This window comes from Coenobita brevimanus, chromosome 27 (genome assembly GCF_032717465.1).
Source record: "Coenobita brevimanus isolate Jiangsu-jjx chromosome 27, ASM3271746v2, whole genome shotgun sequence".
Classification (NCBI taxonomy): Eukaryota; Metazoa; Arthropoda; class Malacostraca; order Decapoda; family Coenobitidae; genus Coenobita; species Coenobita brevimanus.
The window spans coordinates 13,132,289-13,204,377 of NC_136980.1; the positions used below are offsets into that span (position 1 = coordinate 13,132,289).

The 72,089-nt window shown below is 41.8% G+C and overlaps 1 protein-coding gene and 1 non-coding gene across 2 annotated transcripts; one reads left to right on the top strand and one right to left on the bottom strand.

The window, feature by feature from the left end:
- Positions 1-21,477: 21,477 nt before the first annotated feature.
- LOC145394449 ((3R)-3-hydroxyacyl-CoA dehydrogenase-like) lies at positions 21,478-46,587 on the bottom strand. The gene is made up of 6 exons (XM_080268310.1): positions 46,515-46,587; positions 38,253-38,369; positions 31,661-31,854; positions 31,338-31,522; positions 31,049-31,164; positions 21,478-21,569 (listed from the first exon to the last, which is right to left on the bottom strand). The coding sequence occupies exons 1-6, from the start codon at positions 46,585-46,587 to the stop codon at positions 21,478-21,480; spliced, it is 777 nt and encodes a 258-aa protein (XP_080124436.1).
- Positions 33,514-33,632, top strand: LOC145394609 (5S ribosomal RNA). Its single transcript, XR_013896466.1, has one exon. It is a non-coding gene; the product is annotated as a 5S ribosomal RNA (ribosomal RNA).
- Positions 46,588-72,089: the final 25,502 nt, after the last annotated feature.

A 72,089-nucleotide genomic window follows, 5' to 3' on the forward strand; every position in this document is an offset into this window, starting at 1 on the left:
ACTCGTGGCAGGGAAAACGAAGAATGAATGGTAAATTAGAAGTAAGATGGGGAGATATAGGCTAAGGACCGGGATAATGAAGAGAGTAATGCAGGTGTGATTACGGACTGAGTAAGTGTAGAAGATAATGATGGAAAATGTGGAAGTCAAGGTAACAGATCGGAAGGAGGCAGTTTTGGAGAAGGAGAAATTGTTATATACTGTATTACAAGGTCTGGACAATCCTATGACCTCGGCACAGGTTGTGCTAAAAGACTTACAGAAAACTTTTGATAACACATCACACAGGTGCCATCCACGAACTCTTGTTTTTAGGCTAAGGTCTCTTATTGCTTCCATTTGTTAGAGATTTACTGCCTAGTCACCAGCATACTCATTTATCATGATTCTATCTCAGAATGCGACATCATAACTTGTGGGGTTCCACAGGGTACTCGATCTGTGAAATTATAATTCTTACTGTAATTCATAATACTAATAATTAATAATAAATAATATCTGTCACAGTCAAGAGAGAGTGAGAGCAGTGGAAATGAGTTATTTGAGAGGAGCATGTGGAGTCACATGGAGAGACAGACTGACAAATGAGGAAGTGAAGCAGCGTTGTGGTGTTGATGCGAATGTGATATGAAGCATTAAGAAAAGCACATTGGGGTGGTTTGGCCATGTGGTGAGGATGGATAGCGAGAGACTGACGAGGAGAGTGTATATGAGTGAGAGGGAGGGGGAGAGAGGGAGGGGGAGGCCAAGAATGAGATGGAGGGATGGAGTGGAGAGGTATATGAGAGACGGGGTGTCAGCTGGGAGCAGGGCAGTGAAATTAAAGAGGGGGCAACATGGAGGCGATTTGTTTGTGGCCACCCCTTACGGGATTAAGGCGTCTGGCAATAAAAAAAATTGTCATAGAGGAAATATTCAAGTAAAGTACGTGGATGACATAATATTTGGTGCAAATGTAAATGTATCTAGCAAGTTAGAATCCACAAGGCAAGATATACTGAATGACCTTACAAGAGGTTGTTGGTCAAGTAAAATGGATCCTAATCCTCTCAGTACTAAAGTAAAATATGTATGTCCATCCTAAATGCCTACTGTGCCCCCTATGGCGTTTCATGATCATAGGGTGAATTTTTCAAACTGGACTTGGATGAACGCACACACATTTCTCTGTGTTTAAAAAGAAAGACGAAGCCTCTTTTCATTAGAATGACAATAAGCCACCCCACAGACGGTGACTTGTTTTTACACTAATGGCTCATAAAGGCAGCAACGAATGCAACCCACGAAAATGAAAACATTTTCTGACAAAACGACGGCAGCCCGATTCAAGGACAGTATCCCCCGGAGGACAATATTCCCCCATGCAGAATATCCCCTGAGAACAAAATCCCTGTGGACAATATCTTTATTCACAATGTCGCTCCACGTTAGAAGAGGTAACAGACCACCCGACCTGCGGGCCAGTTTATATAGCAACAGAATATATAACCTCCCATCTACACAACATTATTGGATATTACCCTCTTACTACACTGCAAAATAATATGGTTGGAAGTGCCTTTAAAATATTTTCCAGAGTTGCCTTACTTCTCACAAATGTCAACCGAGCCGAGTTTCCGCGTTAGAAGGGGGGTGACATCCCATCTGTGTGTGTGTGTGTGTGTGTGTGTGTGTGTGTGTGTGTGTGTGTGTGTGTGTGTGTGTGTGTGGCCAATCATGATGCACGCACACACACCACACCACCGCGCTCAGTTAATCAACGCTCAGCCAGCCAGTCACGTGCTGCCAGCTCCCACCTTGTCTCAGCCAAATTGCCTCCTTCTCTTGCCATTCCCTCCTTCTCTTGTGATATCCTACTCCTCTTTATCTTGTGATAATAATCTTATCTTTTTTGTTATAGTAATCTCAATAAGTATTATACAGTAATCTAATTATGCAGACAACTGTGTATGTAAAAAACAAAAATACTATCTGTCTACCCATATACCTAGGCTACTTCTCCTAAAGAGAGGGTGGTAGCTGAGACAGGACGACACACTCCCAATTTACTCATTCACACACACACACACACACACACACACACACACACACACACACACACACACACACACACACACACACACATTCATTCGCATCTTAGCCCCAAAGGGAGAAGAGACAGATCCTTACTGCACCACACCGCATGAGGGTCAACTGCGCAGTGCAATCAGTGACATCTGCAGCAAGGCCCGACAGCAGAGCTGGTTTACCTCTGCCACATCATAATGGACCCATCCCCTTACCCACACCTGACCTGATCAACTGATCAGACTAAATGCGGGAAAATATCCCTTCAGGGCTGCATCACCATTTAGTCATTCACAATTTCTCTCCAGTCATTCTATCACACGCAGCCACTCTCCCTTGCTCTACAGACATCCCTCTCACATCCAACGCTCTCTTCACACTGTCCATCCATCCTATTCGTGGTCTTCCTCTCAGCCTTACACCTCTCACATCCGATCCAGTTATCTTTTTCACCAATCGCTCATCATCCATTCTCTCCATATGTCCAAACTATCGCAACACCCTGTGCTCAAGTCGATAAGCCAGCTCCCGCACAACTCCAGTTCTCCTTAGCACTTCATCATTTCGCACTCGATCCATACTCCTCAAACCACACATATTCCTCAGATACCTCATCTCCATTACATTTTCCACGTTTCAGCCCCATAAAACGCAGTTGGTACAATAACTTCCTCATACAGCCTTCTCTATACATCCACTCTAAGTGAACGACATCTAAACACTTTTTTCATTCCTGCCAGCACCCTTCCTACTTCATTCATTCTGAACTTCATTTTTGCATCTATTCTTCCATCCACAGCAACATGTGACCCTAAATACTTAAAACACTCTACATCCTCAAGCAACTCACTGTTCAAAACTATATTCATCCTTCTACCATCTACCAACCTCGTAAACTTCATCATACACACACACACACACACACACACACACACACACACACACACACACACACACACACACACACAAAACTTTGGTGTACGTAAGAAAAATCGCGGGTGACTATTGCATATAGTACTGTGACGAGTACGGCAGTACAGTCCAAAATAACTTAAACACTTACCAGTAATAATAGAATGTATGCGGTACTTTACATTATGTCTATGGTGTCGGGACATAGAGGATGTGGGCCAGTGGTGACTGTATGGTTGGGGAATATTATTACGTTCGTTATTCTGTGGGGAAAAATGCACATTACATCTAATTCTGTTGAACAAAATGCCCTCAAAGTGTGATCAAAGACAAAACAACCATAACTGCTTTTTAGTAATGCGATATATATATATATATATATATATATATATATATATATATATATATATATATATATATATATATATATATATATATATATATATATATATATGGAGCCTCAGTGGTAGAGTGTGCGTTTCGCACGCTGGTGGAGTTGTAAAAACTTTGGGAATCGTTCACCGAGCCACTTGCTACTTTGGCGGACACAAGGGGTCCTGTGGTTGAACCACTGTCGCATACTAGTATGTTTGCACTCAATCGGCTTAAGACAGGCCGATTACACTTGGTTCACAGACTACACACAGATCCAAAGCCACTACAACACTACAATTACAATCACTTCTCACCGTACATACAGTCTGTATCGTCCCTGCTTCGGTGGGGATAAGCCGGTCCTGCAGTGGACCACAACGGCTGATGATAAATAAATATATATATATATATATATATATATATATATATATATATATATATATATATATATATATATATATATATATATATATATATATATATATATATGCAGATATCACTAAAATCTCTTCAGGATTTTCTAGTAGACATTGTGAACTTTAATTTGAAAAAAAAAGGGAAAGCTATCTGTCTATCTATCTATTGCCAGACGCCTTAATCTCTTATCCGGGGTGGCCACAAAAAAAAAAAAAAAAAAAAAAAACGCCACAACGTCACTCTGTCCCCCACCATTTCGCTGCCCTGCTCCCAATTCACACCCCTCCCTCTCATATACCTCTCCACTCCATCCCTCCATCTCCTCCTTAGCCTTCCCCTCCTTCTCTCCCCCTCCACCTCACTCACATACACTCTCTTCGTCAGTCTCTCACTCTCCATCCCCTCCACATGGTCAAACCACCTCAGTGTGTTTCTCCTAATGCTTCCTATCATATCCACATCCACACCACAACGCTCCTTCACATCCGCATTTGTCAGTCTGTCTCTCCATGTGATTTCACAGGCTCCTCCCTTATAACTCATTTCCACTGCTCTCACTCTTGACTTGTGTCCCTCCAACAACGTCCAAGCTTCACTTCCATATGTTAGAGTTGGTATCGCAATACTGTCATGTAGTAAATTTTTCACTTCCATGCTCACTTCACTGTTTCTTCATGGAACCAGCAACCTTTCTTCCTTATTGTACCCTTTCAAGCACTTCACCGTCCAAACTTCCGTCCTTACTCAGCACACTAACGAAGTACTTAAACATACTCAAATTTTCCATTTCCTCATCATCCAACCTCACTGTACATTCACTGACTTCACCTCTCTCGAAGACCATAACTTTACTCTTCCCTACATTCACCTTTAAATTCCGTTTCTTACACACTTTCCCAAACCCATCCACCAAGTCTTGCAGCTCCTCTTCGTCTTCACTTAACAACACAGTATCATTTGCAAACAACAGTACAGGAAGTTTCCAAACACTGCCCTCTCTCATTAGGGCCACTCCAACATCCACTGCCCTACCTTGTATCTCTTTTCTTACTCCATCCATATGCTGATTGAAAAACCATGGAGACATGACACATCCCTGTTTCAACCCAACCTTCAGATAGAAAAACTCAGTTCACTATCCACACACACTGCAGCCTTAGCACCATCATACATACTCTTCACAGCATTCAACAACTTCCCATCTACTCCATATATTCTTAATCTTTCCACAATCCTTGTCTATCCACCCTGTCATATGGTATCTCCAAATCCATGAAGCCCGCATACAACTTCTTTCCCTTCTCTAGACACTTTTTCACTAAAGACCTAAGAATGAATATGTGATCTACACAACCTCTTCCATTCCTAAAGCCTCCCTGTTCTTCTCCAACTAATTCCTCTGTTATTTTCCTAACTCTGTCAATATTATACTACCGTATACTTGTCCTATTACACAACGAAGACAAATGCTCCTATGATTACCATACAGTTCTTTTTCCCCTTTCCCTTTGTACAAGGGAATAATTATACCTGACTTCCAATCATTCGGAACTTTACCTTCCTCCCAGGCCAGTCTGCACATCTTCCACATCCATTCTACTACCATCTCTCTCCCATGCTTCAGCATTTCACCACACACTTCATCAATTCCTGAGGCTTTCCCGATTTTGAATTTAGTGCTTCCAGAACTTCCATCCTACTGATTCCTTCCTGTCTTCTCACCTCCCTCATTCTCCCAGCCATTCCCCAGCCACTTATCCTCGCATTACTTTCATTCTTTATGTTCAACAATTCATTGACGTGTTCTCTCCATCTGCTCACTTTTTCTCCCTTCTCAACTAGTCATCTATCATTTTTATCTTTCACTCCCCTACCATCTTCATTGTCACCTTGTCTGACTCTCTTTACCTCTTTCAAGAATATTTTCTTACATTCCCCCCATTTTACACTCAGATTCCTTCCAAATTCCTCATCCATTCTCTTCTTACTCTCTCCTACTAATATTTTCACCTCTCTCTTCCGTCTCTCAACTTCTTCCACGCCCCTATATCTCATCCATTCATTATATGCTTTCTTCTTTTGTGCCACAGCCTGTATCACCTCTTCATTCCACTATGCCATTCCTTGCACCCCCTTTCGTTTTCTCTTCATCCCACACACCACCTCACATGCTGCACAAATTTCTTCTGTGAACATCTTGCACACACCTTCCACGTCCTCAATCTGCTCCAATCCATAATTACCCAATCGTTCCTCCACTTCCCTCGTATATTCTGCCTTTTCTCATCCTATTGTAACCTTTCCACTCTCCTTACATTTACTCCTTTCTCCCTTCCTTCCCTTCTTCTATTTCTCCGTTTTACTTGGACCTTGATTCTGACCACCACCAAGTGGTGGTAAGAAAGTCCACTCCCCCAACCTCTGCATGCTCTTGCATCCATTACACATTTTCGCATCCTTTCATCCACAGACACATAATCAATCATTGCCTTCCTTTCATTCAGTTCACCATGCTCTCCATGTATACCTGGGGATCATTTTGTGCCTGAAGAGGGTATTAGCTATCACCAACCCCCTCCCGGCACAAATGTCCACTAAAGCACTGCCATTCCCATCTATCTCAGCAGGCACACCCCACTCACCAACTACTCCATCCACCTTCACATTCCCTACTTTACCATTCATATCACCAATCAAAAACGCTCTCTCATTCCTTTCAAACTTTTCCATGCACACTTCCACATTTGTCCAGAACTCTTCTCTCACTCAGCTTGCACGATCTTGCGTTGGCGCATATATACACTCAATTGCCGACATTTGTAGTCCAACTTTCAGTCTTACCCACACAATCCTTGACTCAACTGATCCATACTCTCTTTTATTTTCCTTCCATTTGTTACTCACAATAATACACACTCCTTCTTTTGCCCTCTCATTCTCACTTACTCCTGCCCATATCCCCCATCCATACTCCCATTCTCTCACACTCTCGCCTCTCCATTTAGTTTCATTTCATCCACATACATCCACTTTCGCACCCTCAAGCACCTGGACAATCTCTCTGTCTTTCACCTCATCATTTGCACCCCTTAGATTCCACGTCGCCATCCATATCATGTTCTTTGAACGGTCGTTAGTCGTCATCTTTTGGTCAGTCCTGGTCCGAGGCTTCTTGTTCGTATTTTTAGTTAGTTGTTTTCTGGAGAGGGGCACTAACCCTTCGGCATCCCACTTGCTGTCACGTAGGGAACACGTGTTGGTTGGTTATAAGGTTACCACACAGCGCTGTAAATGATTTCCTGGTTTACAGGAAATCATTTGGCTTGTCACTCAGTGTAGAGCTACCCCCAAAACAGGGTACCACTACACTAAGTGGGTTGATGATGGGCGCCCCCACCTATGATTGAGAGCTCTAGCTCAAAAAAAATGAGTTATGGATGTATAAAGTTTGACAAACTTTGAGATCGTTTTGTGGGACTTTTAGAATTAGCCTGTTATCCCCTTCTACAGTAGGACACTTTTAATGTGAATATATGTGAATATATATATATATATATATATATATATATATATATATATATATATATATATATACATAGGTAGATAGTGGTTGATATATACATACATAGGTAGACAGTGGTTGTTGTCCTGCCAGGTTCCTGAATTGTTGTTAAGGTATGAATTAGGAATTTGCAGGATCTTGAAGAAGCTCTTCATTCTGCAAGAGATGAATCCCTCGAGGGTCTTGCCGTGGATCTCTGACGGGAGCATAGAGATTCTTTTCAGCACCTCCTCCTCTTCTTTCTCACGTTCCACTGCTTGGAGCATGGCTTTTTCTCCGCTACTTCCACACTTGGGTCGAAGAATGCGAGAGCTACTATTTGCACATGCAAATACCATAAGTGTCCGAGCAGTGTTTTTCAATGCTTCTTTTGCTGGGGGGTTGGAAGACTTGTGGAGAATCTGTAGCAGGTTGAAGTCCATCAAAGGAGGCTTAGTAGCGAGATGAGATTCGAACCAAGGCTTCACACAGGAAAGGATTCCAAATATGCAAAATTGTTTCAGGCCTCGAAGCTGGCTTGCAGAAAACTTGACTCCTACTTCTCGAAACATGAAGATCTTTAACCCGCTGCATTCCCTCGACATATGGGTACGTTGCAACGTTTTGTCACAGCTAGACCCATCGACGTACTGGTACATTGCGCAATTGCAAGGTTCATAATTTGCACAATTTTCAATTTTCACATGTGATTTTTGGTACGTATACACAGATCACCTTCCTCTACAAGATGCCAGGCAGGGACAATGCCTTACCCCGCATGACTTCCCCCCCCCCGCACGCCATTGTCTCAGCAATTCACCTGTTACCAGTGACCTGGCCAATAAAGACATTCAGGGCCAGAATGATTCCCCAATTGATGACAATGTGGAGGACAAAGTTTACGTAGCATTAGAGGAAGAAACAGTCAGAAATGATGATCAGGTATGTTGCCAAAAAAGGTCAGGTATGTTGATGTGTTTCATGAGTGAAACAATGCTTATATTGCCTATATTACTGTGTGAAAACCAATATACTCTCGTACTACATATAAATTCGTACCAAATAATTAAATAAATACCGTTTATGAGTGGTGTGGAATAGTTACCCTCCCATAGAGCTCGTTTTCTTTGGAGCCAGCCTGATAGAAAACCCAGTAAGGTAAGGGGTACTCCTACCTGTACAGAGTATTTTAAACCTCAGGTGAGCGATTTCGCTATGAATTTTCGATGTTTCTCACCAAAAGCGGAGGTTTGAGCCAAAATTTTTTTTTTCCAAAATTGGTCAGGACTGGGGGGAGTCAATGGTGTAAAATCGGTCGTGACGTGACGGGTTAAGCTGTAGAGAAGACCGAGCCATGTACTGTGCATGGTGCAAGCCTCCAGGTTTCCAGAAGTGCAGTCCAAAGTGAAATTTCACCTAGAGAAACTGAAGAGAGTTCCAATAATTCTTGAGATTATCGTGAAGTTGCGGAATGTCCAGCTGTTGTGAAAGGAATGTGATGAGTTCATCCTTTTGCTCCTGGATGGCTGCAAAAACATCTTCGTCCTTCACATCAGCCTTGAAGTCTGTGAAGATGATATAGGGCCAATATTCCAAGAACCTTTTGATGATCTGAATGTCAGGACCATTTGACAGACCCATTATGGTACTGAAGGCATCTTGCATCATGATCTCGAAGATGTGGTGCTGGGAAGCGAAGAAAAGGTCCCTGCCCAAGGCTCTTGAGAACAGGCAGCGGTCTCCACTACCAAAGCCGGTGTTGCTGGCTGATGTGACGAAGCTGAGTGCCTCTATGCAGTCCTCGATATTCCAGTTGTTCACTGTTTCCAGCATCTTGTCAGCAGTGGTCTTTCCTTAACTATTAGGAAGTTGTAGTCCAACTTTCAGTTGGACTCAACTCCTGATCCAGACACTATGAGTGGAAGTCAGTTTACTTGCTCAATCCCCATGAGGTCCTCCATCAGCTTTGTGTCAATAGGCAGTGTTAGGGGCTTCTCCGAATGGAACTGTTCTTTCAGATCTCGAGTGCATTTTTCCTGAAATATCTTTTTATGTCTTTGAATGGAGGAGCGGCTCACATTGTACTCAATGACGTCGTGCCCAGTTGCGTGGAGAATGCCTGAGATTGTATGAACTCTTTTTCGGTCACTCATTTTCGTTCTATTTATTGCCGCCAAAACATGAGGAGTGAGGACATTCTTCTTCCTTTCCGATCGAGGACATGTCCCTCCAACAGCACCGGGTGGCTGGACGTCATTGTCCGTATCTTCAGTACTTGAAGATGTGGACGTCTTGAGAACGACATCCTGGTGGTACCTGGACTTCTCCTGCTCACTTTTTGTGCTCCTGTTTGTAGTTGCTGCCTCTCTCTCCGCCTTTTCCTTGTCCTTCTGCATCATCACGTGGTCCAACCCAGACATAAAGCCAGGACGACCAGGTTCCCTCTGAAGTTGAAGGAAATTATAATTGGGGACATTGTCTAGCCATCCCTCAGTGTCCTAACGAGCAATATCGTAAAAGCCTTCCAGTTCTGCCACAAACTTTTGCTTATTCTTCAGCTGAATCTCACTTCGAAGATGCCTGTTCACCTTCAGGCCCTCCCACACTTTTATATCTCTCTCAAGCCGGATAACTGCATGCTGAAGTGGACGAATTGGTATCCTGGCATTGTCTCACGTAACTTTCAGTGCAGAGATGGCGTCCTGGGCTGCTTCATGCTTGGTCATCTTGAGGTCCTTCAAGGCGAACAAGTGGATGGGAGTTTCGGCCCTCCAACATATGGGGCAATGCTTTCTAGCAGATATAATTCACTCATTGCCTGCATAGTACTCATGCTTCACCTGCTGCAGAGAAAAGCTTTATTTTATCAAGTTACAGAAAAGGAGGTCTTTGAGCAAACCCTAAATTGAGAGATATCACACTAAAACTTTCAATATTTTAAAAAATCCAATTTTGGTTCTAGTTAGAGGATATATTTATATACATATATATATATATATATATATATATATATATATATATATATATATATATATATATATATATATATATATACATATATATATATATATATATATATATATATATATATATATATATATATATATATATACATATATATTGTTACGGAACAGAGAGAGATAATGGACACTTCAAGTGAGAATACTAAAATCACTACTGTCCCGTAAAGTTCCAGATTCAAAACAAAAGAGTTAGGTAAAATTACAAGTTAAAGTTTAATGCTCAAACTAACAACTAAACATTCAGGACTCATAAGGATAATGTAATGGCAAAAAACAGGTTAAATATATGGTTAACTGCAATAGCCTCTATTAACACGAAATTAGCAAGAGTAAATTTATCTAAGTCAGCCCTGATAAAATGAGAAAACCGGATAATGCTCAGTTAATGCAAGATATATTATTACAGATACAAAATATTATTAATAATGGCTGACATCAAAAATTCCACATGAATCACAAAAACCTCACCAGGCCCACGAATTAACACCTTATGCTATACAGTACAAGAAAAAAATGTAATAACACTTATACTCAAATTACACAGCAGCTAGATGGTTGGAGACTTCCAGAGTACTCACAAAAATAATAACAACTGTACAGGGGAGGACAGAGATGTGAACAAAATGAGGAGTAGATCTAAGTGGCAATTAATGCAGACTGAGCTCATTATATAGGGGACGGCAGAGCTTGATACAACTTGTAAGAAGGACGCGCAAATGAAGCCATAGGGGACAAAGAGTTGACAATCCTGCTCTGAACAACAGAAAGAACGACTTACCCTACTATAAGGGAGAAGAAGGGGGGAGTGAGGTAGAACACGGATGCTTGGTCACTATGGAAGCCACAAGGCGAATCGTGATCAAACATGCAGCATACTGTACGTTAGAATTATACAAAGGATGATGAAATCATAGGCTATGTAACACCTCCCCACAAAAAAAAAAAGAAATTTACAAAGGAAATTTCTTATTACTCTAAAACAATCTGTCTAAAGTCTAGATAAGCAATCTGCAATAACATTTTCTTTCCCCTTGACATGTTGTATGTCTAATGAATACTCCTGAAGAAGTAGACTCCATCTTGTCAATCTCTGATTTTTATCTCTAAACATACTAAGGAATTTCAGTGGGTTATGATCGGTATAAATGACTGCGGGGTCAAAACCAGAACACAAATAAAATGAAACATGCTGTAAACCCAAAATCAAGGCCAAAAGCTCTTTCTCAATAGTTGAGTAGTTCTTTTGAGGTGGAGTGAACTTCTTACTGTAATAAGATACAGGGTGTTCAATACCCTGATCATCCTCTTGCAGCAAAACAGCCCCAGCTCCTGTATCACTTGCGTCAACAGCCATCTTAAAAGGCTTAGCAAAATTTGGAGTAGCGAGCACTGGCTGACTTAATAGGATAGCTTTAAGTTTGCTGAAAGAGGATTCACAGTTATCGGTCCAGACAAATTTAACTCCCTTTTTCAGTAGGTCTGTAAGTGGTGATACAAGAATTGAAAAGTTAAGAACAAATCTCCTGTAATAACCTACCATTCCCAAAAATCTTTGTAGCTCTTTCCTACTTTTAGGTCTGGGAAGATCACTTATAACTTGAACCTTAGCTGCTGCTGGTGCAACGTGTCCATCACCAATTACGTACCCAAGGTACTGAACTTTAGCTTGACCAAACTCACACTTTGATAAATTAGCTACAAGATTAGCCTGAACCAAACGCTCAAGAAATTTACTGACATGGCATAGGTGATCTTTCCAGTTGTCACTGATGATTAATACATCATCAATATAAACAACACACCCTACCAAACCCTCTGTTACAACATTCATGAGCTTCTGAAAAGTGGCTGGTGCATTCTTCATACCATATGGCATTACAGAACATGAAAAAGTCTTTCCTAGTGTTACAAAACATGAGATCTCCCTAGCACGTTCAGTCATAGGTACTTGCCAGTATCCCTTTAACAAATCAAACTTACTTATGTACCTAGCCTTTCCGATCTTGTCTATGCAATCTTCCACGCGAGGGAGAGGGTAAGTGTCTGTTTTGGTTATCTGATTAACACGTTTGTAGTCGATGCAAAGCCGCTGTGACCCACCTGGCTTAGGGACTAGAGTGACAGGAGAACTCCACTCGCTCTGACAGGGCTCAATCATCTTGTGGTCCAACAGGTAGCCAAGCTCCTTCTGGATGAGAGGAACTTTCACTGGGTTCACACGGTAAGGAGGCAGTTTAATTGGCTTTGCGTCTCCAACATCGACATCATGCATCAACACAGTGGTTCTTCCTGGAGTGGCACGGAACACTTGCGGGTACTCCTGCAGTAATGCCGAAAACTCCTGCCTTTCTTCAGAGAAATTACCAATATGCCGGGAATCGAACCCGGGACTCTCAGGTGAGAGCCAGGCAGCATACCATTACATCACGACCAAGTAAAAGTTAACTCACGTTGTCAGCTCCTATATTCTCTCTCGTGAGTTAACTTTTACTTGGTCGTGGTGTAGTGGTATGCTGCCTGGCTCTCACCTGAGAGTCCCGGGTTCGATTCCCGGCATATTGGTAATTTCTCTGATGATTTTTCCTGTGTAAAAAATACAGGTTCTCTCTTCATCCTGCCTTTCCTCGGGAGCTAGATGAGAAAGCTTAGTCTGGAGATCATTCATGATATCAGGATTCTTCCCCAAACTATCACTCAGGCTCATGCTGCATGGGAGAACTTCACTTGCAGACTCGGGTGGAACAGCTACAATGCAGACTGGGTTATTTTCGTCCCACCTGTGATATAACTTTAGGATGTTGATGTGACAAAGTTGCTTGTTCTTTCTACGATCTGGTGTGGCGATGACATAGTTGACATCACTGAGTTTCTTCTCCACGAAATAAGAACCACTAAACTTGGCTTGAAGAGGTTGCCCATGCACCGGTAGCAGAATCAAAACCTGATCTCCTGGCTGAAAGTGGCGTAACCTGGACTTCTTATCATACCAAGTCTTCATCTTCTCCTGAGCAGCTCCTACATTCTCTCTCGCCAGCTGTAAAGCAGTGGACAGCCGTTCTTTGAACTTCATCACATACTCCAGCAGGTTGACGTCATCTTCCTCCGACAGCCAGCATTCCTTGAGTAGCTTAAGGGATCCTCTTACTTCATGGCTAAACAGTAGTTCAAAGGGTGAGAAGCCCAGTGATTCATTTGGAGATTCTCTTGCGGCAAATACAACGAATGGAAGACCTTTATCCCAGTCTTTCTGATGTGGTTACTGTATATACCGATTCAAAATTATGCCGCAGACTGATGTAATGATTCCCGATAGTAAAAGTGATGTATCGTTCTTTCTACAATCACAGAATCCTTCCAGCTTCTGTCAGTGTTCACTTGTGTACATTTTTGTATCTAAAATAAGAATAACTTACAATGAACTTTCTTTCTTCACACAAGTTCTTCAGTCGACTTCTATTATCGTTTGCTCTGGCACATCAGCAAGACCTTCTACATCATTCGCAGGACCTGGACCAACTCTTTTATTCATATCATTAATCACAATCACTGTAATGGTTCTGGGCACATATTCCATCATTCAATATTGGTGGTAATAATTCACATCTTCCTCCACACCTCTGTCAACACTGAGTCCAGATGCATTAATCAGAACCACTTCTACCGCCTCACATTTAATGTTGACACATATGCAGGTTTGACGTGACACATTAATTACTGCACAGTATTCTCCAACACTAATCATTACCAACAAACTCCCTCTTTCCTTAGTCTTCCCATGAACGCTCATGGTTGATTGTCTAAACGTCTCACACCATTCATTCATTTCGTTCATTTTATTGTCATTAAGTAACTGTTTTTTTTTTTTTTCAATAGGAAATCTTATAAAGAAAAGCTTCCCACAGCCATTGCCTATTAGAAACCTAACTCCAGAGGGACCTTGAGGTCAAGGTCACTGATCTTGTGCATTTCACGTTAAGTCATCACAGTCTATAAGTCCACCAAGTTTGGTGGCTTTAATGCTTCATGGTATATTAGATGACATCCGGAATATCCGGAAAAGTCCCAGTTTTGGGTTGTGGACGACCTCGGAGGATATTCATCTGATTAAGATCATATTCATTTCAGACCTGCTCCCTGGCAATTGGCATAGGCTGTAAAGATTTCTGCTTTTTAGCTTGAGTCGTTTCTGAGGCAGTGACAACAATTTGTTTCCCATGTTCCAGATAGCATCCGGAGATCCAATTAACATATTTGCTTCCAATTTTACCAGATAAAGTGGCCAGCTGGGGGACTCAGCTGACAAAGTTTGAAGGTTATTGGCCAAATAGCCTTTGGGTAATAGCATTTAATTTTTAAGAAGAAATAATAATAATACGAAGAATATTGACAAAATAATACTGCCCACAGGGATGTGGAAAGTTAATCTCTTTCTTTTTGTCTGGTGGAAAGACTGCTCTCTCTCTCTCTCTCTCTCTCTCTCTCTCTGCAGAAACTTGCAAATCATCCTGTTGGTGGAGCTTGGTGGGCAGATGGGTGGGATGGGGGTGGATTGGTGGTTTGGTGGGTGGGGTGGGCAGGGAGTTAGCGGGCGGGTGAGGTATATCAGTGGTTGGGCGGTTGGGAAGGATGGGTGGTGGATGGGCGAGGTGGAATGGAAGATGTGGATAGGTAGGGTGGGTGGATGCGTATTTTCTCTGAAAATACGCAGGAGACGGGCATATGCTGCAAACTGTTTGTAGTTTTCAGCAAATCAAGTGACTTAATAAAATTCTGGTAACCGTGAAGCATGTTTGTATAGGACATTGGACCTTACCTAGCGGCGAAACTTCTTATGTTACTGTTTATTGGATGAACGAGATTTAGTGAATATAGCTGCATTAACCCCTACGGTCCCAGGATGTCTTTTCCTTAAGTATTTGCTATCACCTACAATTTTTTACATTTTATTAATCCCTTCGCTACCCACCTTCTCTCTCTCTCTCTCTCTGCTTGAGGTGTTAAAGGCAGATCCTTTGCCACAGTCATTCTTAACGCTATCCAGCACACATTGCAGGTATTCATGGAGTACAGTTGTCAGTCGTCGCTGCAACACACCTTCTAATCCCACCCCAGGACGGAGGCAAGTCGTAGGCAAAGTTTCACACTGAACCAACAATTGTTATTGGTAGTTCAGAACATTTCCTAACTTCACCAGCATCAGTGCCACTGGCAACTGTTCGCCGTGTAGTCTAACAAAAGGTCGTATTGAAAGTGGATTTGAAGTTTCCTAACAAGTTTCCTTTGTGATTTGCTCTGCATACTGTTCATCAATAACCTTTTCATTTTGCAGATGCAAGCTATATCAGTTTTTAAACGATATAAACAGCATGCAGGAGAAAGTCGAGTTTTAACATTCTAAATAAGTTGGAGAGAAGAAGGCGTTATGAAACCTCTAAAGCCATACTGAACACGACCCAAGGCTTCAAACTGCCACCTGAAGCCACTTCACCTCGATGACCTCTTTGTTATTTTATTTTTATTACTTTCAAGTGATTTAATTCAACTTAGGAGAGAGACTTTCCGAAGCTGAGGTGTTAGATACAGCCTCCATCAACCTCTGCACAGCAAGAGGTCCTTCCAGAGTTGAATATAAATAGTTAAGATGGAAACAAGAATTAATGAAAAATGTGTCATTGGACTGATGAACAAGGGTTCTTCCAATCTATGAATTCCCTCCAGCCGGGAGAGAGAGAAGAGCGAGTTATTCAAGTTATAAGAGTCAACGAACTCTTTCTCTAAATGCTTTAGGAATGGGAAAGTCGCACATGCTATTAAGGTAAATATTGAAATGATGAACTGCAGTGCAGGAAGAGAACTGACCTGTTTATGGAAAAGCATTTCAGCTTTGGAAGGTTGTAAATGTTGATGATTAAAAAGGTAAAAAAAACAATAGAGCGCAATGAACTGCTAATAAGTATGTAAAAAACCCATGACGAACTGGGATGTACTGTCCCCACATAACTAAAGTTGGCGATCACGTATTATGCAATGAATAGATCTTGAGTCAATCTCCGCGTGTATTCACCATTATGCCACTTATCGTACCAGTGATACCGCTAAAGCATTTACTATCAAATGAGTTAATACACTGTTCCAAGGTGCAGGTTGGTGTCCCGTCTCACGGTCGTGAAATACGGCAGAGGGCATTACCGCATTAAAAAAAAAAAAAAAAAAAAAAAATCTTTCTTTTACACAAATATTGACAGTATAGTTTCCGGTAACCAATAAAGATACAGTTGCCTCCACTGCCGCACAGACCACTCACAGCGTTGTCAATGTGTGGGCTGTCTGAGGTGTGAACCACTTGCGTATCGGAAAGTAGAGTTGAGCGAGGCAGGCAATGGGTGGTTGGGGGTTTTATGGCAGGGTACAGGAGGTACTGTAGAGGGTTTGAAAAACTAGTGGGTGTTTGAGAAGGTGGAGGAGACGGTATGAGGTGCATTATTTATGTCAGAAGGAATTACTGGGTAATTAGGTCATTTAAGTGTGTTACATCTCATTGTGGTGGTTACAGTTAATAAGAACACTACGAAGATATAATGCAGAATGTGGGATGAGGAAAGACCTAGCTTCGGCCAGGTCCCTCATGGCTGTTGCCAGAACCTAAGAACCTTAGAGATATTATTTCATTGTCTTTTATGTAAGATCCATGACGTTGTATAAATGACATAACCATCGGATTTCCGGACACAACGGAATGTTACAAATTATACTTGTTACTGGTATTGTGTGAAAATTACGTATTGTATAGAATGACTAGCATTATTTCGCAAAGTATGAAACAAGCTTATTTCATTCTGACGTTACATACACTACCTAGTGATTTTAATAGAATGCATAGGTTTTCTATAGAATGTCTAGGATATTTTTGGCAAAGTATAATAGACGACAGGGGGTTAGGCTGGGATAATCTAGGTTAAGTTTAAGTTAGGTTAGGCTGGGTTAACGCAGGTTAGGTTAGGTTAGGTTAAGTTAGGTTAGGGCAGGTAAGGTTCGGTTCGGTTAGGTTAGGTTAGGTTAGGTTAATTTAGAAGAAAGCTAAGTTGTGTTGAGCGTCTATTTAAATTAATCTAACTTAACCTAGCCTAATCTTACCTAAGCTTAACCTATATTATCCTAGCCTAACCTAACCGCAGCTTAAATTAACCTAACATATATGAAATGACTGATTTCACAGTTTGCCTGTGTGTTGCAGTTTGGTAATTTCACACGTTGCCTAAAACAAACTAGGTAATCTATAGAATACCTAGGACATGTGTACAGATGACTTTATTTTATAGCCTGTCTTGAAGTTTCAGTCATTCTGTAGAATACCTACACATTCTATACAATGACGGGTTTCCCACTTTGCTGGTTAACATATATATTACCACGGCTGCCACGCACTGCTCAAGGTTAGCCCCAACTCCCCCACCCCTCCACCTCATTGACCGTGTCATTAGCAGTATGCGTTCACTAATATCCTGTATGGATTTCAGTAATGCTGGTAGAGGATGCAGTTACAAAATTCATAGCATTACATATCATCAATAAACAGTGAACTTGGCGTTACGACAAGTGGTACAGTAATTTCCATTGTTTGATGTAGGCTCAGTGCAGACAAGAATTAACCTTCAATGCAAGTGTGACACAGTATGCCGTCGGGCTTCCAAATCGCTTTAGTGTTAACATGTTACGGCAGCAGCTTCCAGCAGTCATTAACTCGCTCTCCCCCACGTAGGTATTCCTCTATGGCGTTACTATACACGTAGAGGCTCATTATTATCAGGTGTTGGCTGATCTGTTATCTTGATAGAGGATGGCAGGCATCTACGTAATGTGTCCTGCTAATGGGGTTATGTTGCCTAAATTGAATAAAATTGTGTACCGGTTTTTGAGCACACGTTGTGTTATTTCATCGAAATTTCGCTTAATTTGCCAATACAAGACTCTAAACCTAGACCAAATAAATGTAAGTATATATATATATATATATATATATATATATATATATACAGGGTGTAACGCGACGTATGACAAAAACTTACACCAATGATCTATCATGTAATTTTGAGTATATTTTGTTCTATAAACATATGCTCTCTGCGACCCCAGTTCAGTACCCAACATTCGGCTGTTTTGTGTAAAAGCTTTGTCTCTTGCATGTGCCATTGGGTGAGAGCTTCGCAGGGCGACGGGAGACGAGTATTATTAACTTACACTTCACTATACATGAAAATCCCATATCCTATCAGTACACACGAGTTTCAAGAAATAACGTTACGTAGTCTATTGATTCTTTAACATCGTCATGCATTCATGTAATTCTTTTGCACAAATCGACTGTAATTAAGGATTAAATTAGAATATTATGACTTGCAAGGGAGTAGGGAGGGAGGGAGGACAGGCTGGTGTGTTGTTGCCAATTATGTAATATTTGGTTTGTAGGATGTTGCTACCAGCATTATCATAACACCCACAGCTGATTCAGTGAAAAAGCGTTATTCTAAAGGGAGATTAGCCTCACTTTAAGTCAGGAAGAATATTATTTATCACAATTTTTCTGCTGCAAGTAAACGTGGGGCCCTTGGGTATCTCCACCTGTGTTCGTCTCTGCAGACTGGCATTACCATCGCAGAATCCGTAAAACAAAATACACGATATCTGCATATTCTTCATTGCTGTACGTACGTAGCATGCTGTTTCATGAACATGTGAAGCTGAACCCGGTGAACAACAGAATGCAAAGAACAGTAATTGAAGTGTGTACCCCCCCTGCAAATGTTCCCGTTCAAATGACAGTGGGCGCAGGGTTGCCAAGTCCTTATCAATCTCGCTAGTTTAGTCCTGAAAACTTGCTAGAATGTCGCTAGATAATAAACACTGCAAAACAGCGCTAGAAAATACGATAAAATCTTTAGAATATCACCTAAAAATGGCAAAAGTATCCAGAATGTAGCTAGATATCATGTTGCCAGATGTTAGTGCTGCAAGTAGAAGAAAAAAAATAGGTCTAGCCGCATAGCGTTACATTGGCAATCCTGTATCACTGTTCTTGCGTCAAAATCATATGAAAATAATGGTGCCACGTTTACTTGCAGCAGAAAAATTGTAACAAATAATAATATTACTAATAATTTAAAGTGATGCTAGTCACTCAGTAAAGTAATGTTCTTTCACTAAATGAGCTGTGGGTGTTATGATAATGTTGGTAGCAACATCCTACAAACCAAAGATTACAAATTGGCAACAACACACCAGCCTGTCCTCCCTCCCTCCCTGCTCCCTTGCAAGCCATCAAATTTGAATTTAATCCTTAATTTCAGTCGATCTGTGCAAAAGAATTGCATGAATGCATGACTTGATGTTAAAGAATCAATAGACTACGTAAAGTTACTTCTTAAAACTCGTGTGTACTGATAGGATATGGGATTTTCATGTATAGTGCAGTATAAGTTAATAATACTCGTCTCCCGTCGCCCTGCGAAGCTCTCACCCAATGGCACATGCAAGAGACAAAGCTTTTACACAAAACAGCCGAATGCTGGGTACTGAACTGGGGTCGCAGAGAGCATATGTTTATAGAACAAAATATACTCAAAATTACATGATAGATCATTGGTGTAAGTTTTTGTCATACGTCGCGTTACACCCTGTATATATATATATATATATATATATATATATATATATATATATATATATATATATATATATATATATATATATATATATATATATATATATATATATATATATATATAACATTACCCATAGCATTTGCACACTACTGTATATAACAATTGGTAAATATCTAGAGAGTGACTTTGTTTACCTTATAATAGGGGAAATTACATAGCAGTTTTGGAAGCAGTGATGTAACAACGTTCCTGTGCTGCATGTGACGAGCATTTTGCGGACATACTGGAAACCTGGTCATCCTTCACCCCCACCAAACTCAACCCTCAACCACCAAATCCTGCAATGGGTTGTTGGTTGTCTGAACACGGCAGACAAGTTTACACAATAGAATATTTCTTCCATATGAGTGTCACACTTGTAGTGTTATGAACATGTCACACAGAGTACTGTTACCGTCGGAGAGTAACGTGCTACATAGCAGATTATGATCTGTATGATGAACAAGTGTCTCATAACTCAGTTACGTCATAACCGTTTCTCATAGCCAGAAGGCCTGCAGTGCCACCCAGTCACACAAATATCTATAAAAATGATAAATAACAAACAACATAAGGGTACTACACGGAAACTATTTATTCAGAACTACAATTATTCTAAACAACATCAATATGAAGGCGTGTCTGCCAAGGCCGCCAGCTTCGCTACCAAGTTTGGCACAACGTCTCAGTCTGGAGGTCCAACAGCGTCAAAGTTAAAATTATATATATATATATATATATATATATATATATATATATATGAGAGGTATATGAGGAAGGGGGGGGTGAGTTGGGAGGAGGGGAGTCAAATGGTGGGTGACAGAGTGACTTGGAGGCGTTTTGTCTGCGGCCACCCTTTGCGGGATTAGGGCGTCGGGCTATAGATATAGATAGATAGTATATACTGTATGTCAGTAATCTATCTTTCTATATAGGTATATAGATAGATAGATAGATAGATGGGGCCTCGGCTTCTGTTTGTGTTCGTCAGTCTCCCTAAAATTGGTAAAGTTGTCCCCAAACGGCAAAAAAAAAAAAAAAAAAAAAAACCCTGCTGACATTCGCCCGGCTTCTCTGCGACAATTACCGCAGTTCCTGGGTCCATAAATCATTAACATTAGGAACGCGTGAATTTCCCATCATCAGCTTTTACAGGAATGCCATATTTTTACCCAGCAAAAAGGCGAACACAGAAGGTTTATGGAAATTTATGAGGCTCAAAGCATACTCTGACCTTATTATCTTTTGCTTTGGGGTTTATTATTCCTTTCTCTTTTTGCATGATGCTCCACTCAGAATCTGTATTATGGCCACAGACACACTTGCAACTTTGTATATATATATATATATATATATATATATATATATATATATATATATATATAGAACATATGTAGTGTTCTTGTGCGTATATAGATATTAGTGTGTGTGTGTGTGTGTGTGATCACATGCCGTATCCTCCAGTCACCTCAACACAGGCCCCCACCATGTAGCTGCTCCGCTCGTTCAGCAGGAACGCCACCACTTCAGCCACTTCTGTATTTGGAAAATAAAAATAAGTAAAATTAAATAAGAAAAAGAAACAGTATAAACATTAATAAAACTGAACAAGTTTGTTAAGTTCGTTCACTGTGGCTATTACCTATAACTGAAAATAGAGACCTGGATGTAAATCAACGGTTGTGTGTCGTGTTCTGGGGTAATGGTTGTATGATTTCCTTCTCCGTCACACTTACATTTGTTTGTGATTATCCCCTGTCATAGAATACTACCCGCACAAGGTGGGTTAACTTAAGCCCCAACACTTCTTCCTTCAACAGCAAACCACTTTCTTGCCAACTATTTCTTCCCCTGTCCCCCTCCTTCCTACCGATTTGGTGGTTAGCCACCAACATCTGGTTCTTCCCTTCTCAGTCACACAGGCTGTATCATCGTTAGAGGGATGGCCTGAATATTTAGATAGCACGTGTTAGATAACACTGGAGTTCTGTGATTGAACCCACAATTTATCAGTCTTGTAGTGTGTTTCTCCTTGCTTACTTATTTTTTCTCAACCAACCTCTTCAATGCCTCTCATCAGCCCTTGTCTTCAATCTCTCATCTATTACGTACTAATAGTATCATTTCTAACCTCATTCTAGCCATAAACTTGTTATGTAGCTCTGCTGTTGCAAAGAACACATTATTGCAGTTTCCACAAACGAATACTAGAAAGGTTCTAGAACAGAACTGCATTAACAGACATTCTTTCTAACTATAACCTTATCATACACTGGTTATAAGTCAATGGCCAGCTTAGAAGCGTGCATACTGTTAGACATTTTACAAGAAAAAATAAGAAAGACACGTTTTTTTCTTCTCCCTGTACACAAACTGGCGCCCAGATCCACTGAATGTCCCAGACTGTGTTACTCATTTACAGAGTCACTGTTCTCTTTTTAAAGGATGAACTCTGGTAAGCTGCAACCACAGAATTATATGAATGTCACTTATGGGGGGTGTTGAAAGGTGGAAGTGCCAGTGTCGTCTAGGTTGTATCTGAGATGCAGGAGTTTTGCGTTTTGGGTGTGTCTGGAGTGTATCTGAGCGGTTTCTCCAGACAAAATATGTGTTGGGATGTGTCGGGGTGCTGAATACGATCTGGGTGGGTGTAGTTCTGTAACGTAGGCTGAGATGAAGGCGCCTGACGGCATCAAGCTGGTAGATACAAGCTCAGTGATTGCTTTTTATATCCATTGATGACGACACTTTTTTTTCGATAATCATCATGTGTTGAGTACCAGTAGATGCAAGAAAAAGTGGCATGTATGACAGAACCGTTAATATTACAGTAACCAGAAGCCAGTAAGTATTGTTCACGAGATCAAGAAACAAAAACCTTACAAAATAAGTGAGCTTTTATTCTCTGATGTGTTTGTCTACTTATTCTTATCATAATAAACCTGACATGCACACAGTACCTTGTGGAATACTGTATTATTTAACAGGGGGCGAAACTTATATATACATGGGTTCCTACACGCACTTTTTGCCACTGGACGCAGGTTACACTTCGCCAGGCATATTATCAACCTGCAGACGATTTTTGTATTCAGTCGACCTCCATACGGCTGAATATAGCTTAAGGGAGACCTCTTCTGTGGGAAGAGTTAAGGAAGGCTACATTGTCTAACACATCCAGTTTGAAACCACTCTCATGACCAGTTTTAAAAATATCTGGAGATAGCAAGAATAAGATAAAGGAAAACGTTATGGTTGTGAAAGAGTAAATTTCGACAGTTCGGTCCATCTGTTGCTGAATTCGCCATCCAGACGCTTTTATCTCATATATAAGGGTTGGTGAAGACTGTACGAGTATCTACAGTAGCTGACAGTTTAATTGGTCCCTTGAAGAGTGTATAGAAAGAAGCAATCACCAAGGGTGTTAGTACTGGTTGTTGGAACCCTCTTTCGTTGAGTTCAACATCCTGCTTCAAATTCTTCGATTCCCTGAAGCCTCCCTGTCCGTCTTTATTCACCATCAGATAATTCTATGCAGCGACGTATATCACTGATATATTAAAGAATTAATGAAGGCTGCATCTAACACCTCAGTCGAAATATGCCTCCTAGTATGCATTAAATCATCTAAAGATAACAAGTAAATAAGGTAATCTGTGCAGGAGGTAATGCTAACTGTTGGAACCTTCCTTCACCAAGTTCATTATCCTGCTTCATTTCCACTGAACCCTTGAAGCTGGCAAGAGAATAAGAGATGTCCCATACCATGATAGGGTTAACAGTGACGGTATTCACACTATGGCGGTATTTTCGTCCTGACCTTTGAGCGGTCATAACCAGTCACAACCCGAGGCTTCCCGTGACGTGACTGGTGTAGACATTTATCTCGTCAAAATGGCAGCACGAAAATGTGGCGTAGGTCATATGTGAACGATATTGATTGCCGTAGCTGGAACAAATATTACAGAGGAGACGTCCATGACAGGGTTTACAGTAATGATTTTATTTTGCTCTCTCTCTCTCTCTCTCTCTCTCACACACACACACACACACACACACACACACACACACACACACACACACACACACACACACACACACACACACACACCAGGCCCGTAATTTTCAACACGTTTTTTGTGGGGGGGCTAGACAAAATGTAGGCCTATATACCTTCGTACTAGAAACTTAACATTAAATCAGAGCGCTTCATTTTGCAGAACATCCGATATTTTTCAGTCTGATTCTACCTACAAGTTGATGTTTAATGAGGCAAGTATGTTTAGTGATTGAGCTGGATGTGTAAATAAAAGGCTTCACTTTCTGCCAGTCTGAACATTGAGCTCAAACTGTAACCAAGATTAATAATTTGGCCATCCTACATTTATGGTGTAGTAAGCTGCACCCTCATCAAGATTGTTCCTACACGCCTGCGGTAGGATTCAGGTTGAAACATACCGCCCTGCCTTTATTCTTTTGGAAACGATAACATTATCAACAACTAAGTACTAGCCTATTATGATTTAGTTTATGATCAGTTTGGATCAGAATTGGAAATATTCGATCAAACACGAGTAGAATTGTTGGCATTTTCAACAAAATCACTTCAAGTTTTTCTTCCATTTTATTTTCATGTTCAGCCTTATAAGTCCAACGTTGTTTTCTTTCGTATTAAAGTTCACTCATCTTCCATATCATAACATGTATTTGCCCCCCTCTCCCCCACACACATTTGCATTCCATCATAAAACCCTTGATCTTAGAGCATACATATTCCACCATACGATACAAACAAAATATAAACATTTATTCAACATGCCAGACACGAGCAAACATGGCTTTTCTTCTCTCAGCTGTGTCAATAAATTCGTTCAGAACCGCCTTCAGATCAAGAGTGTCAAGTCTCAAAGAATGAACACTCAGCATGTGGTTTAGCCGGTTGTAGGCCATTGTGCTACTCAAGTCTCTCAATCTTTAGTGTTACGATAACAAAACACGGAAGCATAATTATAAACACATTAGAGAGAAAATAAACTCACAGGCCAGAAGGCAATAGGGAGCTATCGACAACGTTTGGCGAATGACATGAACAGCATTGCCACACAACGTAAACATTGAAAAACATGTAACACTACCACTGTGCGTCTCAAATAGTTGTGCCAACAAGATTTATGATAGTATTCGACATATAGTATCATATTTTACTTACAAACTTGGTCAGTATCATGAGTTGTTATTGAACCCTCAATGTTAGTTGAAGTTTTGACAAATTAATATACAGAAAACATTGGGGGACTATAGCCCCACTAACCCCCCCAGAAATAACGTCCTAGCACACACACACACACACACAGCATCCAAGTTCTGTTCCACATTTACCACCATACATACTTCCAAGTACCCATTGTCGTGTCGCAGCCCGGCAGGCTACCTCTAGAAAAATCCCGCCATCCTAACCCGCCTCTGATTACATTAGTGCTGTCCTTTGTGCATATTTTCCTGGGCTGAAAATTCGCTTCTCATGATGAGTTACACTTTTTACATGCAGTGATCTGCTCCCATTTTTTTTTTTTTTTTCATTTGTTTATTCAGATGCTTTTTATTGACAGTAGCTTCTTTGCACTTGAGCCAATGATTATGCTGATCTATGTGCAACGCTAGGGAATTAGATACTCTGTGACATCGCACATCTGTTTTGTGTTTTGCTATCTTTGTATCCATTCTTCCTCCTGTTTTCCATGTGTACGCTTTTGAGCATCCAATAAGCGGTATGTTGTATACTACATTGTTCTCGTTTTTACTTCCTTTCACTTTTGCGTTCACTGTTACTCTTATTTTACATCCCAGTGGTGGTGCGATCCTAAGGTCTGCTCTCTTTAAGTACTTGTTGATAACCAAAGCTTTGGCTGTGCTGGGGACAGATGCATATCTTGTATTGCCTTCGTTTGATTGAATGTAGTAATTATCTCTTTTCTTTTTTATATCATTATCCTTCCTTTCTAGTTTTAGTAACATGCCTACTGTATAGGATAGCTTTTTAAAAGCTTCCATTATATATTAATAAGCTATGCTATCCAGTAGGCATGCTGTTATAATTAAGAAGGAAGTGCAGAGGTAGTCTCGTTTTACTTGTATAAAAGATGACTACATGTTTACCACACTTACTTCAAGGAAGGAAGATATATCAGTTGCAGTTCTTGTACAGCGGTATGATTATGAACTACTATGCGCAAAAATCCAAAAGAGTGAGAGGGTTGAAGCCTGCTGTCCCACGACACGCATATTAATATCTCAGTGCGCTATGGTCTTGTAATAAACGCGTGATACCTTTCAATATATCATTGCTGCTTCTCTAGTCTGCCTTAGGGGGATTGCTATATTTATGGGACATATTATACCTAGAAATATTTCATGTCCAGTCCCTATGTTTGTCATTCCAGATGGTTACGTTCTACGTTTGTGTCATTCCAGATGGTTAGGTTATTTATCTTGGTTAAATACTTCATTTTAACTATATAAAGTAGTTACAAGAAATGGGTGTGACACAACACTTAACAGCTATTTGGGACGAAATTGTTAAGTGTTACAAGTGAAAACTGCCATAGCATGATGAAATGAATAACAATACCAAATTATTAACAGTTGAAGTGGAGTCAGAAGTAAAAAAACTACCCCAAATTCTGTACACATCTGAGTGCAGAAAATTGAGCTATTGACAATTTATCTTCACTGTCTACTGTGCAAGGCATAAAATGAGATACAGAGATCCACTACATCCTCTGGAAGTCAGTTATGAATACCTCTCTTCATACTATTAGTTTTTAAGTCAAGACACTCTTCCCTTCTGTGTGGTGCTGGAACCACATAAAGTACAACACACAGGACAAGAAAGAACAGCTAATACACATACTATTACTAGTTCATCTGTAGTTCTGGTTCTTTGAACGGTGTGATTAGGAACTCTGCAATGGTCCTGTAATACAGTTATTGTTTAGTGCGACTTATTTGGCAGCAGTACTTTTACTACGCCTGTATTTCACTATGAGAGATCCGAGGAGGGACACGTCTATTGCAGGTAAACATGTCTTAACCAACCTACGGCAGCCCCACCTACTGCTTAATGTTGGCACTGTCATTATCTTGTAAATGACTGCTGATCCCTCAGAGTCGCTTCTGACGGTACCTGCGATTGACTGAGCGAAGGCATGGTGTCAGCTGCTGCCAAGGGAGATTTACAGTTACAGAAGTTATGGACAGGGTGATGTGTCGGAAAGAAATATCTGGTTATGAGTAATTTATGCTTGGGATCTGTCATCTTAACATCACAGTAAACAATAGCACCAGAAATTCAAATGTTGCGTTTTGAGCACCGTAACTACGTGTTTTGTGTATAACGCCCAGGAAACTATTAACACACTGGGTAGTAACCATATAGTGAAATGGAGGCGTAGTGGTCTAGTGGGTTAAGGCATTCCATTAGGATGAGAGTCATATGAATTTCCATCTGCAGGGTGGTTGGGGTTCATTGCTGACATGACGGCACTGAAAGACGAGCGACGCTGGTCACTCATGCCTTACATGTTGGGAGTGAGTACTCCAGCCCCGAACCCCTGTGATCCCTGTGAAGCACAGAAGGACTGGATGATTAAACATACATTTTACAAGATCATGGCGTTAGATATTATTATACTTGCACGGACGATACTTCAGTAGATGTAATGCTTTTCGTAGCACATGTGTGCATGTGTGTGTGCAACTCTCCGTGTTTGTCGGTGTAAATAAATTACTGTAACTCAGTTTAGATCTGATTTTAAACAACTCTGTGTCAATGTTGAGGATTAGTCAAGCGATAAACAAATTCTTTTGGAGACCAATCGCTCAAAGGTCAATGTCACATGGTAATGCTAACCTCAATAGATTTAGTCTGATTTAGAACAAACTTGGTGGAAGGGTTGAAGGTAAGGCAAGACTGGAGAGATTATTTTTTTTCAACAATCATTTAAAAGTCAAAGCCACACAGAATCGTCAAGGTTCTTCCCGTATGTGTCTGTGTGAGAAGAAAATAACTATAAGTTTCATCTGATTGGTACCATCCTTGTTAGAACAAGTGGCGATCAGTCAAGAGGTTGGTCTATTTTTTTTTTTTTTTTTTTTTAATAACAGTAGGACAATGGTCAGGATCTCATAGCAGAATCTATGTAAAAGGTTTGTGTTCAATTTACACCGAACTTTCTACAAAAGTTCAGGAAAAGCAAGGATGAAGGAACTGGATGTTGAGAACAATCAATCAAAGGCAAAGGTCACACAGAAAGACCAAAGACCAAAGTCACATGCAATGGTCAGCACAAACGGTTTTAATCCAATTTAGGGCAAATTTGGTGGAAGGCTTGAAGGAAAGAAAAGACGGAAGTGTTCGATTCTAAGAACAGTAAGTCAACAGTCAAGGCCAGAAGTTAAGGCAAAATGTTCCACCCTATGACTCAGACAGTATATATTACAGTTTGGACCAAAGTTAGTGGAAGAATTAACAGGTAAACCAAGGACGAAAAGATCTGATTTTGAGAATAAGTAAGAACAACTAAGACAATTTTGATTCAATTTGTACCAAGCTCAGTGAATGGGTAGAGTCAGGCGGGTCACAGCCAAGTCAAATATTCCTCCCTTAGATCATTTGTAAAAGCGGAGATGTTGCACTCTCTGAGTGCTCGTTCCTATTTCCTCTGTCACTATGAAGTATGGAAGGTTATATCATGTAATTCTTTAACCTGCCCCCGCGGCCACAGTCTTCTCAGTGAATCAGGAGTAAGCCTTACCAGGATAACAGACCTTGCTAGTTTACCTGTTACCCCATTTTGCATGTACTACATCTCATAACATAATCTTCTGCAGTACAACCTAGCACATAAGATTTCATACTTTGTTGTTGTTGTTGTTGTTCCTTGACCCCAATCTGCCTGGCCAAGCAGACCCGTCAACCACGGGTAAGCAACTGCTCCACTGAGTTCGTCCCACAGATTCCCAACCCCGTTGATGCTGTCTGCATTTTAGTGTGGTACAGTATGTGCTATGCAGTGCTCCATAACGTGTGTTATATTGTGTGGGTTCATTCAAGAAGCGCGGCATGTACAGTCTTTAGTTCCACCCAACGTGAATCTACACTGAAGTGGATTAGGTGATGTCCTGATCTAAATCTAGCTTGTTGTACTCGATCAGGTCTATCGAACCCTTAAACGGCGGGCTACTTTCCAATTTTACATCCGTGTGGGATGAGTTATTTTGGAAAAAATAAAGTGTTATTAAATCAGGCTAAACATGCATAAATGGATCAGAACAACAGAAAAAACAAATAATTCGATGTTACTCTCTTCAGATTGCACGTGGGCTGGGTGGTGGTGAGAGGTGAGTGAGAGGGGTGGTGGTGCGTCAAGGTCACTCTCAGTGGCACGCGACTGACAGCACACAGGCACAGTCTTGCTTGCTGCTTTTTTTTTTTTTCTTTTCTTTTTTTGAACAGCAGACTAAAATATATTCTTTTTACATTATGTACACTGTTCTGTCTTCAAGGTGCACTATGAACACTACACACATTATATGTAAATTTGTTCTTACTTTACGTTTCTACAGGTATAAATTTACATACGTAAATATTATGTACAACTGTTCATATTACCACAACTGTTGACACTAGTATGTTACAATATGGTATTCTGTGAAGCAGTCAGTACAGACCCACACCACACTCCTGGCATATAATAGGCCCGCACTGGAATGTGTTCTGGAACGTCGACCGCCTTTTCCTTGACGGATGTTCCGGAACGTTGTCGCCTTTTATGGGTTAAGAATGCCTCTGTTTATGGTAATTTTGAGAGGAGGAGCTTGTAATATGCTGTTCTGAATGAGATTTGTACTGACCTGCGCAGGAAATGAGTATGTTTGTAATTCTTCATTGCCAATGTTGGAATGTTTGGAGGTGGGATGATGTGGAAGAGAGTCTGGTAATGTTTGTGCGTGTTTGTTTTATATGCCTAGTTTTGTTGTGTGGCCCTGTTATATAATGACAGGGGTAATGTGGGTTGGGGTAGGCTGTCAATAGAACTGTATGCTCATATCAAGATACTGTCTAATAGCAATGACTTTAGTTTCAAAGAGTGAGTTGTGGGGGTGGTTTTGGTGCAGCCAGTAATGATGCGTGGGGCGTTGTTCTGTGTGGTCTGCAAGGTGCTGTAGTGGGTGTTGGATAGGATGGGGACCCATGCCGGGCAGGCACAAGGCATCACTGTTGTTGTAAATAAGCTGCAGAGCAGCAACAGATGGGATGTCATTCTGATTCTAACATATGTAAAAACTTATTGCAAAACATATAGAATGAAACTGTTATTGTAAACATTCTCATAATATTAATTTCTTGTTTATAGGTACTGTGTTTTTGACAGTGTTATCATGCATGGCAGTCAATACTCATATTACTGAACAATGCACAAGGTTTGCAGAGGAAATATCTGTCACGTACAGGAAACAATGACTGAATCCCTCACAAATGACTTGATGTCATCAGGCTCCTTCATCTTGGCAGAAATAAAAAGAACTACCATATAGTTTATATTATATTTTACCTTAAATCTAATGAAACTGTTGCATTCAAGTGAATTCTTTACATGAGGTTCCTGTTTTTCTTAATCTGATTCAATTTTCGTATTAAAAGTAAAAGAATATAAAAAGTTGAATAGGAATTACTTTTATATAATTTAGTTTTGGTTAGGACGAATATGTGAAAATACACTTCTACTTTCCAACCATTTTTGTGTCCATTTATGTAATGTAAATTTATTAAGTCTGTGTATCAGCAGAGCTATGGATGAAAGAATCTGAACATATAACCTGGTAAAGCCTGGGGCAAAAATGACACCTCACCCTCCCAGCCACGCTTCTTCCTGGTGTCGGACGTCTACACCCGGCATATTAAATATTATCACCTCACAAATCCAGCCATCGACCTACTCATTGCCTCCACTAACCTTCAGGGCGGCCAGCTCTACCCAATGGTATGAGCCGCATGAGGTCCTTACTTCGACGTGCAGTCATTGGTGTGTCAATCAGTCCAGGAAGCACACAGTTTACACGTATGGCTTTGCTGAAATGGTATGGAGATCCAGTAACTTACACTTCAGTATGGATGAATCATATTACATAAAAGAATCGTTCTTTATGTACAGTATGAGGAAAATGATTACCAGCATTAAAGCAAATACAGTACATGGAAGCCATGATCAGTCCATTGTCTGCATGCCTATATGGTTTAGCTACCTCGCCAATTCCGCAGCACACGTCTTGGTGAGTGAAATAACTCCTCCTTTACTGGCAGTATAGCCACCCCTATTGGTACAGCCAGTTTTCCCCACAATACTTGCAATGTTCACTACTGCACCCCTGGGGTCATTCCCACTTTCCAGCAGTGATGTTGCGAAAGCCTGTGTTACCAAGAAACTTCCCTGCGGAGTAAAATATGATAATGCTAGATTCATTGTTGCCTGAGTATAAGTATTTTCATAATAGTTTGAGCATTTTCTCTTACTTTTTATGTCATGTACTATTAAACACTGAAGTGATCGTCACAACTAGGAACTGACTGTCAGGTTGACATCAATATTTTTCTTCCAGGAATCATCATCAGTCTCTAAGATGGGAGCTATGATGGCCACGCCGGCACAGTTGACTAGCAGCGAGGGCGAGGCACCACACTGGTCCTGGGCTGACTTCATGGCGTCCTCCACACTGCTCCTGTCTCTCACGTCCATGGCCACAGCCACGTGCTGCCGCCCACCTGCCAGAGACAGGGGAATAATGCATATGTTCTTTACTATGAAATAGTACAAGAAGTTTCATAAATAATAACACCAAAGTCCTGCATACCAGAATATTTTCAGGTGCAAATAGCAATGATAGGAAATGTTTGGTGTAGCATCAAGCCCCAAAAAGTATATTTGTGCTGCGAGGAACTTAATAATGACCTTTGATTCCAATTAAAAAGGTAAATGGACATCACCTGAAGGGTCCTAAATGCAAAATTAGAAAGTTTTACCTCAGGACTGCAAGCGGGTCACAAAAAGAGTTTCACTAGATTATTTACCGTCAAATACACCAGGAAAAATGCCACCCTTCTCCCCAGGCAATAAATAACTGTACCATCCTGTCTTACAAGTGGAGGTGTGGACACGCTGACACCAAAGAAAGCAGAAATGAGCGAGCTGCACCACTTGTGAGACTGGCTGGCCTCCCTGAGATGCTAGTGTTATATTCTGATTCAGCTACTGAGTAAGCAGCCTGAGCCACAGCCCTGGGGGGATTATGAGAGAGAGAGAGAGAGAGAGAGAGAGAGAGAGAGAGAGAGAGAGAGAGAGAGATCCACTTATTCTGACCACTCCTGAGCACATGATTATAGAACATGGTTTCTGGGTTCTATATACTCACAAGAAAAAAAAATCGTCGAGTCAGCATGGTCAACATTGTCAGCCTGTTCACTGCACCAAACACACCGTGCAATATATAGTTTATAAAAGGAGAATGAAACAAAGGCATTTCATCAGTACTTGGTCTTTCCACCCATAACCTTTGGTATATACAACTAGTAGGCGGTTTGGCCTGCTGCCGAATATTATATATATATATATATATATATATATATATATATACATATGGAGCCTCTGTGGTACAGTGGTAGAGTGTGCGTTTCGTACACAGGTGAACCAGGCTTCGCGCGCCGCCAGGGTAATAAACTTTGGGAGTGTTCACCCGGCCACGTACTGCTTTGGCGGACACAGTGTCGCTTACTATAAAGTATGCTTGCACCCAGTCGGCTTGCACTGGCCGATTACACTTGGTTCACAGAATACACAGAGGCGGTGTCTCAATCAGTAGAGAGGCAGCCTGCAGTCCTACCGGCCTCAATCGGTAGAGAGGCGGCCTGCAGTCCTACCCAGGTTCAAATCCCGGCTGGGGCAGAGAACAGTTTAAGGATTTGACTTTATTAAAAATCAGACTTTACTGATCTACCAGAAGACCTGCCGACATGCCGTAAGAATACCCCCCCGCTAATACCAGTACACCAGTCTTGTATGAGACAGCCCTAGCATGTATTCAATATAGACAGTAGGTGTTAGCGCCGAAGTGGTGACATGTAGAGATGTTTGGTATGTAGGAGGACTACTGAGCCATGAGAACATGCTGTGAAGCCTATTCCCAGAGTCGGACACATTAAAAAAAAAAAAAAAAAATCCAAAGCCACTCCAACACTATAGTTACACTTACAAGCACTTCTCACTCTACATACAATCTCTACCAGACAGCGTAAGCCACTTGGTAGAGATACATTGACTATCGCCCTGACTTTGGTCAGGATAGGCCAGTCCTGCAGTGGATACTTAAACTGCTGATTATATATATATATATATATATATATATATATATATATATATATATATATGCCAACGGCCATACCACGTTGAGTACACCGCTTCCCGTTCGATCAGCGAAGTTAAACAATGTTGGGTCTGGTTAGTACTTGGATGGGTGACCGCCTGGGAGCACCAGATACTGTTGCCATAACGTTCTCCCTACGTGTCAAGTGGGGTTGGTGGAGGATTAGTGCCCCTCCCTGTAAAACAATTAACTCTAAGCCGTTGGTCACCCCGTTTGGGATACATGGCGTCTGGCAATGAATGAAAAAATATATATATATATATATATATATACTATATATATATTTATGTGTGTCTGTGCAAATATGTAATGCCGGACTTTTACTCATCTAACAGTCATTTCTGATCTTCCAAAATTACTCTTTCATTTTCACATTTGTTGAACAACCACAGACGAAGGTAACTGCGTCACTCTTTTCTTTCACCTGGAGCCTAGTATGGCCCAACTGTGATAAGGGTGTTCGGGGGAAGGGGAGTTTAGCTGACATAAACAAATCGTCAACCATAACAATATATATATATTTTTTTCTCAAAACTTCACTATCAGTTTTTTCATTCACGCAGCAGGTAAATATTGGTATGTAAGGTTTGGTACGTCTGCCAACACTCTTGTGCTTTGATCAATGATCTAACTTCAAGGAACACATCATGAAGCACAGGGTGGCCGCAGGGGAAGGGGGGGGGAGGTGACATTTTCCAGGGCTATACCACAGCCTTTTCTTTTTTCATATCTTCACTTTTTTCCAGCTTTTATCTTCCCCCACTCACTTGATCATACTGTGGGCTTTCTGGACACCAGACGGAAGAAAAGCTTGATGTGATAACCTTCGTCTGTCAGTGGCTCAATAACTGTGGAAATGCAGGATAACTGTCAGCTGACAAATTGTAGTAAAAGAAGAACACCATCAATGCACACTGCGTATTTGTAAAAAAAAAAAAAAAATTCTGATATGATGCGGAATATGTTCATAGCTGTACTAAAAGCAATTGGTGGGAAGACTGAGTACCGATAAGCAAGATGAATAAAACTGCAATGAAATTTCGAGCACTTCGTAAAGGCATTGAGAAAGTTGTAGATTTGTGACAAATGACTGATTGTCTAATGAATTTGAATGCCACTGCACCCAACACGGCACTGTAGGTTATTAGGCTGTATACATTATTATATTCAATTATGAAGAATTTTTTGATATTATTTATATTTCTTAGTCTGTGGTTTTGGAATGCATTAATTTTAAGAACCTGATGGCCTGGCAACCCATACCATGGAATATTCACGAAGTATTTCTTATTTAAGAGGAGCCTGTGGAGTCACATGGAGAGATAGGCTGACGAATGAGGATATAAAGGAACGGTGTGGTGTTGATGTGGATGTGATAGGGAGCGTTATGAGGAACACACTGAGGTGGTTTGGCCATGTGGAGAGGATGGAGGGTGAAAGACTGACGAAGAGAGTGTATGTGAGTAAGGTGGAGGGGGAAGAAGGAGGGGTAGGCCAGGGATGAGATGGAGGGATGGGGTGGAGAGGTATATGAGAGAGGGGGGTGTGAATTGGGAGCAGGGCAGTGAAATGGCGGGGGACAGGGCGACTTGGAGGCGATTTGTTTGTGGCCACCCCAAACGGGATTGAGGCGTCTGGCAATAGATAGATAGATAGATAGATTTCTTGACCTGAGGTGTGAGGCTAACACTGTTTAAAATAGTGCATAACAGCTTTGCTTTATTTATGAAACTTATCGCCTTTACTATTTATATTGGTCATTGATTACATTATGAAACGTGTTGGAACAGAAACCGGTGCAGGTATACTTTGGGGAGAGAACAGGAAACTTTTGGATTTAGATTATGCAGATGATATAGTTTTGATTTGTGATGGGCCAGAAGAGATGCAGAGAGTGTTGGACTGTTTGGTGAGTGAAGGTCGCAAGGTGGGTTTGGTTATTAATTGTGGAAAAACTGAAATAATCAATATGAATATGGAAAACGCGCAGGAATGTGTAATTGGAGGTATGGTTGTAAAGCAAGTTGATAGGTTTAAATATTTAGGTACTTATTTAGCCAAGGATGGTTCTTTGAACTTTGAATTCGAGGAAAGGTTAAAGAAGGCTAATCAGGCAATGGGAATGCTTAAAAATATTTGGAATAATAACAATTTCTCTGTGCATACAAAAATCAAACTTTATAAGGTAATGGTTAGGAGTATCTTAATTTATGGACACGAGTCTTGGTACAGCACAGTGACTATGGAAAATAAATTCTTGGTGTTTGAAAATAAAGCACTTAGAAGAATATTAGGAGTTAAGTGGTGGGAAAGGATACCAAATAGTAGAATTAGAGAAATAACGGGAGTGCAGCCGATCGATGAATATGTTAGATTCTCACGATGGAAGTGGCTAGGACATGTGTATAGGAGACAGGGAATAGTACGAGGTACACCAGGGTGGGTGGCACCTGGTAGGAGAGGTAGAGGAAGGCCAAAAGAGACGTGGGTGAGGACAATGAGACGGGAAGCTGGAGATGAGTGTTGGGGAGATCTTGAGGAGTTAGCACAAGATAGGATGTGGTGGTGTGAGTTCATCGAGGCCCTATGCATCCCCGAGGGTGCCACTGGAAATGATTGATTGATTGATTGATACAAATGAAAACAATAATGCACCTATGTCTGTGAATGTGATTTTTTAATGTCATCTAAATTAGTAGCTGACATCTCTAGCCATCAGTAAGGGAGAGAGATACTGCTGGAAAAACAATACACTCCTTACTCTAACTTGGCTTAAAATTGTCACTGTCCCACTTAAATGTTAAGCTGGAACAGGATTGTAGATTAAAACCGAATCATGTTGCTAGTCACGAGGAATTGCTATGGAAAGGACATGAAGGCGTAGCACTGTCTTATGACACTGAGCCCCATAAGCTGCCAAAGGTCGAAAATCTGGGCCAAGTCAAGGTGAGGGAACTACAGTCGTTCTATTTTATCAAGGCAGTTTGGGTCGGGCTCTCTGGGACCTCACTCTGTTAGCTCTGTTGCCACATCGTCGCCACACACGTGCTCTCTCTCTCTCTCTCTCTCTCTCTCTCTCTCTCTCATATTATATATTAACTACTACTAATTGTATTTTCTTAATTTTTTCTCTTGTTTTCTACTTTTTTTCCACACCACCCCTGAGGTAAAAGTCCATAGGTGCGTTTTTTTTTTTTTTTTTTTTTTTGATAGCTTCTGTGGCGGGAGACTGACCGAGTATGACCCACTCACGCAGGGCTGTCCCTCGTGTCACCACCTGACAACGTCGCAAAAGCAACCCTGACAAGTCTTATGAGATTTATACTATACTACAGCTTTTTTATTGAATTACATCTATACAGTGTTTAAAATTCATTTATAAGTAGTTACTAGCTTAAAATAGGAGAGTGAGAGAGAGAGAGAGAGAGAGAGAGAGGTGAACACAAATAATTACACGTGTGTCGGCGGCGATGTGACAACAGAGCTAACAGTGTGAGGTCCCAGAGCGTCCCACCCAAAATGCCTTCATAAAATAGAACGACTTTAGAGAGGACATGTAAACATCACCCATGACAGTAACAGACTACTTTACTGGTGCTGAATAATTGCCATATTATGCCACTCCAATAGCCAGAAAGTTAACAACCTGATATTTATAATCATGTTATTGTCAGAATGCCCTTAGTTAAAGAAAGTGAACTGGCGTTGTAAGGTGAAAACCATGTATTTATTGCTAGGTTAACTTAAATCATGCTAAGGTTTTGATGGAGAGAGAGAGAGAGAGAGAGAGAGAGAGAGTGTTGTCAGCAGACTGTTGCTTATGTTGACCATTTTCTCCATAGTATTACACTGAACACAACGGCGCATCATGCAAACATAACTTTACCTCTGGCTAGTCTGTGACGCAATGGACAGGACAGTGACTCACCAGGCAGGAGAGTGACTCATCAGACAGGTGAGTGACTCATCATGCAGGAGAGTGACTCACCAGGCAGGAGAGTGACTCACCAGGCAGGAGAGTGACTCACCAGGCAGCAGAGTGACTCAACAGGCAGGAAAATGACTCACCAGAAAAGAGAGTGATTCACAGGGGAGGAGAATGACTCATCAGGCAGGAGAGTGACTCGCTGGGCAGGAGAGTGACTCGCCGGGCAGGAGAGTGACTCGCCGGGCAGGAGAGTGACTCACCGGGGAGGAGAGTGACTCATCAGGCAGGAGAGTGACTCACCAGAAAAGAGAGTGATTCACAGGGGAGGAGAATGACTCATCAGGCAGGAGCGTGACTCACAGGCAGGAGTGTGACTCACCAGAAAAGAGAGTGACTCACCAGGCAGGGGAGTGACTCACCGGGCAGGAGTGTAACTCACCAGGCAGGAGAGTGACTCATCGGGCAGGAGAGTGACTCACCAGGCAGGAGAGTGACTCACCAGGCAGGAGAGTGACTTGCCAGGCAGGAGAGTGACTCACCAGGCAGGAGAGTGACTTGCCAGGCAGGAGTGACTTGGCAGGCAGGAAAGTGACTCATCAGGCAGTAGAGTGACTCACCAGGCAGGAGAGTGACTCACCAGGCAAGAGAGTGACTCAAATGACTCACCAGGCAGGAGAGTGACTCACCGGGCAGGAGAGTGACTCACCAGGCATGGGAGTGACTCACCACGCAGGAGAGTGACTCACCAGGCAGGAGAGTGACTCACCAGGCAGGAGAGTGACTCACCTGGCAAGAGAGTGACTCAAGTGACTCACCAGGCAGGAGAGTGAGGGTGTCTTTGGCCGCCTGAAGGTTGATATCAGTGACCACCACTTGGGCGCCCTCCCTGGCCAGCACCTGACAGCATGCACGCCCAATGCCGCTCCCGCCGCCTGAAGTGACAGGCAGTAATCAGTTCACAGTAAAATTTACTCTTTAAATATCTAGCATTATATCTAGTGAGTGCTCTGCTATCTCAGTGAATAATTTTCTCAGTCAGTACCCGGTGCTCTCTCTCTCTCTCTCTCTCTCTCTCTCTCTCTCTCTTTATAATGCCATCAGTCAGTCAGTGTTCAGTGCCCTCTGCTTGCTGTACAGTACTGTCAGTCAGTACTCAGTGCTTCTTGAGAAGTACAGTTTTCCTTTTGGTACTACAGTTTAATGTACAATGGAGGATAGTAATATCACTCGGATTTTTTAGCAGAACAATTATCAAACTCTCACGCAATATTCTGAGCGACTCTTGAGTTCCAGCGATCGCATCACTGGGTTTTGAAAGTCATTGCTCACAGTCCCAGCATTGATCATAAAGTGAATCGATATTTTTTTCTGTAATTGTAAAAGCATCCAAATATCACTGCTCTGTATACAAGCTCCATGAGACCATCTGTTACCGTAGGACCAGACACTCAAGAACACATTTTAGTCCATTCATTCAGATTATTCTTTCATTTTCTTGCTACCTTCGTACAAAGTCATTCAAACTGGCCGAGACTTTATGTATCAAGGGATTAATTAGTGCTGTATTAAACCTTTCCAATTCGTCTAAGCTGACTGATATCGCCTGGTGGTAGCAAATATAATATTAACAGTATTACATCGGACTGAAAGGATTAGTGATAATACAGAACCGGTGAGCACTTCTCCAATCTGATGATAACAGGGAAACTAACAGTATGACGGTGTGGTCTTGAGAAATCTTACTGACCAGCATAATTTTACACAACTACACACTGCTTGGTTACCAAAGACTTAGGCTGCCGTACAGTCAACAAAGGCGGTGTCGTCTCGCCAAACTGTTCATCTGCCCTGAGATTTAACGCCATAGTCGAAGTGTTTGCTTAATGACCACTAACTTTATCTTGAATGTTAATTGCAACGTTTTAATATCGCCACATCTGATAACAGTAACAAGCAAGAGAATACCGAGATATAATGTATTACTAAGGAAGATGACTTATGAATTCTCCCTAGCCACTTCGACTGTGACCTATATATGCCAGTCAAGTAAGTGGTGATGAAGAGTTATCACCACGCAATAAGTGTTATCCTGGACTAGACAGTGTTTTGCCGCCATCACTGTGACTGCCTGTTGCATCTCAAGTATTTGTTCAGCACCCAGTAACCATCATTGCATTACACTGGCCTCATCAAAATTCCATAAGAAAATCTAACCAGCACTACAAATGGTTACCAGATTCTAAAGGAGTATAATTATACCATCCGTAGGTGCCATACAGGAGCTAGTAAGTTATGGCGATATTAATAGTTAGGTTGTTCAGACAACATTTAGCTTTACCCGAGATCAAAAGAGTAGATACGGTATACCCACCATTAGCTTTGCTGACTTCATTGGGTGTATGGACGCCAACTAGCGGCTGCCTTTGGATGAGGAGTATTGGAAACTAAATACAAGATATTCTCAAGGAATTTAACACCTTTGCCTCAAGACAATAGTCCACCTTCAAACTGTGTGTGTGTGTGTGTGTGTATGTGTGTGTGTGTGTGTGTGTGTGTGTGTGTGTGTGTAAGGAAGGAGGAGGGAGGAACGTGAACTTTGGATTAGTGAAGTTATTCAGCACCATAATCTGCATGTGCTCTTTCCAGTATTCCTCTACTGATTTTCCCGGTAGCTAATTATTTCAGTCTAATGCCACTTCCATTTCTGCAGTTACAGTTTGACTACTTTCACTGTGGTTGTCAATTACATGCCAATGCAAATCAGTCGTATACACGAGGCCAACCCGATCCAGTCTACAGTACAACATATCTTGTGTGTGTGTGTGTGTGTGTGTGTGTGTGTGTGTGTGTGTGTGTGTGTGTGTGTGTGTGAACCTTCATGTACATATCACAAATGTCTGCGAGGGCGAAAATTGTGTAGGCTACACATTCGGGGTGTGTGTCGGTCGGCCATCTTTTCTCCTGTATCGCTTGTGAGAACTGTAAGTCCTGGTGACAGCTGCCCACCATTCCTAACTGGGCCCCGAGATGTGAGAGGTCACAGCGCTTACGTGCTTTCATAACATGTAACCTTGGGATTTGGCCTGTGTTTAGGACACTCATAGGGATTTTCGAGTCCTCCTAAGGACTTTAGAGCTTTAATAAACACCGGTCCAAAGGTCTAATAACTGAAGATATAAACTGGTACATCTTTTGCTGGTAATTTCATCTTAAAAATATTTGAAACTTTTACAATAAATAATAACATCTACAAGAAAACTGAGAAAACAGTTAGCACATTGTTTGAGTATTCGTCACCTTCAATCACCCTAAGCTATATTAAATCCTCTGGCAGTAGCTAGAATAAAATATCAAACGGGCATCAACATTAGCCCCTTCAGTCAAAGTAAGGAATTTATGCTTTGGCTATTTCAAAGTTATACTCATCAGAGAAAGTCTTCGCTTCGGAGGGTGTGCTGTGTCATTCCTTCAGTGTTAGGGCGCTCTCCCAGGTGGAGTGAAATCGTGCGGCAACAGCAAGAATACACTACAAACAACTTGTCCTGCAGTGGCGGCTAAGAGACTTGCTGTGTTAACATCTGTACACGACTGGCCTGGGCTCGTATTCTCGTCGGCTAAGGGAGATTCCTAACACCTCTGAAGCTTCCTAACACCTCTTCCTTTTGCGACTTATTTTTGAATATGGATGGTTAATACCTTTTTGTACATTATTTATGGATAGTATGGCGACATTGGAAGTATTTATATAAGACGGAAGAGGACAGTAACGTGTAAAAAACAAAATAAATCGCTTAGGAGAACGTGTCAGGGAGGTTCCTCAACCAACGAAAATACGGACCAGAGTCGTCTGCCGCAGGGTAAGCCACTCAGTCGCCAAGCGGCGGTAGTAAGCCATCATGGTGACTGGCAAGTTGGTTAGGGCAATGTGCTTGTGTTGTTGTCAGCTGAGCAGGATCTCTAATAGTGTTGCCAGATTAACGTTTTTAATCTAGATCTTGAGATATTAACGAAATCTAGCTGTATCATAAGACATCTGTACAAATTTTTGCGACATTGCAGAGATTATTGGCTCTTGTGTAACGATATTCTGTTTTTTTTTAATTTATTCATTTATTTTTTGTATTTTGTGTCATACTATCTGTTTGTGAGTGCAAGTTTAGTGGTATTTGTAGCTCTGGATTTAGCATCACCACTCTCTGCCCCATCTTCCTTACCATTTTGTTGTTCGTGTTACACCTTAAAGTAGTTTTTACCCATTTTTTCATTTTATTTTTGATATTTCTAAATGAATTTCATAGACAAGGTCTTTCCCACTATATCGATGAAATAAAACCCTCATTAATCCCTTCATGTCAAAGGTCTATCCTAAATGAATTAAATTATCTAGAGTTACCGAGAGTACATGTACTGATACGTCATCATGGTGATGGGATTAATATCATGTTGCATGTTATATCTAATAGATGTAAAATACTGATATTGCTTGCAATAATATCTATGTAAATGAAAACCTTTCTTCATTGTCATTAAGCTTTCAATCCGCTGGCGTTTTTTGTGCACTGTTCTTGCAGCTGACGGACGATTTTATTCACTTAAGGGGAGATTCTCGTACTGAAGATCTTACCATAAATTTCGCACCATTTTGTGCGTAAGGCATTTGTTGAATTAAAATATCTTACTGAAAACTATTGTAGTTTGAGCCAGAAGAATTACCCAGTCCTCACAGATAACGTATTTTTCCCTTATATTCTCGCTGCTTACAGACCTTCCTATGTAGTATGGAAGAATTTTCAAAATGGTGGAGAAAGATGAAACCTTCATTATTCATCACTATAGGGACGCACTCCTATTTCAACAATATAATCATCTTGAGGTAGCAGCAGCAGTATTAGCAGCAGTCCTTGTAATTCCTGGTTTATATGAAACGTGAGCCTGGTAGACTGCAGGCTGATTTTGCCCTTCTCAGACAGTTCACCATCCTACATTGCCAGTCCATTGTTTGGCCAGGCCAGTTGCCACAATGCCCTACCAGCAGGCGACCACCACCACTTCTGCTCATGCCTTCAACTTGCTGAGGGGGGCATCCTGTAGCAGATCGGAGCTGCCGAGAGCCGAGAAGATCGTGGGGAACGTGAATTGGTTCAACGTGAAGGCTGGACACAGTTTCATCAAGTGCCAGGACACTGGTGCTGATATTCGTCCGCAGCCTTGGGATCCTTGCCCCGAATTCACGACTCCTCCAGCGCTCTGTAGGCGAGGGTGAGACGGTGGAGTTTCATCTCAATCAGTCACCCAAGGGTCCTGAAGCTTAGGCTGTCAATGGGCCAGGGGGCGATGCTGTGCAGGGCTTTGCCCATGCACAGTGGTGCCCCACAACCCAGAGACCCCAGCCTAGGGGTCCTGGGTGCTCTGGGAAGATAAACACCATCGTTGCGATGTGCATCGTGACGGCAGAAGCTTTTTGTGGGGATGACAAGGCGGTTTTGTGTGTTCTCCTCCCTCAAATTTTTTAGGAGAACAGGCTGCATTGCCCTGCCATCCCTCGGAGCTTTGCCGGCAATGCATGTTCTGCCCCTCATCAGGAGCGCCAGGCCCGGCGACTGCAGCCACCACGAACCCGCAGTACACCGTGGAAACGGGTGAAGCCGGATACTCCCCTCAACAGGGCGACTGGCACCACGATCATCGACCCGGCACCGTCTATGGACATGGATAAGGAAATTGGCTCAACCATCATTGAGGTCCACCCTCCTCTGTCAGCAGCCGAGGGGGGACGGGCTGCCTCTCCTGTCCCTTCAGTCCAACTGGACGCTGAGGGCCCTCCCTCCTCGGTTTCTACATCTGCTGCTGGGAGTTTGGTGGGCATCACACCAGCTGCTAAGACTCCTACCTCTCCCTCTCTGCCTGAGGCCGCCCCAGTTCCTCCACCTGTCATCACCCATGACACCATCCTGATCTCACCACCTAGTCTCGATAAGCCCGCCATCAACCTTGGGCCCAAGACCAAGCACCTTTCCAGCATTGACATCGCCACACGCCTCGAGGATAACGCTGACAAATTCATTGACGAGGCACTGAAGACCTTAGAGCGGACCCAGCGTTCCCAACTCCGCATGTCAAGGAATTTGCAGCTTTTTAACAGTCTCACACGGAACCTCTCAGACTAATCATGATCAGCTTACCCCCCACTGACCCGCTCGGTTGGGGGACGACTCACTGACGCTGTGGACTTTGCTGCTAACGCACCCATCACATCCTTCCCTGTCCAGTTAGGAGTTACCCTCCCCCTCGTTACTTACAGCTTGCGTCAGCCATGCGCATCTCTGATGGGTTCTCAGTTTGCCCGTGTCCCAGTATTCCTGGGATAAATATTACAAAAAAAAAATCCTACTTTCAGGGGATAGGGATATAGCTGAGGGACATTTGTATAACTAGGTAGTTTAGCCGAGGTTATATCGGTGCCACCACATGAAGGCATCCCTATCCAGTACCTTGGAAAAGTAGCAAACACAAACTAATAAACACTTTTTTCAACAGATGAAGTCAAGCTGCTATATCTGATAAGGTGCATACAGTGTTACCTGTGACGAGAGCGATTCTGCCTCCGAAGATGCATGATGGTGTGGTGGTGGTGGTGGTGTCTGCTGACGCTGCCATTACTACTGTTGTCACTCACGCTATCCTACCGCAATGACGGCCTCACATTGGTACAAGGCCAATCTGTGTGTGTGTGTGTGTGTGTGTGTGTGTGTGTGAACCATCATTCTACACATCACAATTGTCTGCGAGGGCGTAAATGGTGTGGGGTTCGCTTTTTGTGTGTTTGTTGGTCGGCCATCTTGTCTCCTGTATCGCTTATGAGAAACTCTTTAAGTCCTGGTGACAGCTGCCCACCATTCCTAACTGGGCCCCGAGATGTGAGAGGTCACAGCACTTACGTGCTTTCATAAATAGCTCTTGGAGTTTCTCCAATGTTTAGGGGCACTCATAAGGATTTTTGAGTCATCCTAAGGACTTAAGAGCTTTAATAAGTACCGGTCCAGAGGTCTAACCGTAAAAGACATTAATTGGTAAGCTACATTCTCACCAGGTTTATTAACGTCTTCGGCTGGTATTTTCATCATGAAATTATCTGAAAGTTTTTACAATAAATACCAGCGTCAATAACTCTGACAAGACAAGCAACTCATTGTTGGAATATTCATCACCTTCAATCATCCTAAGCCATATAAAATCGTCTGGCTGTAGCTAGAATAAAAAATCAAGGGGTATCATCATTAGCCTCTTCAGTCCGATTAAGGAATTGATGCTTTGGCGATCTCACAATTGTACTCAGCTTAAGAGAGTTATCACTTCGGCGGGTGTGCTGTGTCATTCCTTCAGTGTTAGGGCGCTCTCCCAGGTGGAGTGAAATCGTGCGGCAACAGCAAGAATACACTACAAACAACTTGTCCTGCAGTGGCGGCTAAGAGACTTGCTGTGTTAACATCTGTACACGACTGACCTGGGCTCGTATTCTCGTCGGCTAAGGGAGATTCCTAACACCTCTGAAGCTTCCTAACACCTCTTCCTTTTGCGACTTATTTTTGAATATGGATGGTTAATACCTTTTTGTACATTATTTATGGATAGTATGGCGACATTGGAAGTATTTATATAAGACGGAAGAGGACAGTAACGTGTAAAAAACAAAATAAATCGCTTAGGAGAACGTGTCAGGAGGTTCCTCAACCAACGAAAATACGGACCAGAGTCGTCTGCCGCAGGGTAAGCCACTCAGTCGCCAAGCGGCGGTAGTAAGCCATCATGGTGACTGGCAAGTTGGTTAGGGCAATGTGCTTGTGTTGTTGTCAGCTGAGCAGGATCTCTAATAGTGTTGCCAGATTAACGTTTTTAATCTAGATCTTGAGATATTAACGAAATCTAGCTGTATCATAAGACATCTGTACAAATTTTTGCGACATTGCAGAGATTATTGGCTCTTGTGGAACGATATTCTGTTTTTTTTTAATTTATTCATTTATTTTTTGTATTTTGTGTCATACTATCTGTTTGTGAGTGCAAGTTTAGTGGTATTTGTAGCTCTGGATTTAGCATCACCACTCTCTGCCCCATCTTCCTTACCATTTTGTTGTTCGTGTTACACCTTAAAGTACTTTTTACCCATTTTTTCATTTTATTTTTGATATTTCTAAATGAATTTCATAGACAAGGTCTTTCGCACTATATCGATTAAATAAAACCTTCAGGAATTCCTTCATGTCAAAACTTCTTTCCTAAATGAAATAAATTATCTAGAGTTACCAAGAATACATGTACTAGTACGTCATCATAGTGAAGGGATTAATATTTTGTTGTATGTTATCTGTCTCTTAAATGTAAAATATTGGCATTGCATGCGAAAATAACTGTGTAAATGAAAATTTTCTTCATTGTCATTAACTTTCAGTCCACTGGCGTTTTTGTTACACTGTTCTTGCAGCTGACGGACGATTTTATTTGTTCAAGGGGAGACTTGTACTGAAGAACTTACCATAAATTTCGCACCACTTTCTGCTTACGGCGATTGTTAAATTTAAATTTCTTACCGAAAACTACAGTATTATAGTTTGAGCCAGAGGAATTACCCAGTGCACACAGGTAACGTGTTTTCCCCTGATATTCTCGCTCCTTCAGACCTTCCTACGTAGTTTAGGAAAGTTTTCGAAACAGTGGAGTGAGATGCAACCTGCATTATCCATCACTATAGGGAGGCTCTCCCATATTAACAGTAATCATCTTGAGGCAGCAGCAGTGTAGTAGTCCTCGTAGCCCCTGGTTCATCTGTAACGTGAACCTGGTGGACTGAAGGCTGAAATTATCCTTCTCAGACACTTCACCATCCCACTTTCGGGGGATAGGGATGTAGCTGAGGGACGTTGTATAACTAGGCAATTTAGCCGACCGGTTATATCGTGCCACCACATGAAGGCATCCCTCTCCAGTACCTTGGAAGAGTAGCAAACACAAATTAACAAACACTTCTTTCAACAGATGAAGTCAAGCTGCTGTATATGATAAAGTGCATACAATGTTACCTGTGACGAGAGCGATTCTGCCTGCGAGGGTGCATGACGGTGTGGTGATGGTGGTGTCTGCTGACGCTGTCATTACCACTGGCCACACTCACGCTGTCCTACCGCACTGACAGCCTCACATTGTCACAAGGCCAATCTGTGTGTGTGTGTGTGTGTGTTCGTTAGCGCTTATGCGTGCGTGCGCTTGTCTGTGTGTGTGTACATAAAGAGGGAGGAGGGTGCAGCATGAACTTTGGATTAGTGGAGTGATCTAGCACCATAATGTGTGTGTGTGTGTGTGTGTGTGTGTGTGTGTGTGTGTGTGTGTGTGAGAGAGAGAGAGAGAGAGAGAGAGGGAGAGAGAAAGGGGGGAGAGGTGGACAAAATGTTGGCCTCTGTGGTAATATGGCTGCTAATACTGTACAAAACTCCGTCGTAAACATTGTCCAATAATGCGAAGTAATGGGAGGTAAAGTACAGTCACTCATGAAAGAAATGGTACCTCGCTAGCCAACCCCTCCGCGTTTCTTGTGGTAACACTGGAATCTTTACGACTTCAAGTGATTCGAGTTGGACTTTGAGACACCGTGCCTGAGTCAACCCCGATTTGAATTTGTTTCACTTCCTGATGAACTACTGTCACTCTGCCGTGTGCGAAAATGCTCTTCATAATATTGTTTTGTAAGTTAAATCATCGCATCTTAGTGTATGCGGTAAATCCTTTGACCTCAGTAGATAATCTAATGTTGCACACTTTCATAATGCAGCATCTATTATTCACAATAAAACATGAGTGGATGCACAGAAACAATTACGATGTATCTGCCAGTGATTTCCAACCATTCCCCACACAGTTCAAAGCATTCCGTTGCAGTGATTTATATAACTTTCATCCCGTAGCCTAACCTTTGACGTTACGAACAAATATTTATTGTCACGTTACCAACTTGGATTGACAGGGAGGCTTTCTCGGCGTATTTCATGCACCACAGTCTAAGAATCTTTTCATCATAATGGGTGGTAGTACAATATGATAGAAAAGTCTAACAAGGTAACCTTCCATCACCACTGAGTAGAAATATTTTTGGAAAAAAAAAATGTGAAGTCATTTTTCGTTATACAGTAAGTCGTTACCACATGTTCTACGATTCAATTGGTAGATGAGAAGTTATAGACACCACTTATTTTAATGACGACAAGTGTCAGTGTTTGTGGTTTTTAATACAACAATAACTATACAGAGAACAGGTCATGGGCTCAATACCCAAGGTTGCCCTAACCGACATCCAGTATCATACGTTTGACATAAACGTTTCACAAAACAACAATGTCCCCTTCATCATGATTACGTGATAATACTTATCTGACTACCACCAGGCAATCATATAAATTGCGAATGACCTCAAGATAGCAAGAGTTTATTCAGTACTGTTATCGAACACACCAATAATAAGTCTACCATTAAAACCATATTAATAATGAGCAAACAAAATAATTAGGCGTCATCGTACTTGCGGGTGTGAAGTCTTAATACATGTGCAACGAACATATGGGTCCAACCTCCACTAACCAGAGGATGGGGTTTCAGATGCAGAAAGCAACGAAAACTGAGCAGCAGTGAAAAGCATCATACTACTGCAAAGAAACTTATGCGTGGATATTGTGTGGGGGGGAAGGGGGAGGCCTATGTCTGGGTGTCGGAGGTTGGATGAGTGGATATGAAGGGGGAGGCTGGTTAGAGCTGGATGTAACACTCTGAAAAACGGTGGCATGATTACTTATGGATTTGCAAATATAAACTGTTGGTAACTCATTGTCAAACCCTCCACAGTTTATCACCAAATCCCTTTTTTCATCGAATAAAAACTCCATGAAAGCATTTATGTAAGAAAATACTAAAAATTTAGTGTCATTGTTCATTTATTATAAACGCTCATTGGTCTGCCGAAAATACGGAGGCATACGCCCCTCATACCCCTCCCTATCCAGAATCCGTGCCTGGTGTGTGTGTGTGTGCATGCATAAACGCTCACTCACGGGCAACCTACTGTGCCTACTGCCACCAAAAGTAGGACATGGGGCAAACTGAATCAGCACATGAGTATGTCCTCTGTCCTTTTGAGCTTAAGCCTTCTGAAATTCGTATGTGCATTACTACGGTAACCCATGAACTTGTATGTGACAGAGATGTCACCAGTCACTATCACTTTCCCTCATCTGTGCATATGTGGCAGAGATATGGCCAGATTAGCACGTGATTTAGCCCTGACATGTCCCTTCACCCATTGCCACTGGCGTAGATATCCCAGTAGTGAATGGGTGAAATAAAAGTTGAGAAGATAATGTCAAGAACAGTAATTCTTTTGTGTTATCAGTTTTGCCGCCTGTAATGGTATAACCCTATCTTCGCTGTGTTGCTTAGCGTTCAGTTCTTCTGCTTCTGGGCAGATAACGCTTGTTGTTTTTCCCAGAAATTGCGCAGAGACCCTTTTGTCCCTGACCATAGGTGGGTATGACCTATAGTGTGGGAGGAGCATTTTTCTTTTTTTTTTAAGCAAGAAAGAAGGAGCCAAAGGCCACGAGCCCGCAATAACTGTTCCTTCCAAAAGAAAAACAAAATACGAGAGAAAGCCAAATTCAAGATCTGATCATTTCGAGATGCCTGGACACACTGCGTTTGAAAGACTAGAGATTATAGGAAGTAGGAAATACAGACAGAGGAAGACAGATTCAGAGTTGACCTGTTGCATAAATGAAGGACTGGGAGTAACGGTTAACGCTTGCATTAGAGAGTTGGACAGAAAAGGAATGAGAGTTTGCTGCTAGACGGGTGCTACGCACCCAAATTAGAGGTTGAGGGATGCATGCACACAGTTCAGAGGAGCAGTGACCATTGAAGTAGAGATAGAAAAGAGATAAAGATGCAACAGTGAGGCGAAGAGACAGAGGTTGAAGGGAGTCAGTAAGAGGAGGAAAGTTAATGAGACGAAAAGCCTTTGACTCCACCCTATTGAGAAGAGCTGTATGTGGGGAACTTCCCCACACATGAGAGTTGTACTCCACACAGGGGAGGATAAAACCCGTGTATAGAGTCAACAATTGTGCAGGGGTAAGAAAGGAACGGAGTTGGCTAGCACACCTAATCTCTTGGAAGCAGATTTTACAAGAGATGTAATATGGACTTTCCAAGATAAGTCCCGAGTAAATGAAACCCCAAGCATGTTCAAGGATGATGCAGGATTAAGCTGAATATTATTAAACATTAGTGGGTACTCCTGTGGAAGATTTTGTCGGGTTGATAGGTGTAAGAACTGAGTCTTTGATGCATTAAAAACAACAAGATTATTTTTACCCCAATCAGATATACTAGCCAAGTCAGACATTAGGTGTGCCATAGCCTCATCCCTTGTTTGTTGAAGTAACTGTTGAGATGGACGTTGCGGGAACCGAATGGAAAGGTGAAGGGTGGAGTCATCAGCATATGAGTAGATAGGGTTAGAGGTACAGCTTAAAAGGCCATTGATGAATAAAAGGAAGAGAGTTGATGATAGGACAGAGCCCTGAGGAACACCACTGTTGATAGATCTAGGAGAAGAACGATGGCCGTCTACAACAGCGGCTATAGAACGTCCACAAAGGAAGCTAGAGATGAAGGCACATATAGAAGGATAGAAACCGTAAGAGGGCACTTTGAAAATAAAAGATTTATGCCATGCTCGATCGAAAGCCTTTGAGATGTCAAGTGCAATGGCAAAGCTTTCGCCAAAGTCCCGAAAGGAGGATGACCAGGAGTCTGAAAGGTAGGTGTGAAGATTGCAAATCCCTGACGGAACCCATACTGACGATCAGAAAGAAGGTTGTGATAGGAAATATACTTTAAAATTTTTCTATTAGGAATTGACTTGCAAACTTTTGAGATACAGGATGTTAAAGCAATTGGACGTTAGTTAGAGGGCTGGGAATGGTTACCCTTCTTTGGGACCGGCTGAATGAGAGCAAACTTCCAGCAAGAAGGAAAGGTACAAGTTGAAAGACAGGGGCTAAAGAGTTTACCTAGGCAGGGTGTAAGCACAGAAGCACACTTCTTGAGAACAACATGAGAGACTCCATCAAGCCCATATGCCTTGTTAGTACTGAGGCCTATGATGGCAGAAAATACATCAGCTGAAGAAATTTTAATGTCAGCCATGAGGAAGTCAGAGGGGGGGAAGTGATGGAGGAACAGCACCGGAATCGTCTAAGGTGGAATTGCAAGAGAATGTCTGAGCGAAGAGATCTGCTTTATCAGTAGAAGAATTAGCTACAGAGCCATCAGAGTAGAAAAAAGGAGGGAAGAATGATGAGGTAAAGTTGTTAGAAAGGTTTTTGGCAAGGTGCCAGAAGGAACAGGAAGAATTCGAGTGGGAGAGTTGAGAGCATTTAGCACGGATGAAATTATTTTTAGCAAAGCGAAGAACAGACTTAGCACGATTCCGGGCAGAAACATAAAAAAGATGTGATTCGGGGGTGGGTTGGCACTGGTACCTTTTATAGGCCCTCTCCTTGTTGTGGACAGCATTAGAACAAGCGTGATTAAACCAAGGCTTTCTTGCGTTAGTCAAAGGATATGAGAAAGGAATGTATGCTTCCATGCCTAAGAAAATATCCTCCGTAATGTGCAATGCACACTCAGATGGCTCCCGGCCATGGAAGCAATAATCATTCCAGGGAAAATCAAAGAAGTACTGCCTGAGGGCCTCCCAATGCACAGCTCCAAAGTGCCACAGACGACGTTTCTTTGAAGGGTCCACAGGGCGTACCAGAATGATAGGACAGGTTAAGGTGATAAGGTTGTGATCGGAGGAGCCCAACGGAGAGAAAAGATTAACAGTGTAAGCCGAAGGATTAGTTGTTAGGAAGAGGTCAAGCATGTTGGAACGGTCGGGGATACGGGTAGAGTGCTGTACAAGCTGCTCTAGGTCATTAAGGATAGAAAAGGTCTAGGCTTGTTCACCAGGTGGGTCAGTGAAAGGAGAGGAGAGCCAAAGGTGATGGTGAACATTGAAATCTCCTAGAATGGAGATTTCAGAGAAAGGAGAAATGGATAGAATGTGTTTCATCATTGAAGTAAGATAGTCGAAGAATTTTTGATAGTCAGTAGAATTAGGAGATAAGTAAACAGCACAGATATATTTAGTCAGAGAATGGCAGGAAAGCCGAAGCCAGAGTGTAGAGAATTCAGAAGAGTCGAGTTCAGGAACACGAGAGCAAGATAAGTCGTTGCGTATATATACACAACAGCCACCTTTGGCTTTGAAATGAGTATAGAGAAAGTAGGAGGATACAGAAAAGGGTTTGCTGTCAGTTGCCTCAGACAGCTGAGTCTCAGTTAGGAAAAGAAAGTGAGGTTTAGAGGAGGAAAGGTGGTGCTCAACAAAGCAAAAGTTGGAGGAAAGGCCACGAATGTTGCAAAAATGAAGAAGTGAGTCAGACAGTGGTTCCAAGCAGCTCGAGTCGTCACCGGGAAAGGGGCGGAGGGTGGGGGCATTTATGGTCTCCCCCTCCCCCCGGGGACTCCGAGGCTATGTATTTTGCAGCCATGATTTTTTTTTATTTTGGAAAATGAAGTGTAGTGTGTGCTGTGCATGTAGTTTGGTGTCGACAGTTAGAGAAACTTGTATTGGAGAGCATGCTGGCCTACTCTCTGTGTTACTGAGACACTGAAAAAGTTCAGCAAAGGGGAATGTTCGGGAACTAGTCCCGAGGGCTGATGAAACGGGAGCTCTAGCTATCCCTGTCATCAGCTTTCCATCCACCTTTGGAGTCTTGCTCGACTGGTGCTACAGTATTTGCCAAAAGGAGCCTAAAAAATGCTTTCTGGACTTTCTTGACGGCATGTTAATGGTTCTGTGTGAGATGTGTAAGGCCCCCATTGGTAGCAGGTGCCTCCATTCTTTGTGTATGGCATAAGACAGCCTAGTGGCTAGTTAGCCGGGAGAGGCGGAGTAAGTCTACTTTATAAGCTCGAGGACCATGTGAGAGACACACTTTTTTGTCACTTTTTGGTCACACATTTTGACACATTTTGTCGTCTTTTGTCATGTTACACTTTTTGTCACACTTTGCAGCACATTTCCACACACTTTCACACATTACTAAATACGTTACTTTGATTACAATACACACTGTTTGTGCACCATTTCCTATTTTTGGTTCACTACTCCATTAAACACTAGTGTGCGATTTATGTCTAGATCATATCATCGACGAGTTCTCCTAATTCCTCGCGCTCTGTGAGTACGTAGCCTCCACTGATTGTAATCTAGTTAGGTAAGAAATAATTCTTTTTATATTTGTATTCTGAGGCCTATGTGAATTCCCCTTTGTAAAACAAATCCTGGTTTCTTCTTTGGTGTGTGTATGTTATAGTGTAAAGTAAGTTAGTTTTCTTGTGAGCTTTACCTTATTCCTTTTGGTGCTTAATTAAGGACTAAGAGTGCATCGTAATATATACCCCATAACAATTTGGCGACCTCCTGCCACGATAGCTCTGTGACATAATATTGGCAACCTTGGCCACATGCACAGTGCTTACTCTTGCCTACTTAACTATAATCAGTAATCATGGCCCTAATGAGTGATAGTGATGTGATAGTGATTTTTGGAATTCAAGCCTTCCCCAACCAGAGTGAAAACACTCAAAAACACGAGCTCAAATTGCTTGCCCAGGCCTTACATTTGAGATTTTCTGCCTCAGTCACTAAGACTGTGTTACTTGATCGAATATTTGACACCATGTTTGAGCAAAGTGAGTCCTCCATAGCTAGTTCTGAGTCATCTGATACTGCACAAGGTGTTGACCCTGAGATTTTGGCGTCGGAGATACCTGGCCCCAGTGATTTTTCTGCTCATGATACTGGTGACAAACTGCAATTTTAGATAGACAGAATTAAGCTGAGAGAACTAGAAGTGCAAGCCATAATGAGAGAACAAGAATGGAATGCTAAAATGAGAGAAACAGAATCGAATGCTCAAATGAGAGAGTTATAATTACAAGCTCAAGTGAGACAAAAATAAATGGATCATGAAATCACACTGGAGTACTCTGATAGTTCACCTCTAGCATGCAGTAGTTCATCTGCCAGGGAATATTTTGATGTTGCTAGGAACATTAAGCTAGTACCTCCCTTTAATGAGCAAGACGTCACTAAGTACTTCAGTATGTTTGAAAAGGTGGCAGGTCGTCTCTCGTGGCCAAAAGGCTGCACTGGTGCAGAGTGTTTTGAAAGGAAAGGCTCAAAGGCTTATATTTCTTTATCAGTTGATCAAACTGCTAACTATGAATGTTTAAACGAGACCATTCTAAAAGCATATGATCTCGTGCCAGAGGCATATAGGCTTAAATTTAGATCTACCTTTAAACATAAAGATCAGACTCATGTGGAGTATGCTTGAGTACTCACAGACTTATTTGATCAATGGTTACGTTCGTGGAAAGTTGATTAAACTGAGAGGATTAATGATCTTGGAAAACTTCACTGGTAACATAGATAGGGATGTTGCTACACACCTAATAGAGAAAGATTTAGATACCCTAGCTGAGGTTACGTTGTAGCAGGTTATACAGTATAATTCATTAACATGAACGTAAGCCTCAGTCATTTTTAAGGGTAGGAGAGTGAACCACCCAGTTTTTGTGAACCCTTCTTCTGGTAAAGGCAAGTTAATGTCAAGTGACACTAGTGGGAACACTGCAACCCCAGAGCATGTTAGTTCCACGAAAGTAAGTGAGGACAGTGTTGCCAGAGGGGTCAAGAAAAACTGTCAGGTTTTGCCAGTATTGCCAGAAAACGGGGCACTTGGAGGATTGGTGCTGGAAGAAACGAGGGAAAAGTTCCAATGTGAAACCTACTACAGTCCTTTGGTAAACTCTTGGGGATCTTTTGACACCAACAGAGAGCACCCAACCACAGATATTGTTAGCGGTAGTCAGACACAACCCAGCAGGTGTATATTGTTGATAAGGCCAGGGTGGAGCTGTCAGTGGTGGGTAGATAGACTCCTGTAGAGCCACTGTTAGACACTAGTAAGACTTGAGCAGTGCAGTTGTCAGGTTCAGGTGAGAGTGTTAATAAGACTTCATCAGAGTGTCCTCCCCCAAGCAGTACACAAAGTGACTCCTCCCCAGATCATTTATTTGCTAACTTCATAACTAAGGGGTTAGTTTCACTTGATGGAAAAGATGGTCAGGAAGTCACTATACTTAGAGACACAGGAGCTTCACAGTCACTAATGTTGAAGGGGATTGTTGATGTACAGTAGCTGACCCTAATGAATGCCTTGTTGCAGGGTATAGCTGAGTTTGTATCTGTTGCCCTAGTTGAGGTGAAGCTCCAGTCAGAGTTAGTTACTGGTTCAGTGCATGTTGGTCTTGCCTGTATCAGGGGTCAGTTTTCTTTTGGGTAATGACTTGGCAGGAGGACAAATAAGTGTTGTTCCCTGCGTGTCAAAAACTCCCGTGAGTGAGGATAGGTCTACAGAGTTGTAAGTTGTATGTCCTAAATTGTTTCCCGCATGTGCAGTAACTAGAGCTATGATGGCAAAGGTCAGCCATAAGAATGTTGACAGTTATGGCACTGGCAATGCCGACGATGATTTTGAGCTTGGTGATACCTTTTTCGCCCAGTTAGATGACTCAGAGGTTGATGATTCTCCCTAGACTGATGTAAATGCAAAGTTAGCTGATATGCAAAGTTCTGATCCAGAGATTGCCACCTTAATTGGGTCAGCAGTTAGGGAAGATGAATGTGAGTCTGAATTGACAGAAAGTTATTATATAAGTCCAAACAACGTGTTAATGCGAAGACGGCGACCTCCTAGTGTTGCTCATGATAGCGGGTGGGAGACTGTGCACCAGGTGGTGGTTCCAAGACCCTACAGGCAAAAAATTATGTCCGTTGCTCATGACTCTTCTTTAGCAGGTCAGTTAGGGGTGAGGAAGACTCTCTCCCGCATCTGGCAGCATTTTTACTGGCCTGGAATCCGTCGAGATGTCTCCCGGTTCTGTAGGTCATGTCACACCTGTCAGCTAGTCTGTAAGAGCAATAAGCCCATCCCTGCAGCTCCTTTGATTCCTCTACCTGTGTTTGAGGCTCCATTCACTAGGGTCCTTGTGGAAATTGTTGGCTTTTTGGCTAAAACCCCCTCAGGCCATCAGTACATCCTCACAATGTTAGACATGGCCAACAGATATCCCAAAGCCATTCCCTTGAGAGATATTTCAGCTAAATTGATTGTAAAAGAGATACCGACCTTCTTTACCTGTTTTGGCCTCTCTAAGGAAGTTCAGTCAGATCAAGGTAGTAATATTAATGCCAAACTGTTCAGACAAATCCTAAAGGAGTCAGGAATCTCCCAGATCACTTCCTCAGCATATCATCCTCAGAGCCAGGGTGCATTAGAGATGTATCACCAAACTTTGAAGTGTATGCTTCAAAAGTTTTGTGGAGATGAAACGGAATGGGACCAGTGTTTGCCTTTCCTACTTTTTGCAACCAGAGAGGCACTGAGCGAGCCCTTGGGCTAATCCCCATTTCAGTTAATCTTTGGCCTTGAAGTAAGAGGTCCTCTTAAACTCTTCAAAGAACAATGGGTCAAGGATGATGACCAAATTAACTTGCTGGAGTACGTGTCAAAATTTAAAGAATAACTGGCCTATATTATGGAAGTAGCCAGGGCACACTTGGAGTCCTCTCAGGAGAAGATGAAGAAATGGTATGACCACTCTAAGAAAGTTAGGTACAGAGTGTTTCACCCAGGCGATTAAGTTCTTATCTTGCTTCCCATTCATGGTCATCCTCAGCAGACAAATTTTGCAGGCCCTTATGTAGTGGAGAAGAGGGTAGGCGAAGTAAATTATGTCATTTTAACCCAGACCGGAGGAAGGAACGAAGATTGTGCCATGTAAATATGTTGAAGGAGTACCACAGGCGAGACGTGGACCCCTCTAGAGCTGCATGCATGGTGTCGGCTGTCGAGTTGGTTGAGGATGAGGGCTACCCTTTCACTTTGGACCAGACGACCAGTTGGAGAGAAAACCATGGTGCTTGGAGTACATTAACTGATAAACTCTCCCATTTGACTGCAGAGCAGTCTGCCTAACTTGCTGCCCTTCTCAGGAAGTTCCCTGATGTCTTCCGGGACACTACAGGATGGACGGAAGTGGCACAGCATGACGTGGATATTGGAGACGCCAGCCCTGTAAAGCAGTCACACTACCGGGCTAGTCCTCAGAAGCAGACCATCATTCAAGAGGAACTGAACTACATATTGCAGCAGAGGCTAATTGAATCATGTCAAAGTGAATGGTGCTCCCTGGTCATATTGGTTCCAAAACCTGGTTTTGCATTGATTATCGTGAAGTCAACTCCCTTACCAAGACGGATACCTACCCACTTCCTACGATGATTGTGTGAACACGATAGGCAGTGCTAAGTTTATTACAAAATTAGATTTGATGAAGGTATATTGGCAAGTCTCACTCACAGAAAGGGCCCGAGAAATTTCCTGTTTTGTGGTCAGTGGCAATACTTATAAATGTAAGGTCATGCCCTATGGTATGAAGAATGCTCCTGCCACCTTCCAAAGGCTGATCAATGATCTGACCACATTTGTAGAAGGTTGTAAGACTTACTTTGATGATGTTATTTTTAGTGACACCTGGGAACAACACTTGAGCCAACTAGATTCCTTGCTGCAGAGACTGTCCTCTACAAATTTAGTGCTTAATTTAACTAAATGTGAATTTGTAAGGGCTCGAGTGTAGTACCTAGGTTATGTGGTCGGATTACGCCAAGTGAGTCCACCTGTTGTTAAAGTTCAGGCCATAGTCAATTCCACCCAACCCCAAAGTTAAAGAGAGTTGCAACGATTCTTGGGTATGGTAGGGTACTACAGACGTTTTGTCTTGAACTTCTCTGACCTTGTAGCTCCCCTCACTGGTTTGTTAAGAAAAGGAGTCAAGTATGAGTGGATGTCAGAATGTGAGGATGCCTATTCTAAAGTCAAAGCTATCCTATCAAGTCACCCAGTGCTTCAAACTCCAAATTTTGATAAACCCTTTAAATTAGCTGTTAATGCCAGTGGCCTAGGGGCTGGCGCAGTTTTGCTTCAGGATAATGATCAAGGCTCTGAGATGCCTGTGTGCTATTCTAGCAAAAAACTCAATAAGACCCAGGGAAATTATTCAACTATTGAGAAAGAACTCCTTGCAATCATACCGGCCTTTCAACACTATTCTGTTTATGTTGGTCCAGGGTCAGGTGATGTGGTAGTGTACACTGATCACCACCCTCCGAAATTTTTGTCCCCATTTATTGACCAAAATCTTAGATTGGTGGCTCAGTCGGTAGAGAGGTGGCTTGCAGTCCTACCAGACCCAGATTCAAATCCCCACTTGGGCAGGGAACAGTTTAAGGATTTGAATTTAATAAAAACATACTTTACTGATCTACCAGAAGATCCGCCTCATGTCGTAAAAACACCCCCACTAATATCAATACACCAGTCCTGTATGAGACAGTCCTAGCATGGCCTTGGGAGCAGGCTGTGAAGCCTATGCTCAGAGTTAGACACATTAAAAAAAAAAAAAAAAAAGACTGACCCGCTGGCCCAATTTTTTCAGGAATATTCCCTTGATGTGCGCCATATAATGGTGTTACTAATGTTTTAGCAGATTACCTGTCCAGAACTTAAAATTGTACAGTATCTTGAAATTTCCCCTTAGGAAATTGCTTCTCTCAGGTAGGGATGTGTCACTGATGTCGTTACCCTAGTAGTGAATTGGTGAAATATAAGTTGACAAGATAATGTAAGGAGATAAGCGAGCCATCAAGAACGATAAATCTTTTGTGTTATCAGTTTTGCTGCCTGTAAGGGTAAAACCCTATCTGCTGTATTGCTTGGCGGTCAGTTTCTCTGCTTCTGGGCAGATAACCCTTGTTGTTTTTCCCAGAAATCACGCAGAGACCCTTTTGTCTTTGACCATAAGTGGGTGTGACTTATAGTGTTGGAAGGGGAAAATGAGAGTACTTGCCAATAGGAGTCTAAAAAATGCTTTCTTGGCTTTCTTGACGGCATGCTAATGGTTATGTGTGAGATGTGTAAGGCCCCTATTGGTAGCAGGTGCCTCCATTCTTTGTGTATGACTGAAGATTACTCTTAAGACAGCCTAGTGGCTAGTTAGCTGGGAGAGGCGGAGTAAGTCTACTTTATAAGCTCGAGGACCATGTGAGACACACACTTTTTTGTCACTTTTTTGGTCACACATTTGGTCACATTTTGTCACCCTTTGTCACGTTACACTTTTTGTCACTTTTTGCTGCACTTTTCCACATATTTTCACACATTACTAAACACGTTACTTTAATTACAATACACACTGTTTGTGCACCATTTCCCATTTTTGGTTCACTACTCCATTAAACACCAGTGTGTGATTTATATCTGGATTATATCATCAATGAGTTCTCCTACTTTCTCGCGCTCTGTGCGTACATAGCCTCCACTGATTGTAATCTGGTTTGATAAGAAATAACTCATTTTATATTTCTATTCTGAAGCCTGTGTGAATTCCCCTTTGTAAAATGAATCTTGGTTTCTTCTTTGGTGCTTGTATGTTATAGTGTAAAGTAAAGTAACTTTTCTTGTGAGCTTTACCTTATCCCTTTTCGTGATTAATTAAGGGTATAGAGTGCACCGTAATATATACCCCCATAACACCACGCATATGTGGTAGAGATGTGGCTTGACTATGAGACATTCCGTCAACCCACGCATATGTAGCAGAGATATGGCCAGGCTAGCTTTTGCTTTGGCACTGACACATCTCCTCAACCCATGCATCTGTGACAGATGTGGTCAGGCTAGCGTTCTCCCTGACAATGACACATCCCCTTCACCAATGCATATGTTGTAGAGATGAGGACAAGCTTACATTTACTCTGACACTGACACATCCCTTCACACACACATATGTGGTAGGCAACAAAGGAGAAATTGCTGATATGGATATTAATTTGGAAAGACAAAATCAGCTCTTGAGCTTCAAGCTTTGGGATCACAGACCATGAGGAGACTGCAACAGCCAAAATCAGTGATATCATCTCCACAGTAATTGGACATTAAAATTACAATATATATAATATCGAAGCCGTCGCCGAACTTTTCCAAAAGTGTGTTAGATTGTAGGGATTTTAAGGAGATAACGTTCATTGTGCTTGTCGTGCAAGGCAGGACAAAGATAAAGATGAGTGTGGGGTTTGACTGCAGTTTATTTCTTCAGAAGGAGTATCTCACAAGAGCAGTACTGAGGCGAGAGCGGTTTTATGCTTGCTAAATCCACGCGCGCTGTTCCTGCCTCTCCCCACTCTCTCTCTCTCTCTCTCTCTCTCTCTCTGCTAACCCCTTCTGCCCTGTCTGTCCCACTTTCCCTGTATATGACAGGTTGTGTCATGCGAACGGGCACGTGTGTGTGTGGAACTTTCCAAGCCTGGGGAGTTTCCATCAGGCATCACACTGTGCTGTGTGTGAAATTCCTAACTACATCATGTGCAGCGTTATTTCCTCTAGCCCTCTTGCTTAGGCACACCTTTCTTCTATGCTCTCTATTACATATTAACATTATATACATCATTAGCTATTATGTAATGTTGTTATGATATTTTAGTGTCCTGATGTCGCTCGGTCATGCCTAGCTGGCATACCTACCACAGCATGTAGAGAAATTACATATTCTGTCATAAACTGTTAATACATCACAATATTGTAGAGACACAATAATATTGTAGAAACATAACACATAGTAGTAATATATCCATCCATCCATCATCCAGTCCTACGTTACACCATGAGAAGCGTAGGAGCCCGGGGCTAGGCAAGATGGTCCTGACATTTAACATGAGAGTGACCAGCCTCACTCATCCCTGAGTGACATTACGTGAGCAATAAACCCCAAACACCCCTTGGATATAAACCTTCACTGGCTCAATCCGATTGGAGCTCCGTAATTACCCGCTAAACCACCAGGTGCCAAAATCTGGTTATATGGTCACCACCAAGCGTAGTAAATGGTTTCGTGGTGTACAAGAATCCATTTGCCGTATCACTCTGTGTAGAGTCACCCACAGGCAGAAGGAAGAGGAAAGAATGAAGGAAGGAAGACAGAAGAGGATGAAAGGACAGAAGGATGGAGGAGAGGAAAGGGCAGACACCCGACAGCAGCACTACATCCAGTGAGTGGATGGTGAGCGCCTCCACCTACCTCAAGTATTGTATGTATAATATATGTAATGAATAAATACGTTGTAGTAAAACTGAATATACCGTACAATATTGTATAACATATTGTAATATATTGATACAAATGTGTATGTACAACAGACATACGCATATATTTATGCAATGGTAATATAATGGTAGTACCATGCCAAGACTATGGTAAGAATCAGCTATATGTAATGTACCTATTCTATATATATATATATATATATATATATATATATATATATATATATATATATATATATATATATATATATATATATATATGTATTGTTATATGAAATGGATACATGTATATCAGTTTATCATTCATGCATGATTAGATTAATGTTATATAATATGTTACCCCATAATTTTCCTTCATTTTTATTTTTTTCTTTGTATTTATAATTAACAATATTTACATATTATACACATTTCACTCAGGGGGTTTCACTTGAATGTTTACTCTTCCTCCCGTAAATACTGACTCCAAGTTTGCAATCCTTGCATGCATTCTGTGCATAGCCAATAATAATATACTAAATACAATGGAGAAGATTATAAAGACAACTGGAGCTGTGTTATACACATAATATGGATTGAACATACTTATACTCATTTCTTCCCAAGACTTCATTGTTTGATCGACTAATTGCATAATTTCAAACTTAGGTGAAGTCAGCTTAATATTTGTGCCCATGTTTAAATACATCTCAGGCAGTGGTTGGAAGTATTTGTGTGTGTGATTAAGGATGGCATGGTGATTGTTTGTAGTTAAGGTGGACAAAGATGGTGCAAGTACAGCACAATAGTAATGTGCATTGTATAATCCTGATGCTGAAGTGTTATGAGTGAAATAGAAAAATTGTGAATGCCCGACACGCTGTTGGTGGGTGAGTTTATCTGGAGCAAATGTGAAGCTGCAGTGCTGATGAATGTCATGACTTCTTGTGATGGCCATTTCACAAGGGACTGTTCCAGTTGGCTGAAACGTGAAAATGTACGCAGAACAAAGGTGAACAGCATTTAAGGATGTACAACACTTTCATTCAATTGTCGATTAACTAGCGAAAGTGACAGTGTCCTGTTTCCTGGAGACCATGATGAGTTCGCTGTTGGTGCTGATGTTGATAATGACCAAGGTGTCATTGTTCTTAGAAGGAAAAGGCTTGATTTGATAGACTGTGGACAGATTATCTGTTATGAATGGTACATGAACTGTTACTAATGTTGGTGTTAGAGTCGCTTGTAAGTATGGATAATATAGCATGAGATTCCTGTCCTGAAACAAAGGCTTCAAACCATGTTTATGTGTCCCTTAACTGATTATTTGACGTAGATCGTGAATTGGAAGTAACTTAATGGCGATCTTGGCATTACCAGCATTAGCAATACCTTTCATCAAAGCTTGATAAGGAGCTCTAGTGTTGTCTAACTAGAGTATTATTATTTCATTATGTTCTGTGATTACTGAGAAGTGTTGAAAAAGTGTCATGTTTCCTTCCATTGCATTTATTTTGTCCACACTCTGGTGACTTATCCTTTCTGCCTTTCTGAGATTTTTCACAATCGTCATCATTGTTGTATTCTGACTGTCAACTAGCTTCTGATTATATGTTACTCCCTGAGCTATCTTATTAAAGTAGTTGTTTATTTTTTGAATATCTTTTTCCGTAGCCAGTCCAAAAATATTCCCTAGAATTGCACCACCCAGGTCGAACAAACCGCGCCTCTCACGTGTATGTGTGATGTTCATGTCGCTAAGTGCCTCCGTTCCACGAGATGGGATATCTTGGATCATGATGAGCATGGTAGCTTTTGCTTGATCTAATTTCCATTTTGCCAACTTCATGAATTCAGTCACTTCCTTTGTGTTATGAGCTGTAACAGAACTTCTTATCATAGCTTCCAGTGTCCTCAGTGGCTTGGCAAGGTTTTCCAACAATTCCGGTAATTCATATAAGATGTCCAAACTAATTTCAGTACTCATGATATCTTTCACGATTGCTGTCAAGGCAGTTGGGAAAATGAGGCATCCTTGCCTTATTATACAGTATGCTGAGGATCTAAGTGGGCTGATCCCCTTGCTATATAGATGAGAATCCATGGTATAAGTCCCCTCATCGTTACCTACCGAAAAAAAAAAAAATCTATTAATTAGCTAATCCAGTCATGCTGAGGTCGATGATAGTGATGATGTGCATTACAAACTGGCTCTTGGAGAACCATAACTTTGCGCGTTCTTTCACTTACAGGAGTTTAAATCGATACCTAGATCATGTAAATGCTGTATTGTGGCATTTGTAGCAACAGTTGCACCTGTTTTTGTTTGTTTGTTATGCGATCTTAGCCAGAGAGATTTTAATACTGTCGCCATTAACCCTCTTTATTACGGTGAAGTTCTAGTATTCCATTCCACCTAATGCCAGGCGATTTTATTCAGCTGAGAGCATATCACAGGACGCTGACACTGTTAAAAGTACACCTGGTAATTACAGAATATATAGGATGGAGAAAATGAGAGACAGACTGAGTATGGAAACAGCTTGGTGGAAGGAGAGAGAGAGAGAGAGAGAGAGAGAGAAATTATCTGAATTCAAACGATAAAAAAAAAAAAAAAAGGGCCAAGGTGATGACCTGTAACTTGAAGTAGGTAAAAGAAACCCAACCCGTATACTGGATCGATCCCGGGCCTCACTGTCCAGACCCAGTTATCTAATTGTATTTGCTGTAGTGGTTTCTACCTGTCTGCCTGCCTAGCTGTCTATTTCTCACCCATTTCGTCACCCTGTTATTATATGCCATCATCATCATCATCATAATCATCACAACTATTCTTTCATTCCGTGACAGATCTCTGCCAACTTTCTCCCGGGTTGCTGTGATGGTTATTTATTGCACAAAGAGGAGAGGAAATCTGAGAACGAGGTAACTGTATTATCGGAAAGTAGATGTAAGTGAGCGCGATGTTAGTGAGTTTTTGAAATGTGTGTATGGTGCGTGTGGAGGGTATTGTTGTTTGTTTGTTTGTTTGAGTGTGTATGTGTATATGTGTATGTGCGTGTGTGTTTAAGTGTGAATGTGTGTGAATCTGTGTATGTGTGTGAAAATGTGTAAGGGTGTGCATGTATGTTTGTGCATGACTGTACATTGTGTATGTGTGTGTGCAGGCCTGAAGCCAAACTCTTCGAAGGGGGGGGGGGGTCTGCATCTGGACTTACACAGCAGCATCCAGGTCAAATGCCTGCTCCATTCTTGCTATAGAGGTCTGGGTGTGTGCATAAGCGACACTGAGAAGCAGCACAAAACTTTGAACAACCGAGAGTGACTTTTTTAGCAACGATATCAACAAACAGACCGTGACAAAAGTGAACGTTTCGACAGGTGGGGGAGGGAGGAGTTTCCCAACCTCTCGACTCCATCTCCCCCCCCTCCGTCTAGGGGCCTGAAATAGTGAAACATAAACAAAGAACACAAGTTAAAAAAAAAAAAAAAAATAGCATGAAACACAAAATAGAAACACCTTGGTAAATCTGGGTTTGCTGGCGGGTGCTCAGTACACAGTGTCAGTTATCTACCAGTGTTGGCTGCTGTGGCTTCTGTCCGTCGTATGTAAGGAAAATCTGTCCATCTGTCTTTCTGTATATCACTTCATGTAGTTCATCAGTTTACTAACCAGATTATTAGTCTGGCATCTTATCAATCAAACTGTTATTCTTTCTCTTTCACTATTCATCTGACTCACTGTCCATCCACCTGTCTGTCTGTATGTGTTGTGTTTTCAGTATAAATCTCCACCCGCCTTCGTCGATGTCGTTTTTTATGTACTTTTTATTTTTTCATTCTATCGGTCTGTCTATTTGTCTTTGCATCTATGCATATACCCGTTTACATATCAGACTCGTCTCTATTACCATCTATCTATCTGTTCATTTATCTGTCGGGCTGTCCTTCTGTCTTTCAATAAACCTGTTATACAAAGTGACCACCACATATTCATTATAGCCATTAGTAAAGCCTTGATAAATTGACAGGAATAATAACTCTTTCATTTCACAACCCCAACTATTTTACTGCATAGCAGTCTATTTCAATACCATTTCGTCAGCCTTTTATATGCATCATCATCATCATCATCATCACCACCCAGTACCCTTCCACTGCATGACACAGATCTCTGCCAACTTTCTCCACTCCGACCTATTTGTTGTTAGTACATGTTAGTGTGATTGTGTTCCTGGGTGGCTGTGGTGGTTATTTGTAGGAGAAGGAGGATAGGAAGTCTGAGAACGAGGTAACTGTGTTATTGGAAAGTAGATGTGAGTGTGCGTATTATTAGCGTGTGGTTTTGAAAAGTGCGTGTGAAGGTGCGTGCGGAGGGAGTGCTCTGGTGTGTGTAATTCACCGGGTCGGTCAGGATCACTTGATGGTCGTGATGGTCAGCTTTTACCCTCCCAGAAGGGAGCTGAGAGCTCATATAGTCCGATCTAAGGGCAAGGCTGTGACCTTCACACACGAACACACCCGTCCCCTTGCTCAAGGGGGACAGTAACCATCCACTTCATCAGTGAAACTTTTTGCAACCTGAGCGAGGCGCGAACTCCCGTCCACCAGTTGGCAAGCGGGAACGTTACCACTGCACCAGCGAACGGTGTGTGTGTGTGTGTGTGTGTGTGTGTGTGTGTGTGTTTTTGTATCAAAATTTAAATTGATTGTTGGTGGGGGAGTTCACTATCCACTCACTCGATGTAGTTCTTCTCTCGGGTCCCTGCCCTTTTCTCCCTTCCTTCTTTCCATCCTTCTTCTTGTCTGTCCTTCTTTCATTCTTTCCTCCTCCTTCTGTCTATGGGTGACTCTACACTGAGTGACAAGCCAAATGGTTTATTGTACCCTAGGAAACGCTGGGTGGTAACCATACTGTATAATCAAATTATGCCGCCTGGTGGTTTTGTGGGCAATTAAGACTCTCCAATCTGATTGTGCTAGTGCAGGTTTATATGCAAGTGGTAGTCGGGATGTGTTGCTCACGTAATGCCACTCAGGGATGAGTGTGGCTGGTCACTCTCATGTTAAGTGTCAGGACCAACTTGCCGAACCCCAGGATCCTACGCGCCTCATGAGGCAACACTGGATTAGATGATGAATGATTTAATTAATCCCTTTACGGTTAGAACGGTAAGGGGAATAAAGGCGTATGGAGGAAGACAGAGTAAAGGAAAATATACAACACCGTATTGAAGGAGTTAGATCCAGCCTTCATTAATGCCTTTACTGCTAGAGCGGTAAGGGGAATAAAGGCGTATGGAGGAAGACAGAGTAAAGGAAAATATACAACACCGTATTGAAGGAGTTAGATCCAGCCTTCATTAATGCCTTTACTGCTAGAGCGGTAAGGGGAATAAAGGCGTATGGAGGAAGACAGAGTAAGGGAAAGAAAATAAAAGGAGTGTACTTCTACTTTTGGCTGCAGTCGAACCAGGTCCAATAACTCGAGTCCGAACTCTCTGCCGGTATAACTAGCTGCTCCTTTTATGTATGGACAAATAACATTCTCTCTCTCTCTCTCTCTCTCTCTCTCTCTCTCTCTCAGGTCATTAGCGTGGTGGGTGAAGTGTGTCCTCGGCCACCCTCCACCTTCACCTTCACGCCTCACCGCCACTCAGTGCTCGCCTCTCACTCTCGACTCCCATTCACCATTAAATGCACTTTCTGCCATGCCACTTCCACTAAATTTTAATATTTTGAAATACCTCTCCACCAGGATGACACAACACAGCGTAGATCTGTCTTTTTTCAGGATATATTTGTGACCATGGGATAAGAGGCTTTGTTTTGCGTGGTATAGTGAGCCATCACTTGTTAACAGTGGCATCAGTCGCAGGCGAACCCCGTTGTCGTGTACTGTGTAAAGTATATATTCAGTTGAAATTAAAGTCATTTGTAAACTCAAATAGGTTTAGTATACATTTGCCTACCTTACTAAACATCGACATTGGATCTAACACGGACAAGACTGATTAGATGTTATAAACAGATGGAGGAAATCGTCCTCCCTTTTCAGTGTGAAGGAACCAGAGGCGCATGGACTAGTAATTATACCAGCTCGTAACTGAAAGAACTCAAATGCAATTCTGGAGCCAGTCAGACTCTAAAATAAGGCATGCTTACCCTTTGTTGCTCCACATCGTTTCTCAACAAGTGGAATCTTTTGTCTGTCCGTCAGTACGTCCGTTAGTTCGTACGTCCGTTCGTCCTTGCCTACGCTGTCTCAGAAACCATTCGTTGGAATTATCTCACATTTTGTATGATTGTAGGGCCGTGTAGGAGGTTGATGCCCGTCTTTTCAAAATTTTGAAAATAAGCATGATGGCCGACTTATGACCAATTATCCGTTTTTGAGATATAAATTTTTATATTTCCTTTACTTTAACAGACAGGTATACAGGCTGTAACGAAATGGAATATAGTCTCTCGGGGACTGGTTCTTGTTTATCCAGCTGTACAAACGCGACTCTGATGTAACATCAACTCTTGCGAGTCATATTATAAGGGAAGACTATACCTTAACAAAAATAAGAGATGATCTGCCCAAACAACCCACAGGCACTAATCCTAAGCCTTCTTCGTCTTCAGATGCGTTCAGCTTACTGGTACTGCGAACTCTGGTACTATTACTCTCACACAGTTGTTGTCATGTTAACCAGTTTAATCCATTCAATATGAAGACAGCTTTTGTATTAAGTCAAACTTGTGTATGAAATGATAAGGTGGTGTCATCATTTCATCCTCCGCCCCACCTTTACACCATACCGTTTGTTGACATATAGAGAACCTTTCAATCTGTTTGTCTGCCTAACTTAAAACACATTCCACACCAACGAACAGACTGTTCTGAAGAATAACATGGAACACGATTTTGAATATTTGAGCCTTAAAAAGTTAGTGGTAGGAGGGGGCGCCCATCATCCTCTCACTCAATGTAGAGTGATGCCATATGATCTCTACACTGAGTGACAAGCCAAATGGTTTCCTGTACCCTGGAAACCATTTACTATGCTGGGTGGTAACCATATAACCGGGGTTTCTGGCAGGGTTAAGTGTCCTCTAGATTCCCCTATCAAAAATCACTTAATCATGGCAGTCGTTTCAGAGAGCCTCGGAGGGCCCAATACCTGCCCAGGGCCCCGACCAAATGGGCAGACTCGCGTGGCCATGTGGAATGTGAGAGGTGTGAATAAGGAGAGCAAGAGGGTGGATGTGGTGACTGTGTTCAAGAGTGAGAGATGTGCCGTGATGGCATTGTGTGACACAAAAGTGAAAGGGTGCGAAGTTGAGAAGTGGGAGGGTGCGAAATGTGTAAGATCGGGCATGAATGGGCAAGGAAGATGCAAGGAAAGAGTTGCTTTGTTGATGAATGAAGTGTGGCAAAGTGGAATGAGAAACTACAGATGTGTCACCTTGAGGTGTATGTACGTCAAGATCAAGTCAGAGAAGATGCAAGTGGCAGCGACTGTAACATATGCACCGTGTGAGAAGAGGAGTGAGATAGTGAAAGACAGGTTTTGGGATGAGCTGAGAGAAGTAGTGGGAGAAATGCCCAGGAGCTGTAAAGTGATTGTCATGGGGGATATGAATGGAAGAGTAGGCACTGGTCCTGAGGATGACATAATGGGTTGTTATGGAGTACCGGGAGAAAATGATAATGGGAAGAGACTACAGGATGTGTCAGGAGAGGAGGTTGTGCATTTGTAACTCGTATTTCAAACACAGAGATGCACATAAATATCCATGATATACAGGGAATGGGGATCGTGCTGAAAGAAGCCTGATTGATTACGTGCTCATAGAGAGGTTGATGATGAGAATGGTTGCTGATATGAGGGCCGTGAGAGGACGATGTAGAGGTCTGTCAGATCATATGATTATGGTATGCAAGATCAAGCTGAGAGGAGTGAGGTGGATCAGGAGAGAGAGGAGCAGTCAGGGAGAAAGACTGAAAGTTGAGAAGCTGAGGATCAAAGAAATGACAGATGATTACAGGACCAAAGTAGAGGAGGAGTTAGAATTACTGAATTGGAATGAAATGGTTCTGGACAGCCTGTGGAATGCATATAGGGATTGCTTAGTAAGGAATGCTACAGAGGTGTGTGGTGTGGCAAGAGTAACAACAAAGAAGAAAGGTACGGCATGGTGGGATGAGAAGGTAAAGAGAGTGGTGGAGGAAAAGGAGGAAGAAGTGGCAAAACTGGTTACAGAACAGGGGTTCAGTTGAAATAAGAACTCAATATGTTGGAAGCAAGAAGCACGTAAAGAGACTAGTGAATAGGAAAAAGAAGGAGGTAAATGAGGATCTAGGAAAAAAAATGAATGTAAACTACTCTGATAATAGAAAGTTATTCTGGAAAGAGGTGCGGAATTGTAGAAATGAAAGCGGAAAGAAATGTGACGGTGTGAAGGATGCAGGTGGTAGATTATTAACCCATGGAGATGAAGTACGGACCAGATGGAAAAAATATTTTTAATGTCTGATGCATGGGAATAGAGAGAGCAAAGCAGCTGTAAACATGGTTGGTTTTGGGGGTGTGCAGAGAAGGAATGCAGTACCAGGAGACGTGACACTCACACAGGTGAAGAGTGCTGTGAAGCGGCTGAAAAATGAGAAAGCAGTTGGGGTTGATGAGGTGTATGCAGAGATGCTTAAGTATAGTGGGGAGAGTGGAATGAAATGCTTGTTGGAGATCCGTAAGAAGGCATGGATGAGTGAAACTGTGCCTGCAGAATGGAAAAAGGCTGTGATTGTACCCCTTATACAAAAATAAAGGTGAGCGAAGTGAGTGCAAGAATTATCGTGACATAAGTTTATTGAGTGTGGTAGGGAAGGTATATGAGAGAATTATTATAAAGAAAGTAAGAGAGATACCAGAAGTCCTAGTAGTCCTAGTGAGTGATGAACAGGGTGGCTTTAGGAGTGGCAGACGATGAGTGGACCAAATATTTGCAGTGAGACAGATAGCAGGGAAGGCTTGTGAGAAGGATCATAAGGTGTCAGGACTACATATTATAATTACAAATCATAATAGATAGATAGATAAATAGATAGATAGACAGCCCTCTGCGAGCCTGGGAAAAGGAAATGAGTTTGCAAGTTACACTGAGGAAAGCTGACAACAGCGGCCAGTTAGCTGTCAGCAGTCCTCTCGTGAACAAAGACCTAGTAACCATACACACACATATACACACATACTCACACACAGGCTTCTTAAACTTTCCATCCACGAGGAACACACGTGACACACCCCTGCTACACCAGAATTTAGGAAAGAGAGCTCAGACGGAGGTTAGCCACAGAACAGGCAAGAGAGAAGGAGACAGGCCTTAGAAGAGACAGGTCACAGGGAGAAGGGCTTGGCAACTGAGAGAGAGGGACTTGAGAGAGAGAGAGACAGAGATATAGCTAGCGGGACTGGACTCTATACTTACGCTCTGTGTGAGAGACTTGTTAATATTTCCAAGACAAATAAAAATAGTCCCATACTATTCTTTACCTCTCCTGTCACTACATGACAAATGGGAAGCTACTCCAAGATATAAAAACCGCTCGTCCACAGGTCTGAAATATATATATATAACTCAACCACAAAGGAACCACACAGTCTTTTATGACACAAAGTCACTTTATGACATTTGGTAGCAGCGAACGTATACGAACCTCGTCTATGAATCAACATTGAATTCCTACAAAATATCAAGATTGAAAACAAAAAGAATACCTCTCTCAACCAACAACACAACCAGCTCCTGACAGTATTCTCTCCAACCAGCCCCCTCCGTCTCCCAGATCATCATGCTGATGCAGAGGTGAAGGGATAACACGACGCCTTGCAAGTAGTTTAACAAAATATTGATACGATCTTGCAACTTCTACGACGAACCAGCGAATCTACGGACATCGTCTCCGAATTAAAAGCAAATTTCTACAAAAGCAGGCGAGACTTTACAAGATTAGCTTCAGTTCTACAGTGAATCCCTACAAAATACAGCCTACAATGCAAACAGTCTACAAGTCTACAAAACAACTCTATAATCTTCACGTAACTTCAAGTAGCAACAAGAAGAATATAAAACAAAGCAAGTAAAGAAGAGGAAACACCGAAGCAACAAGCACACAAGCCCCCACCACTCTCTCCCGCCTATGCTGACCCAGAGGTCAAGACACGCAGCAAAACACCAAGTCCATATTCACAACTCATCTTACTCACCCGTCTTCACTCAAGTTACTCATCGCCACTCATTCACTCACCACAGTTACCAGTGTGGGAAGCCGACGTCACCATGTGCTGAGGCGACGCCAAGCCGTGTGTCTGACACCCCACAACACGCCAATCAACCCGTGAAGAACAACGCTATCACCACGTGCAACACCACTCACACCATTTCCTCCAAGGTAAAAATTAGTGAGTTACATAGTTACTTCATTTATACAATACACAGTGATAGACAATAAGCTTCTGCACAAACATATAAAACGTGCTGTATAGTTACAGCTTAAATACACATACTTACTTCAGTTATCTGCATAACTCAAACACTAAATAATCACCAACGATAAATATTCTACACTATATATATTCATTCATTTATTATAACATTTATTTACTACCAACGAGTGTTACCATTTATACCTACATAAAATACGTGTTTCATATATACAACTATACATTATTACATCTACAAAGTAATAAAGAAAATATACCATCACAGTTACTCAGTGAGCAATTAAAAGAACTGCATTAAACATTTATTAATTAAAGCTACCTAGTGGAAACATATAAATTAAGTTACAAGGTAAACTAGAAAAAAAAAAAAAAAATGGCCAACACAAATGACGTTAGCAAGAGTGAACATCTTCAACACAATCGTGAAGACAATGATTTCCACACAGTGCTGACACACATATTACTCACGATAGGTACAAGTGAACAACAAGTCAGTGTGTATAGTTAATACTGTATATACGTATATATATTTTTTATATAAAATAACAAAATATGGGACTATATAATATCATTTTCAGTAATACCTGTGCAATATAAACTAAACTTTAAAAAAGTATCCCAAGGAAATTAGCCAGTAATTATGCAACCATGAACAACATAGAAAAAGCGTACACAAGCGAAGAAAAACAAACTATAGAAAATCAATACATACAAAAAAAAAATGAAAGAAAGAAAGAAAGAAAAAGTAAGAAAGAAAAAAGAGAAATAGAGTAAGATCACATAACAAACAAATGAAAAT

What these genes read in the sequence shown, in the direction of transcription:
- LOC145394449 (XM_080268310.1), bottom strand. Translation starts at nt 46,587, where the DNA reads ATGACAGCGTCAGCAGACACCACCATCACCACACCGTCATGCACCCTC. An exon ending in CACCCTCACTCTCCTGCCTG is followed by an intron (nt 31,855 to 38,252) that starts GTGAGTCACTTG and finishes TGTCTCTGGCAG; the next exon opens with GTGGGCGGCAGCACGTGGCT. An exon ending in TAGAGCTGGCCGCCCTGAAG is followed by an intron (nt 21,570 to 31,048) that starts GTTAGTGGAGGC and finishes TTCCAAATACAG; the next exon opens with AAGTGGCTGAAGTGGTGGCG.